Genomic DNA, 72,089 nt, shown 5'->3' with positions numbered 1-72,089 from the left:
TAATATATATATAAAATAAAGCCTCACTCACCCGATGCACAGTGAAGATCCTATATAGTGGAATAGGATCCTCACTCACACCCCTTATCCAGATCGTCTTATAAGTACTGCGCCTTCAATTCCCTGGTGTCCCGCTGGGCCAGTCAGCCGGGGAGCCGCGTCCATCCTCCGTCTCTCCAGCAGAGAGCCGCTCAGAAAGAATCCGTGTTTAAGATGAAAAATAACGGGTCCGCGCTCCGAGAATTGGCACTTGTTCAAGTTTATTCACACACTACGCGTTTCATCCCTCCGTGGGGACTTTTTCAAGTGTGGCACTGCAGAATGAATCTCTTTCAAACACTGGAGGATGTGAACAGGTATGTCAGACTTTTCACAGTGCTGTGAAAAGTCTGACATACCTGTTCACATCCTCCAGTGTTTGAAAGAGATTCATTCTGCAGTGCCACACTTGAAAAAGTCCCCACGGAGGGATGAAACGCGTAGTGTGTGAATAAACTTGAACAAGTGCCAATTCTCGGAGCGCGGACCCGTTATTTTTCATCTTAAACACGGATATATATGAAAAGTAGGTTCACGGACTCCATGCCACCTAAACTACAAGCACCGTAACTTAGTTTATGGTGCTAATATTTGATGACAGGTTCTCTTTAAAAGGGAACTTATCAAGAGGTGCATATTAGCCAAACCACAGGCGGTGTGAACCCAGAATTTGTACACTGCATCCATGTAGGTCTTAGTCAATGCTGCAGTGTTTCAGAACATACATTTACTCTTTAAGATCCACTTGGGGTAGAGCCTGGAGTCATGGGGACAGGGCCACGTCGGCCTCTCCTTGCCCGGATCACCTAGAGTGACAGGTTTCTCCCAGCTTGTGTACAGGGACAGAGCTGTCACTCTAGATCAGACCTGGGCAAAGCACGGCCCGCGGGCCACATCCGGCCCGCTGAATAGCTCGGACCGGCCCGCAAAGAGTGTCCTGGTGACTCACCAATGAGTCCAGTGTCAGCAACGGGAAGCAGCGAAACTATGCACTCCGAAGCCTTGTCCATTTTGTTCACTTCTGTGCTGTGCTAATAGTTATTCAGGCCTTACTTATTCAAGCACCTCTACCAATGACGTAGGCTTGAATAACTTTATTAAACAGCACATAAGTTAACAAAATGGACAAGGCTTCGGAGTTTGTAGTTTCACTGCTTCCCGATGCTGAGTAAGTGATGCCACTGTAACTTCTGAGTGCCAGGATGCTCGTTGCAGACCTTGGGGAGTGCCAGGACAATCGTTCCACGCTCGTCATTGGTAAGTGTCAGGACTTTTGGTCTGGCCCTCTAAAACCATTCCAATTTCTCATGTGGCCCCATGGGAAAATTAATTGCCCACCCCTGCTCTAGATCATGTGGGCAGGTAGAGGCTGATGTGTCCCCATCCTGTGACTCCACACAGTAGTAGATTTTTAAAGGATCTTTATTCTGAAATATTTCAGCATTTCAGAATAAGACATACATGGGTGCAATGTACATACTTGTCCCAGGTTCAGGCTGCATAAACACAAGATGTGAATATAAAAACAGAGAGCGACACAATGAAAAAAAAACAAAAAAAAAACTGTACGAACCCTAAAGGTAATGAAGATTTCCTTCTTGCCCACTGGCATTCGGACAGTCTGCCCATCTTCCACACCTGTTGGATCAAAAGTATTAAATTCTAGAAATTCAGGCATTTTACAATAATTGTGAATTCTTACTTTCACTAGTAGGTTATATGGATGATCCAACAAAAGATTGGGACGGCACAAAAAAAAAATAATAATGATTTGTAAAGTGAACCAGTCATACTGATGCGTCAGCGGCACAGGGAATGTTTCGGGCTCCATGCTCTTCAGGTTGTTATTGGAACACAGAGAAGGTTTACTACTCAAGATCCTCCCATGAGCTACCAAGTGGTGTATTCAGCCCGGCAAGATTTGCTTGCAAAATGTTATCTTATCAATTATCCCTGTCATTATGCACCTTATATATAAGAACATGTTGCAAGGAGCAATACAAAAATATTGGAAAATCTTGAAGATATTTGCCTAGGCAGGGAAATCTGTTCACAAATTTAAAAGCATTTTGCACCTCTGCGAGCTCCGGTTTGTATCTACACAAACAGGTTATAGGAGAAATAACCATGTAATTCTGGGAAGAGATAAATACAGGTGCAAAACCCCTTTATACAATACAGAATGAGGGGCTCCCTTGCACTTACCCGCAGGTACTGGCACAGTCACAGATTTCTTCTGCTTTGTTTGTCCGGTACCCCGACAGGAGAGACATGGATTTGTCATAGTCGTACCCCTTCCACTGCAACGTCGACATGTTGATCGCATGACAAAGGGACCCGTGTTTATGGTCTCCTACAAAAGGCAAGCATTCATGTTAAACAAATTATGCAACATAAAGTGTTGTATTAAAGGGGTATTCACATCCCAGAATGATGGCATATCACTAGGCTATACCATCAGTTTATGATGGGTGGGCATCTGAACTCTGAGACCACTAGCGATCCTATGAGTGAAGGTGTCATTCATATGAATAGTATTGGCTGCATTTCCCTGCACAGGGGGTGGCTGTCCATTAAAATAGTCGAAGGGGATACAGTGCTACACAGAAGTTTGGGTCATTCAATTTCAGGATCGGTGGAGGGGGGTCCCATATATGAGATTGAACATTATGAGATGGAATATCCCTTAGAGGAGCATACTTAAAGCAACCCTCTAGGCTTGGAGAAACAAAGATGGCCGCAGCAGCTTCTCAGACTACCCGATACACACTGTACATTAGTATGCATCATTAGTCCACGACCCTACATCTGCTTTGATTATCCAGTGCTGTCCACATGTGCAGCATGTAGTGTCTGAGACTACTGAAGCTTACTATGCACAGTGTACATCAGGTAGTGAGAGAAGTGGTTCAGCCATCTTTGTTTCTCCAGGCCCAGAGGGTTGCTTTAGCACAAAAATACTAGCATACAATGGCAACAATAATATACAGAGAAAGCATGATCAACGGTTTACAGCGTATAGATGACACCTCACCGACTTACCATGCCAGTGCCATTACAGTAGTGACAGTGTTGAAGCTTTGTGCCAGGTTCATTGCCTTTCCCGTTGCACCTCTCACATGTATCTGTGATGCTAAAAGACATCTCTTTGTTTACCCCCTTGGCTGCCTGAGTAAATGTAAGGTCCATGATGTACTGCAAGGAGAAAAAGAAGAATTAGGCTTATGTCTGCAAAGTCACTAGTCTTTGATATAGATGGCATTGGAGTGGGATAAGCAGCGCTCACCTCCTGTGGATGATCGAACATATTATTGAAGTCACCAAAGGGCGACCCAGAGAACTCCCCAAATATCTTGCGGAACAGTTCTTCTGGATCAACTGTGGGGCCGCCTCTCCAGTACTGCTGCCCACCTCCACCGGCCCGTGCTGCAAAATCAGCGGTGCCATATGCATCATACTGCTTCCTCTTTACTTCATCGCTGAGAACCTAACAGAACAGGAATTAGAAGATACACAAATTACATTTATAGGCCCAGTATATTCACTTTCATAAAGAAGTCTATGTAAACGACGAGTAGACTAGTATACACGCTCAATGGTCACTTTATGAGACACCTCGGCTCTTTCATGGTTGGAGCTTTCCTGCATGGAAATTTACGTGACAAGTTTTCCGTGGCACATTAGAATGGGAAAAATAAAATTAAAAAAAAAAAAATCAAGAAATCTCATTGACTTGCAGTGAGATCTGGTCATCAGTATTAGACTAGCCCGGGCCAGGATTTCATTGCCAAGCTTGTGGAAAGTATACCAAGACTAGCAGGATTGAGGGATCCTGTGGACATAAACAACTCATCGGCAAAAAGGGGTTAGAGGAGGATGTCAAAAATTGTTCTGCTGAGCATACGGTGCACAGACAAGCAAATTGTAGTTGAATGCAATCCAAGCACTCCTAACGTGTCCAAGTGCACAACTCATTGTCCCATAGCACCGATGGGCTCTAACAGATGACCAGTTCCAGTGCCATTCCTGTCCGAAAGAAAAGGCTCAAGTGGGGAAAAGAGGCCAATAATTGAATCACCGAGCATCTCCTGGTCAGATGAATCCAGATTTCTGTTGCCCCATGCTAATTCGAGGTCAGAATTTGCTACAAGCAGCATGAATCAATGACCCCTTTCAGAGAGCTGGTCAGGGCATGTCAGTACCTCCATCCAATGTGCTGCAACTACGAGAAGCTTCCTGTCCACAGGGGCCGATTTACCTGAAGGAGGATTTCATCACCTAGTGGAATCTATGCCACGACTACTTGCTGCGCCTCTTAAGACCAAGGAAGGTCCAATACCCTACTAGATGTGGGTCTCTGCATCTATACCGAATTGCCACTTAATTACTGTATGGCCAGCACAAAAAAGTGCTGAAAGTAACAAAACCTATTATGAGTTGAGAGGCATTAAATTTAATAGGTTTTTCCAAGATTTAACCACTGACATTCTTATCACAGGCCATCTGAACTCTGGGACCTCCATTAATCAGCACAATGAAGGGACATGGTGCTGCTGCAGGTCATCCCATTCGCTTGAATGGGGTAAAACCTCTTTGGTACATTACATCAGTTACCTCATAGGCTTCAGCCAGCTGAGAGAACTTCTCCTTGGCTTGAGGATCATCTTTGTTGGTGTCTGGATGGTATTTTTTGGCCAGCTAAAAAAAAATAAAAAAAATAGACAGATGCAGATCAGATCCCATTTACCAGAGACAACAAAAACAAAAACACATACACAAATTAATTGAAGGTTAGGATATGGAAAACCATAGTACAGACGACTTCCATATAGAAAGGGTGAAAACTGAGCAAAGACTTTAGATCGGTGTTGCCAGCAGCTCTTTGCGTTGACGCTTCCACTTAGTATGTTTTACCTGCATGCCATTACAATACAACAGGGGAGACAAAAGGTGTTCGTGCGCATAGGTAGTCAAGGGGTTGTCTATGGATGGGAAATACTTACCTGGTCCAGTGGTGCCACAAACTCCAAACGTGGCCCGATTCCAACACGGTCGCGTGGTATGGCCTTTCTGTCATCCCAGGGGGCTTACTGGCTTTTAGGTTCATTTTAATAACTAAGTGAGACCCGTTTTCTGCACCAGTTGTGAAGGGCCATATCACACGACCTGGTATCAGAGCTGGGACGGAAGCGGAGGTTACAAATCCACTAGAGATGGTAAGTATTTGCCTGCCCTGGATAACCCCTTTAATTGTCAAAAGACCTATGCCCAGCCTAACATCCATGGAAGTCTGTGTACTGCTTAAAGAGGACCTGTCAATGATCCTGCCATGTGTGTTTGAGTAAATACTTGCACTTTTCCATATAAACATTTTGAAGCATGTTTTCTTAAAACTCTGCACTGTGCAGTTCCTCTGTTGTCATCTTGATCATACATTTCCAGGAAGAACAACTGAGTGTTACCATGCTACATATCAGCTTTACCTGCCATGCAGACACCCCAGCTGTGGCTCAGCCGTGGAGTGTAAGGCAGTGGATGGTCACGCATATGCGCCGCCCTCAATGGGACTGGCAGAGAGAGTTGAATGTCTGAGCCACGGCTGGGGTGTCTGCAGGACAAGTGAAACATGTTGTAAGACGCCCCTTAACACTGCAGGGCGTACAGTTACATCCTGCAGCTTCAGGGTATGTATAAAGGGAGATCGTGGGGCGATCACGCTCCATACAACGCGGGTGCCAGCTGTTACTTACACACAGCTCCGATAAGCCGTGCCGATCATCTGGGCTGTTAACCCTTTAAATGCCGTCAATTCTGACAGCGGCATTTAAATGCCCTGACCGATGTTCGGGTGTTTGCACTGCCACCCGCGATAAGATCGCAGGTTGCCGTGCAGTTGCCATGGCAGAAGGGGGCCTTCTAAAAAGGTCCCAGGGCTGTCATTGCAGATTGACTATCAAGCGTGGCTTGATAGATTGCGTGTCAGATTGCGGTATAATGTGATGCTATGGCATAGATATGGCATTACATCATACTGGCGGAGTGATCAAACCGTCGCAAGTTCTTCTCTCCTCTGGGGTTTAAAAAAAGTAAAAAAGTAAAAATAAGTTTAAAAAAACTTTACTAATTACTGCAAAAAAATAAAAAAAGTTAAAAAAAAAAAAAAAAAACTAAGAAAAACACTTTTGCCATATTTATAATAAAATAATCCAAATAAAACAAAATACATGTTTGGTATCGCTGCGTCCGTAAAAGTCCGATCTATTAAAGTAACGCATTATTTACCCTGCACGGCGAAGGTCGTAAAAAAATAAAGAATTCCAGAATTGCACTTTTTTTGGTCATCTTGTCTCCAAGAAAAAATGTAATAAAAAAAAGATCAAAAAGTCGTATGTATTTCATCATGGTACCAACGCAAACCACGGGACATCCCGCACAAAAAAAAAAATGGCCTATTTTGCTCCGCATTATGGACCAAAATAGCCCATTGCTATTAATAGGATTGCATTAATACATGCATACTCACTGCGTAGTTATGCATGAAATCAATGGGGCTACCGTGCGTTTCTTTTGTACATGTAAATATACAGTGATTATGTGTGCAAAAATCACAAGAATGTCTAAATACGCAGTTTCCGTCTGTGAATATGCAGCGTATTCATGTAGCGAAGCTAAACACGTCCGTATGAATGAGCCCTTAGGGAGCCGCAAGTACATCGATCTCCGTCAGGTCCATAAGAGTGAACGGACCGGTACTTGCCTATGTACACTGGCGCTCCTGTCACAGTAGGGATTTGGGGTGTGCTCTTCTCACGATCATTGGGGGTCCCAGCAGTTGAACCCCCACTGATTAGACATTTATCACCAACCCTGTGGATAAATGCCTTTAGGGGGAAAACCCTTTAAGCCGAAGTGTACACGGATGTGGCAAGAGAGGACAGGCCAGAAAAGTATATCTCTACAGGTAATATACGCTCATCCGTCTGTTTGCCAATTTCGCAAGGAGGGAAAACACGCTTAGCAGCACTGATCGATATATACAGTTAGCCAACATCAAAGCGCTGTGGACAGCCTGTGGCGCAACCGGGTCACAAGGCAGTGGGATCGCCGTCACATCCGGTACCTGGTAATACGCCTTCTTGATTTCTTTCTGGCTTGCGTTCCTCGGGACTCCCAGGACCTGGTAAAAGTCCGCCTTGTTAGATGCTGATGAACTGGTGTGAAACTGGGAGACGTGTCCTAAGAAGGCTACAGACACAAGTCAGAAGAGGGAGGTTAGAGCATGGATACAAGGGCCGTAAACACCTCATATAATAACGGACTACACACATTACACTTCTACAGGTAGATCCCATTCATCAAGTCTATGAAGGCGACGGCCCTACTCCTACCTACTTAAAGGGCCACTCCGGAGAACGTCTTAACCCTTCCCCATCATACAACTGCCATACAGAGTAGATAATATACTTACCGATCCCTATATTGGTCAAGTACCCGGTTTGGTCCCTCATTGCCCACACAACCCACAACCTAAATCTACTGCTTTGTGGATGGGAAGGGGCTTTTGCTATTCAGCCCTATGAGAGCCACAATGCAAGGAATGAATGGAGATGGTAACTCCTAATCTGCTGGAGATTTCGGTTTGGCACGGCTAAGGTCACACAGGACTGGACCGTACAGGGATTAGTAAGTGTATTATCTGCCCCCGTGTGCTCCGTAGTGCAGCGGGGTAAAGCTAAAGCGTTTCCCTGGAGCGGCCCTTTAAGGCTGGGGTGACACAGGATGGAATTTCAGCGGCATTCTCGCGGAGTGGCCACACCGAAAAAAAGTGAGAATTCCGCTGGAAGAGTGCAGCTTCAAAACCCACGTCCGCACGGAAATTCCGCCCTGTATGAACCCAGCCTAAGGGGGAATCCTGGCTTCCAGAAATAAGGCCATGTGCACAAGACGGAGATTTCATAAGGCGTCCGCCATATTTGCAGGTGAAACAGCTGCAGAAATCTCACCCTCAGAATCCTACAGCCGGCTTGTGGATCCACATGGGGATTAGTTCTAGTCAATGATGTGGGGCACCCGCCGCGATTCCACACAGGATGCACACCAGAACACACGCCGAAATCTGAGTGAAGATTCCACCATGCGAACAAAGTAAGTGATGTTCTTGAGAAACAAAGACCCAGCGCCACTGAAATTCACGTGAAATATCCTTATTTTTGTAGGCAGTTTTTAAGGACTTAGGCTGCCTTCACATCTGCGCCGGAAACTACATTTGGCGCCTTTTCTTCCGGTAAAATGTTAAGCATAGAGAGGTATGGGGTTCGTCCGGCGCTGTTCAGTTCCGCCATAAGACAGACCCATTCGGTCAGGGGATTCCCTTTTTCCTGCTCCCCGAATGCAGAAGGAAAATGGAATCCCAGCTGCAGATGTAAAAAGTTTTTAAAAAGTTCAGTTAGTTTGCCTTCACATGGCCCAGTCACATCTCAAAAGTTTTGATCAGTGGGGTCCGGGTGCTGAGACCCCTGCTGATCACTCAAATGAAGGGGCTGCAGAGCTAATATCTGGGAGCCGGGACCCTTCAGCCGTCTTCACTGCCGCTCAGCCTCCCTGGGGTGGTTACATAAACTCCTACAGACGCTCCTGTATCCGTCTGCAGGCAGCAGAGTCTGGGGCGAGCGCTGCACCCCTTCACTTGTGGGATCAGCGGAGCATTTCGGAAACAAACAACTCACGGGCGAGTGAATCGTTTTGCAATTTCTAACACACTGAAGAATTCCCAAGATGGGAATATCCCTTTAAGGGGCTTTAAACTTGATATCAGTGTTAAACGAGTGCCGATCCCCAAGATCAACGCTCATTTAACTGGGCCTTACGGGCGCTGCTACGCTTTTCCCGATACCGGACCGCACTTGCTAGTTCAGCTGCAGCCCAACAGTTAGCTCCCTTACCCATCCGTATGATGATTCGCACCCCATTCCCTGCACTTGTATGCGCCATTAGGCTACGGGCAGCGCCGGGCACTCATTACGATGAAACCACCCCAATCCCAGCTGTTTAACACCAATTTCACAGCGTCTGCTGCGCCGCCCGCGTGCAACTTGGGGCAATAAATCACTTGAAGTATTCGCTCCCCCCAAAAAAATTGGCCTACAAGCTATTCGCATTCTGACCCAGCGGCGCAAATCTAGCAACCGATCATAGCTGGTAGCGCAGAGGGATGACTACTGGCTAACATGTCACCTGCTGCGGCACAACTACGTGCTCACATGCTGGGACTTGTAGTTCTACAGCAGTACAATGACTATAGCCCCCGCCAGCAGTCAGCCTGACACTCCAGAGCAGCATAACCTTGAGTGGCCAGCAGCACACGTGACCAGCCGCCGGTCCTCACTCACCTCCTGCAGGTACCCGGGTGACCGCCGCCTTCAGTGCCAGGAACAGAGCTCTTTCCCCCCGAGGCCACCGCTGCACCCCAGGAAGCAGCGGCCCCCGAGCTCCGGACACGGCGACTGAGAACCAACGCGAGGAGCAGCGAGCCGCCATCATGCCGGGGAACTTTCTCCACCGCGCATGCGCCGTAAGCACCGCTGTGGAGGAATGTCACAGGGACAGCGGAAGTGCGCTTTGCGGCTTCACCTACGTCAGTAGCCACAGGCCGCCATCTTGGTACACCCTCAGCGGAGTTCGTGAGGGAAACTTTCTAGGGTTTTCTAGAAAGTTGCGTCGTTTGTGCCTGAGCTACACAATGATGTTGTGTTTCGTTAGTGGTCTATGCTCTTCGTAACATACACCCTTAGGAGGCTGTGAGCTAGGGAAGTCATTCTACTGATGCAGTGGGAAGGCTGGGTAGTTCAGTGAATTTAAAAAATGTTGTGAAATGATGATTTTAGATATAATTCTATGATGCTAATATATAAATATGTTTTTATAATGAATTTGGCCATTTTTATTTTCTTCATGTTGCACGTTTTTGCATTTTGACCTAAAGGATCTGACGCATCTAACTGTTCGGAGGCTGTTCACATTAGGGTTTCACATACAATTATACGCTTCAAATATTTATGAAAGAAAAAGTGTACAGACATGTTATTTAACCCTTTCCGATCCACTGTCTGACGTCTGAAGACATTCTGGTTGAAGGTTGTACAGCTCCGATGTCAGAAGACGTCCGGCCAGGGTATTCTTACTGTTTATTACTGGCCGCTCTGTTGTTAAGGGAGCCTCTCCAGCATGTCCCATACCGCAGTACTGGCTCTAGCCAGCAGACGGCGCCATTGTATAATGGCAGAAAGAGAAAACCTCCTAGGAACCCCTGAATCCAAAATTGGATTGCAAAGGGTTAAGCATACCTGCGTTTTTAAAATGTATATTTTTTTTGCATAATTGACACTTCAGTTTCTGTGTACATTAAATGGGTAATATTGTACCTTGACGCCACCTGTAAAAAATTATACCTCATTTGCAGTATATGTTTTAATTTTTTTTCATTTCTTCCTCCCCACTTTGAAAGAAAATAATAAGTTTTTTTTTCCAGAGATGTGGCCGCCTGAAGACTTTGGTTTTTGCGAGAGAAGTTCTATTCTTCAGTGATGCCATTTAGTGTACCATATAACTTATTGAAAAACTTTGTTTCTAAGTGGGGCAAAATGGAAAAAAACATTATGGTGCTATTTGTGTGTTGGTTTTACAGGGTTCACGCTACAGTAAAAATAACGTGTCTTCTTTAGGGCTTATTCAGACGACCGTATATCGGCCGCGTATTCACGCCAGCCGATGTACAGCGTCCCTCTCTGCAGGAGGAGGAGGCTGGAAGAGCCGGGAGCAGTGCACTGAGCTCCCTCCCCCTCTCTGCCTCCTCTCCGCCCCTCTATACTATTTGCAAAGAGAGGAGGTGGGACCGGGCTAAATTGGGAAATTTTTCCCCTGGAAATTAGCTCCGCCCCCATCCCACCTCACCTCATTGCAAATAGTGCAGAGGGGGCGGGAGCTCAGAGCACTGCTCCGTCCTCTTCCAGCCTCCTCCCCCTGCAGAGAGGGACGCCGTATATACCTTGCAGAATATTTTTCAGTAAAAAAATGGGGTGGAGATGAGGTAACCAAAAAAAAAATCGTAATTCTGGCATTGCATATTTTTTTTTAGATTACGTTCTCCGTGTGATTAATCTGATTTTTATAAATTGGACTTTTACTGATGCAGTGAAACCAATTTTTATTTTTCTCTAATGTAAGGACTATGAAAAGGGGGGTTATTAACCCCTTTTTCATGTTTGGTTTTACCTCCCCCTTTAAAAAAATCATAAGGCCTCCTTTACACGGGCGACACGGCATCGCCACGAGAAAATCACAGCGATATCGCATCGTTGGTCCGTTCGATATCGCTGCGTCTTCTCGTGGCAATACCGCAATTTTGTAGTGCTATAAAGTCGCGCAACTTTGTAGCATCACATGCAAGGATTTTTGGTGGGGAGGGGGCTTGAAATATATGCCCTGCCTTGAAAATAAGTTGTACATGAATAAAAAAATAAGTATACATCACCTCTCCAGCGCCGCTGCAGCTTCTTCTCGGTTCCGGCACTGTTTCTCTTCATCATCTTTTGGCCGGGGATTGAAAAATCCTTGTCTCCTGGAAGCGCTGGCTGTGATTGGCTGACGCTTAGTTCAATCACAGCCATTCATCTAAGCATCAGCCAATCACAGCCATCACTTCTAGAAGGCGGGGATTTTGCAATCTCTGGCTAGAAGATGATGAAAAGAAACAGTGCTGGGACCTGGGGAGAAGCGGTGGCGGCGTCGGAGAGCACTTCTAAGGTGATGTTTGTGGTTTTTAAAATTTTTTTCTGCAGCTAGGGCTTAGATTTGGTTTTGACAGTAGGATTTGCTACTGTCAAAGTTGCATCCCACCGCACGAAAATTGCGTTTTCATGCGATGCAACAGGGAGGAAGGCTTCATAGGGGAATCATGGGCTACAAAACTATGTCGGGTTGTTGCATGCTACAAAACATTGCATTTGTGAAGGAACCCATAGGAAAGCATGGGCTTCACATACATGCGATTTGTAGCATTGTAGCAACGCGACTTTGTCGCCCGTGTGAAAGATGCCTAATTCTTATGTATGGATCGATCGATTTGTCTGAGGGCTTGTTCTTTGCGGGACGAGTTGTATTTTTCAAGGGTACTATTTAATGTACTGAAATTGGAGTGAAATGGAAAAAAAACGCAATTCCACTACCTGTGGGGGTGGGGTCTTAGGCTGCCTGTCCACAAGCGTTGCGGTATCCCGCGGGAGCCGCCGCCTGAGAGCAAATAGGCTGACCGCAGAGAATGATTCTCCGCTCGTGGACAGAGGGGCTGCGCTTTCCATAGCAACGCTATGGAAAGTGTGCGTTGCGTTCCCCGCAGCCGGATTATCGCCGTGGGGAACACAATGTAAAAACGCCCCTGGACACGCAGCCCTATTTTTACAGTGTACAGACGGTAGAAAAAAATGACGGGGTACTGTTATTCTTTGGGTCAGTGCAATTACTACGATACCAAATTTCTATATTTTTTTTTTTTGCTGTACTGCTTAAAAAAAAAAAAATCTTTGGAAAAGATAAAAATATTTTCCGCCGCCATCTTCTGACCGCCATAACCGTTTTCCTTTTCCGTTGACGTTGTGTGAGGGTTTTTTTTTTTGTGTGATGTCCTGTAGTTTTTATTGGTTCTACTTTGGACTTCCTATGACTTTTTGATAGCTTTTTATACAAATGTTTTCTTGGAGCCAGGATAATGAAAAAGGCGCAATTCTGGCATTGTTTTTTTTTTCTGATTGCGTTCACTGTGCAGAATAAATAACATGTTAGGCTACATTCACATGGGTGAGTGTGATATTGGGCCAAGAAACTCGGCCCCATATTGTGCTTATCAACGCGCGTTTTACCGGCGGATGCGAGGCGTTTTTCATGCAATAACGCCGTGCATCACTTCAGTGAAATTGCGATCTTTCGGGACTCGTTTCATGCGTGTCACAAATTGGGCGAGTGTTTCCCGTTGATTTCTGTGGGAAGCATTGCACATGCGTACTCATTGCACGGCATGTGATGTGTTTGACTGCCCCATTGAAAACAATTGACAATGCTTTCAGAGAGACACAAAAAAATTGGATATTCTGCGTTTTTTTTTTTTTAACCTTACTGCATTGCTGTGAGGGGAAAAAGATGTGCGTTTTTTTTTTCGTCTCACAGTGCACAGAATTTGCATTCGTGCAGTGTTACTTTGATAGATCTGACTTTTATGGACGTAGCGCTACCAAATATGTCTTTTTTTTAACTACAAATTTGGGGAAAGGTTTTTTTAAACTTTTATATTACCTTAATTTTTCTAATATAACTTTTTTTTTACTAATTTTTATAAATGTTCGGGAACTTTGAACACCGATTAGGGCATTTAAAGAGTTAACAGTCACGATCAGTGTTCATGTGGCGTATTTGTGTGACCAGCATGCACTTAAGCCCCCATGTAAACAAGCCCTTAGTTTGTTCACACCTCTGCCTCACCAGAACTCAAAGCCTTGCCGTTTCCGAACTCTGGAAGTGACGTCATCCCGTATCGGGGAGAGCTCCGGGAACAACAAGGTGGAGCGGTAAAACCGGAGCCATGCAGCGCAGTCCACCCGGATCCACGCCACAGGGGAAGTTGTCCTGCTGCAAACTGAGCCTGATCAACTCACAGAACTCCAGGTAAGACCGGCATATATTTATGTTGTGTTTTACACTGAGAGTCTTGCAGCGGGAGGGACTATCTGTGTTTTGTGACCGGACGGGTTGGGTTAAGAGTTCTACACGGTAACTCGTGGGCTTCGGGTTTGCCGTCACGGACCACTGACCGTGATAAGCGCACCAATCGCTCACCCAGGAACTAGTCTGTAGTCTATTTGTACTTTGAAGTCCGTAGCGTTTTAGCAATAGTGGAGATTGTTTGTTGTATCTGCAGAATTTTTTTTCTCTCTCTTTTCATTTCGTCTCACAGAAGAAGAGACCCTCGGTTTTAGTTTAGTTAGTTGTTGATGGTTTAGCTGAGAGGGATGCACTCTTTGGGACTGGTTCCATAGAAGGAGATGCCTTCGGTTGTTTTGCCGTATATAAAGGGCTAACAATTCGGGTCAGAAGGATGCACTCTATGGAGCGTGTTATTATTATTGTTGTTGTTGTTCTAATATGCGTAAGACCTTATTAAGGCCTCCTTCCCACGAGCGTGACGGGCTCCGCAGCGTAATATTCCGCTGTGAAGCCCGTCACGGCGCCCCCCAGAGCCCCTATACTTACCTGCGGGAGATAGCGTGAAATCGCTTCCCCGCCCACCGCCGCGCGTCACCGCCCGTCACCGCCCACCGCCCTCGCGTCACCAGCCGTGTCACGTGCACGGCCGGCCGTGTCACGTGACGCGGCCGGACCGCGTCATTTGGCGTCATATGACGCTGCGGCGGTGGGTGGGAAAGCGTTTTTTCACGCTATCTCCCGCTGGTTACAGCGGGAGATAGCGTGAATGGACGGCTTCCATTGACTGCAATGGAAGCCGTCAGTGCGTACAGCCCGTCCTCACCCGCAGAAAATAGAGCATGCTGCGGGTGAGGACGGGAGAAATCGCGGTGCGTAATTCCGCGGTGGAATTACGCATCGTGAGCATTGTGCTATTAGGTTCAATAGAACCTAATAGCTGCGGGCAACGCAGCGGATTTTCGCCGCGAATTACGCGGCGGAAATCCGTTCGTGGGAAGGAGGCCTAAAGAAGACGGAGCCCCTCAAGGGCCGCCGCCGTGCGGATGAATTGATGGCGGAGAGACAAGGGTCCCAATCTGTAAAATGTAAGAAAACTCTTATGAAAATGTGTAACAAGGACCCGCACGGTAGATTACAGTATGGTGACTGGGAGGAGGTCCTTAGGACCAAGAAGGGCGCCTTAAAAGACAAAGGTTTGCTAGAAAGTGCTGAAGTGAGAAGCAGAGAGACAGAGAAAGTTAAGTATGTACACATTATTTGTTTAAGATAGATACAGATGTATGTGTGTGTGTATATATGTATATATGTACAAATGGTTAACCGAGCTTGCTTTTAGTGAGAGGATTGTTTACTTGAAGCTGCAGCTTGTGTCTAGCTTCCAAGGCCAAGCAATAACAGAGCGACAGAGAAGGAAAGGAAGGGGGGCTGAAAGATACCCATGCATTCTAAAATATATCAGCTTTTAACCCCTTAGTGACGGAGCTTTTTTGCTTTTTTCCATTTTTGTTTTTTCCTACTCCCTTTTAAAAAATCGTAGCTCCTTAATTTATCCATCGACGTCGCTGTATGTGGGCTTGTTTTTTGAGGGATGAGTTGTATTTTTCAATGGCACTATTTATTGTACCATATAATTTACTGAAAAACATAAAAAAAATGCTTAGCGGAGAGAAATGGAAAAAAAACGACATTCCACCATCTTTCGGTGCGTCCTGTTTCTACAGCGGGCAAACTGCAACAAAAACGACCAGATATTTTAATTCTATGGGTCAGTACGATTAGTATTTTTTTTGCTGTAGTACTTGTATTTTTTTTTAAAAGATATTTAATTTTCAATTATTTTCTGTGGTCATTTTGTGCGTGCAATACCTTTTTTATTTTTTCGTCGACGTAGTTGAGCAAGGGCTCATTTTTTGTGGGATGTCCTGAAGTTTCCGATAGTATCAATTTGGAATACATACGACTTTTTGATCGCTTTTTATTGCGTTTTTTCTGGTAGACAGAGTAACTAAAAAAGTGTATTTTTGGCGTTCTTTTTTTTTTTTTTCAGACGACGTTCACCGTGCGGGAAAAATAATGCACTACTTTGATAGATCGGACTTTTACGGACGCGGCGATATCAAATACATATTTTTATTTTATGATTTTGATTTTTTAATAATGGATATGGCAAAAGGGGGGTGATTTAAACTTTTATAACTTTTTTTTTTAACAATTAAAAAAACTTTATTGATTTTTTTTTTTACATTACTTTGAAGTCCCCCTGGGGGACTTTAACATGCGATGCTTTGATCGCTCCTGCAGTATGACGTAATGCTACAGCATTACGTCATACTGCTTTTTTACAGGCAGTCTTTCAAGCCACCCTGTGTGGATGGCTTGATAGGCAGTCTGCTAAGGCAGCCCTGGGGCCATTCATTAGGCCCCGGCTGCCATGACACCTGCACGGCTCCCCCGATCTCACCGTGGAGGGGCTGTGCGGGACCCCCGAACAGCGTTCGGGGCATTTAAAGGGTTCATAGCCGCGAACGGCCGAGCGCAGCTATTGCCCGCGGGTGTCAGCTGTAATAAACAGCTGATGCCTGCGCTGTATGGAGGGAGATAGCGCCGCTACCTCCCTCCATACACGTCCTGCAACAGCAGGACCTAGTTTTACGATAGGGCCGTCACTAAGGGGTTAATATAGCATATAATAGCTTCAGTAAATAAGACTTTTTCACATGATTTGTCGGGGATGGCGCTCATTCACGGTCTCATCCCAATAGAATCATGTACTTTGTAGCATTGTGGCACTCACCTCAATGTTTTTCAACTGATGTATGTATGTTTGTCACACTTTTTTTCTGTGTATCTGTGTGTGCTGGTGCACCTTCAAATGTGGGGGTGACGGGGCAGACTTGAGCGCATGGATGGATGAGAGTTAGTGACCCGTGTTCAGACTGTGATGAATGTAAAATGTGTGATGCAAATATTGACTGGGGATAAAAGTGTTCCCCCCCATGCATAAGACTTTGCTTGTTTGAGATGTGGATGCTTAGACTGTGGAGTTTGAATAAAGGTGTGAAAATAGACGCAAGCGGCCAGTATCGAGGGGGTGGAGCTAGATGATGTAAAAGTGCGTAATGGATCATCCTTCTTTTGTCCACAAAGGAGGGGGTGAGGATCTTGAGCGGCCAGTAAAAGTTTTTTTTTTTTTCTCCACACATTTGATAAGACATTGCAGGCAGGATCAGATTAATAATGAATTTGCTTAAAGGATATCACATTTCAAATATTAGTAGATGTTTGTAGATTATTCTGCCCCGATGTAACTCATGTCTCTGTTATTGGTGCTAACATCTTACAGGCCTTATCTGCATCCATCAAATTTTTTTTCCAATGTTGTACTACCTTGAACCCGGCTACCCTTCTTCCAATTGAGTACCCTGGTTCAAAGGGGGGAGGAGAAGACATAGGTGATCTAGGTATTGCAAATCAGCCATTTTTTCAGCCATTTTTAATTTTTTTTTTTTATTGCAACAAGGTTCTGATCTTTTTGAAATAGAATATCAGCATCATTGTCTAGCATTGATGCAACAAGAAAATTAAAGTTTTAAAACGTTACTGAAAGCCCTTGTTAACAATGCATATTTTGAGTTGTTTTTTATAGATGATCCCAGGGTGATTGACGACTCCACACTGGATATGCAGTGGTCACACAACAAGATGTCCTAAAAGCAGAAGCTCTGCCTCCGCATGTCTCAGCACAAGAAGCGGAACTGAAGACCCTCACTGAGGCGTGTAGAGTGGCAGAAGATAAGACGGCAAACATTTACACTGACTCCAGGTATGCATTTGGCATAGCTCATGATTACGGCCCAATATGGAAGGCCAGACAGTTTTTTACATCAGCAGGACAGCCAATTAAGAATGGTGCAGCGGTGCAGAGTCTCATGGAGGCCTTACTTCTACCTGACAAAGTGGAAAGCTCACACCAATTCCTACACCGGAGAAACAAGAGGCAAAGCCATCACAGACCACACAGCAAAGGCAGCGGCCCTCAAGCCGTGGAAGAAAAGAAGAAAAAAAGAATTTGACAAAAATCTTGGACTTTGACTAAACTTTGGACTTTGACTAAAAACTTGTACTTGATATGCTAAAGACTTTACAGTTACAAGCCAGCAAGCAAGAAAAGGAAAAATGGATTAAATAGGGACAGCGTATGGTGAACAGTCAACAGAACTTGCCTACCACGGTCCCTGTGCCCCACGATGGCCCAGCTGACACACGGAAAGACGCACCTCTCAAAGCAGCAATGATGTCGACGCTTGAACAAGGACGGGTGGCTCCTGGGTTTTCTGTAGCTGCTGCATCATTTGTCCAGTTTAGCATGATCTATGCCATAGGTGAGACAGGGCAGAAGTAAATTTGCCACATCACACTTGCCTAGACCACTTCAGGGATTGCAAATTGGCTACACTCAGCTCCCACTTGTTGGGAAGCATGAATATGTGCTTGTTGTTGTTGATTTCTTTTCAGGTCGGAGACCTACCCTGTTACCAAAGTAAATAAGCAGGTAACCGCACAGAAGTTCATGAATGAGGTAATCTGCAGATATGGGCTACTGGAAGTGATTGAGTCAAACAAAGGTACACACTTCACAGCAATACATCATGTCTGCTCTGGGTATATTCCAGGCTTTTTACACACCCTACCATCCGCGGAGTAGTGGGAAAGTAGATCCATGGGCAATGAAGGAAACGGGCAAATCTTAAATTGAGTGTCTTCCATTAGTTTTTCTTTTTCTCCGGAGGATACATGCCACAGTATCAGAGTTTGGGGAATGATTTTCTTGTTAATTTTGTCATAGGCCTGTCCAAGGAATTGTCAGTAACGCATTCTGCAGTCTCTGCTTTTCTCCCAGGTCCTACAGATGAGTGTCACAATCTGAAACCAGGTGACAGGGTCTATGTGAAAAAGTTTGAGAAAGAAACCCAGTTTGAAGGTCCTTACCAGATGTTGCTCACCACCCCAACTGCAGTCAAGCTCGAAGGAAAGCCCACTTGGATCCACACCTCGCACTGCAAAAAGGCCCTTGGTCCCGGAGCACAGAACTCATGATCCTGCATATCCTTTACATGCTATAATGTGGTACAATTCCTCTAACACACACCTTTGACTACTGTACACTAGCCCCCTGTTTCAGGGATCAGAACAAATTAATACAATCAAATGTGCAATATGAAGCCTACACTGAGGGTGAGAATCCAACACCGCATCGTGCTAAGAGAGAAGTTGAGACTCCAGGTGGTAACTTTGATCCACATGTATACATAGATGCAATAGGAGTGCCAAGGGGGGTGCCAGATTAATTTAATTCTAGAGATCAGGTTAAAGCAGTTTTTGAGTCCTTATTTGCTATTGTCACTGTTAATAATAATGTAGATTGGATGAATTATATCTATTACAATCAGCAGAGGTTTGTAAACTACACCAGGGATGCTTTGCAAGGGTTAATTGACCAGTTAGGGCCCACTGCATCCATGACGTTCCAAAATAGAGTGGCCCGGGATATGGTTTTAGCAGAAAGAGGTGGGGTATGTAACTTCCTGTACGTGTATTATCCCTTTGATCAAAAAGAGTATGAGTAAGGGACTGGACAATGTGACACCAACGTTTGCCTTGTTTGAAAAAGATGAAGAGCCAGTTCCGATAATGCCAACCACGTACGTTACCAGAAGAATGGAGAAATGTACCAGTACTGCGCCGCCCCGATCTTCTAAGATGGATTGTCAGTGGAATTCCCATTTGCCTAGGGATAGTGCAGAAGACCTTAGGTTCCGGCGAGGGCGCACCCTGTGGGGTGTTAACTTGTACAGATAGAGGGTATGGATGCCCGGAAATGAGCCCAGGGAATCCATGGCCTCCTTCTGAGGTGAGGTAAGGATCCCCCCCTCCTAGGAGTAGGGCCTTATGGGCAGTGGGGAAACCCTGACGCAAGGGAGAGGCGACCGAGGAAGAGTGCAAGGTCTGGTGCTTGATCTCCATATTAAGTTTTTAGGGGGGTTTGTGAGGGTATATATATATATATATATATATATATATATATATATATATATATATATATATATATATATATATATATTGCCATATGTTTTTATGCTTTTATACCTGTATGCAAGTTCTATTCAATGCTAAAATGAGAAAAACAATACGTCGCCTTACATCAGATATTCCAAAGGCCTTGCAAGGCGAAGACAAAATGTATCTTAAACACCGCAAGGAAGAACCGGATACGAAGGCCGTGTGCTTGGCTGTTTTCCCAGAAGCGCCGTATCTAGATAACGACTGTTCAACTACGGATATAACTTTCACTGTCTCAGGCACAGCTGCGGACTTTACATATATGGTTATGCGGTGAATTTGAGCCAATGAGCCCATCACCCATTCCTAGTGATGAGACCAAAGGGTATAAGATCCCATGTAATCTGTAATAAAGCGCGCAGTTATGTCCCCGTGTGAGGAACTATACCAGACCTCCGTGTGTGGTGTCTCTTCTTTACCGCCGGCAGCGGGGCATTGGGGTGGGCCTGATTGGTGCTGTACGCAGAAATTTCCCTGACAGGGTGAAGTAGATATTTTTCAGATTCTAACTAATTCCGATAAAGTTATTATATATTATATTACACAGGCTGAAGTGACATGGACATAAGCGCATTAGCGCCGTGTATTTGTGCAATGGGTTTTAGGTATTTTTTGCGCACGAGTGTGTTTTGGGCCAGCTTCACACGGACGTATGTGCACTTGCATGCACCTCAGTGGAATTTTTTTTTTAACGCCATGAATGAGGCTTTTTTTGCGCGCGTATCAGTGCATCGTACTGAACTATTTCTGCTCGCAGGGCAGGTTCACTCGCACGCAGGACACAAAAACGCACCGCTTGAAATATTTTTTGTGTCTAAAACGCACGCAAAATATGGAAATGTGTATGTACCCATTGAAATGAATGGGTTTTATTCTCCACGTATTGTGCGCAAAAAAAATCATGCAGCCATGCTCCCATTCATAGAGATGGGCAGTGTAATTATTACAATATATACTCTTTCCCTGCGCAAATACGGCGGAAGAGTGCACACTGCGTATTTTTGCACATGCAAATTCGCTTCTGCGAACGAGCCTGTTGAAATCAGCGGGTTCTATTTACTGTGAATTGCGTGCTCAATTTTGCATATTTGCTCCGCAAATATGTTCGTGCGAATCCAGCCTAGTTCTGTATATTTATAAGGATATACAATAATGATACAATTCTGAATATCATGGACATAGAAGTTCAGCCCCTTCCCTTCCCCATCCGGATTCTCATCTCCACAGACTTCCCCTGCACCTCCATGTGTTCTATCTACAGGCTACTACAGCACTCTCACAGCCGGCTCTGCCTGAGAGGCACGTGACTTGAGGCTGTCACCTGACCTTCTGACGTCAGAAGCTGCACGACCATTACCAACGTGGAACGCATAAATCCTAGCGGACCCGGAAGTGACGTCACGCGTCGTGTCACCATGGCTCCCACGGGCAACCCGGAAGTGCAGCGCTGGCAAGCAGTACGGGAACCGGAGAATTAATTAAAGTGTCCGGTTAGATTTTACACCTTTGTATGCCTTTCTCTGCTTGCAGGTATCCAGAAGGCGGCGCTGTTGAGCTGCTTATTTTCCTTCTTGTTGTATATGTTGTCACTAGAACCTCCTTAGATCTTGACAGCTCCTGTAGAACTACAACTCCCAGCAGTGACAAATTAATACTGTTAGGCTCCATGGTGATGCATGGTGCTAAAATCTGTCTGCACTCTGCATGGCTTTGATGTTGAGCTTGATTGCAGCATGGCCAGTGCCAAAAAAATGTCAGGTGTGCGCGGAGTGACCTCGTTCTCTGCATCGCTGTAAGCCGTGTTCACACTTTCCATCTGCACATCCCACAATTTTGCGCGGTTTCGTATTGAGCCGTTTGATGGTAAATAGCGTGTGATGGTCCAGCTGACCCCCACAATGGCTCGCTGCCGTTTATAATGAACTTTATTCACACGACCCTATGCGTAAAGTACTGTGTGGGTCACGCAGGGGTGTACCGGTCTCTGTAAGGGCTCATGATCTGGCAAAGAGTCGGCTACCGCCATGTATAGCGGTGAGTGCACTGCGCATGACTGCGTATCTCACGCATTCGCCATGCGCAGTGTGCCTATTGTCTTTTTTTTAAATTCCCCTCTCTGTCCCATAGCGGGGTTCCGTATGTATCATCACTTATATGCAAGGTGTTGCGTATTGACAGCATTGCCTACACTACCTATGCAAAAATATAGGTTCACGCTGCGTGGTACGTGGCGAGATAGAGCTTGCTGCCATCTTTTTCACACGCCGTATCTGCATGCAGTGTTCACACACTAATGGGAATGGATCAATGAAAGTCCAGGTACTGTGATTGACTCTATTCACAGCGTGTCACATAGCCGTGCATCGCGCACGTAATACACGCCAAAATCGCGGTCGTGTGAGTGAGCCCTTAAACCGAACAATAAGCGAACGAGCCAACAATGATTTTTGTGCTGCATGACAAGAACAACAAATGGAAGCGGACGATTCATTCGTCGTTCAGTTGTCGGCCGCGTTCACACTAAATGATTATCGCTCACTTTCGGTTATTTAAATGGTTTTTTGAACGATAACCATTCCGCCTAAAAGGACCTTTCCAATATGGCTGTAAAAGAACAAGCAGACTGCGCAGATTGTAGTCGCGCCCGACTTACATTGTAGTCTGTGATGACATTGCCATATATAAGGTCGCCGTCAACTAAAAAATCCAACAGGTTTGTAGTTTTGGAGACCGTAAGGCTGCTCTGACAGATGCGGTCAAAATCGCGGCATTTTACCGCAATTTCGAGCTGCGTTTTTGAATGCATGTCACAGCGTCTGACAGCGCTTTTTAATGCACCCAATTAATATTATTATTTATTTATTTTTGAAAGGCTGCATTCACAGCTCCATATTAAAGGGGTTGTAAAGAATTAGAAAAATGACTGCTTTCATCTGAACAGCACCACCCTCATCCACAGGTACTGTGTGGTATTGCAGCTCTACTCTGTATACTTCAGTGGAGCTGAAATGCAATAGCCGTTACAGGGATGGTGCTGTTTTGGATGAAAGCAGCCATGTTCTTATAATCCTCTACGACCCCTTTTCTGTCATTGTGAACACATACAAGTCTTTGCCAGTAAGGAGAGCAGATCCAATCCTATAGCAGTCATTTCTATCAAGAAAATGGAGGAATGTAATGTTGGTCAATGGAATGGCTGACATGAGGTTCAAAACCTCCATGATGATCACCACTATCAGACTTCTTATTTTAGTTTTAATGTGTCATTTACATGGAGGAGTGAATGTGCATTATGAGGGTTTTCTCTGCATAGATGACTTTCCCGCTTTGTCTCAGCAGGCAGGATGGACTTCTCCAGGTTCCTCGCCGATGACTTTGAGGTGAAGGATTGGGTGAACACTGCCTTTAAGTCGGTCCAGAAAGATGCTCCCGGGAAGGTGGACGCACACGCCGCAACTCTGGTTATGAAGCTGCAGCTCTTCATCCAGGAGGTCAACAACTCAGTCGAAGGTATATAGGACTTGAGCTCGTCCTGCCTACTCATTCTAAAGCCACTTTCACACGGCCGAGAAAATCAAGTGAGATTTGTGCGTTGTGAGACACACATCTCGCACAAATACGATCTCCATTCTTTTGAATGGAGTCATACATATGAGCAATTTTCTTTTTCCTGCACCGCCATGCAGGTAAAAAAATTGCGGCATGCTCTATCGTTGCACGTTCTTATGAACGCGTTGCCTATTGTTGTCAATGGGATAGGAAAACTCATCGCATGCTATGTGATGTGCACATCGGTGCGATGCGAAGTTTCCCATTCAGGACAATGGGAAACACTTGCCAATCCCCCAACGCGACTGAAAGCTGTGCTGGAGGATCGCAACCTCCAAAAAGTGCATTTTTGACAGAAAATAGGCCACATATCCGTATGTACATGGCACTTTCACGATATTGGGCCAAGGAGCTCGGCTGTATGTAGATAGCCTGAGGCCTCCCTCACACATGTGTTAGGGAAAGCACCGCAATTTAAATTGCAGCGCATTTTACTTTCAGTTTCGACCGCAGTGATGTTGCGGCCAAAGCCAGCGTTTATCATTCCTCATCATTGATGAGGAGAGCTAAACGCTCCAAAATAGGACAGGCACCACTTGAAAAGCGTTGTGTTGGGGCATTTGTCTACGGCTGTGTGAGAGGCTCCATTGGAAACAATGGGAGCCTCTCATAGCGTTTAGCGCTGCGCTAAAAGCTTAAAAAGTGGTGTGTGTGAGGGAGGTCTTAGGTTGGATTCACTCGAAATCTGCAGTTTGTGAAAGTGTTTTTCACAGCTGATTTTTTTTAATTTTTTATCCACTGCACACAATATTCTACATGTGTTACAGGTTTTGGATGTGGAATCTCATCATATTCATCAATGCTTTGTGAAATTCTGTTCCAAAATAGACAACACAATTCGGCAGTGAATCTGTTAAGACAACCACAGCAGTAATTTTGTTTGTGGGTTTTGTGGCAGAATTGCTGTTGCAGATTTTGTGTTGTATTTTATACCACATGTTTAGGTCTCATTCACAAAGTCATAATTCACGTTGCAACAATCCAGTAGATATATCTGCCATGTAAGCTGTGGCATAAGCCGGAGGATGAATCTTGGAATTTTGCTGTGGATTTGCATTCAAAATGCCATGAATCTGCATGCAAAATTCACCGCAGTTAATGAGACAGATTCGCATTTGGGCACTTAACATGTTTCCATGGAAAAAATTATTTCTTTTTTCTGTGATTTCAAATCCACATACGAAAAATTATGCACCGCAGGGACTGTGCTCTGGATTCCCTTCGAATATAACTGTGTTATGTCCATGCCTGGCGTAGCCTGAATGTCCTACCCAGACGTAAATGTATACACTCCTACAAACGCCGACAACACAAAATACACTTACTTTGTGATAAGGGAAACTGACCCTAAATCCTCAGATAGGAGAAGACCCTACCTACAAGTGGGGCACACTCCCTGATGAGGGAGACCCCATGTCTGCAACCTAGGGCTACAATGACTTTCCCTAGATGGTGGAAATAAGAAATTAAAAACGGTCCTGCACTTCTTGTGTGTGAGCAGATAAAAAGAACATGCGGGTAGGAAGATAATATTTTATACTAAGGCCCATTTAGACACAACGCTTATCGCTCAAAATTCACACAAAAGCCATCTTTTGAGCGATAATCGTTGCATGTAAATGTGCCCATCTTTTATTTTTCTGCCAAATAATGAATTTCAGTTCGGCATGAAATCCATCATTTGGCAGAACAGCTGATAAGCAGGACCGCACTTTGTGTACTGCCCGGAGAGCGCTGATTCATTGTCTCAGCTATCAGCCCTGTGGCAGAACAAAGGGAATGTATTCAGAGAACAGCAGGTGGTCTGTACTCTGAATACAGCTCTTGGCAGATCACACGCTACTAATTGGTGCTAATAGGCATTAGTACCAAGTAGTAGTTTATGCATAAATGATCACTCAAAAGCCATCTTTTGAGCGATCATCTTTGTGTGTAAATGCACCTTTACTTTCTGTGAGGAGTCCGCAAGTGCCAGCGGGCCTCCACAAGTATCCAGGTGCGCTTCCATAAAGTCACAAGCTGAACACAGGTCTGGTTAAAGAGAAATTACACTCCAAGCTTCTTTATTTCTTCATACAAGATGATACATGGTTTCATAGGGAATTCATGGAGGTCTTATAACACAAAGTCAACTCCTTTTTTTAATCATAGATGTTCACAATATAAAGGTCCGCACCATGAGTTCGCAGCAAATACCATCCATGGCATATTATGGGCAATCGATTCTATCTGCACATGAGTGTAAATCAATTGTGATCTCCGTTCACAGAGAAAAAATTGCAGCATGCTGTTTTTGCGCGGATTTTGCACGGACGGCTTCCATTGAAGTCAATGGAAGCCAACAGGTCACGAATTTTGCAGCATCGCCTAGTGATGGTGACGAAAAAATGGACATTTGGAAAGAAAAACAAAATCAGTACTGTGCATGTTTGACGGCAGCTTATTTTTGTGGCTAATTGTTCTGCTATGCAAGCATTAATCATTGCCAAAGTTTTCCAAAGCATGCATTCAGGATTTTGGAAACTTAATTCACATCTATGCGATGTGGGTAGTCATGGGATGTGACACTGATTTTGATGTTGAGAGAGTAACTACACTTTTTTTCAATATATAGAATAGGGGATTCGAAGCATTTTTACAATAGGTTTTATCAGCTTACATTTTTTGTAAAAAAAATAAATAAGTCTTCAGCTTTGTGGCTAGGTGAAAACGAGGCTGAGAAATCCGTCTTCAGGTAGCTAACTACATAGCTGAAGAATGAGCTGTTCTCTTTAGTGCAGGCACAGCTGTTCCCATATAAGAATTTTTTAAAGCCTACGTTATACTCTATTTTATTGCTTTTCAACCATACCTAGACTGTACTTACATTTTCTATCCCCATCATTGCTTTAATTTCTCTCCTGCCTCCAATGCTCATCCTCTTGCGCTGTGTAAGGAGAAGCTGTTCTGTGATGCAGATGGCTTTTCCCCTTCACAGCACCCATTCCCTGCCTGACCAAATGCACTTTCAGAGTCTCGATGCATCATGTGTACAGTACTGTCTGTCACTACCCAACGTACTGAGACGCTTGTGATTGCACTGAACTCCATTATGTCTACATATGCACAATGTATAGTATAGTTTTATGTGCCATCACAAAAATAATGCTCTACTTTACAAGTTGTCTAATTGACTTTTGTCAAGTACACCCCTCATACCCCATAATACCACCCCTGCAAGAGTGACATTCATATCCTCCTCAGAGAGCAGCCACCAGGCCCTGCAGAACATGCCGCGAGTCTTGCGTGATGTGGAAGCTCTCCGGCAGGAAGCAGCTTTTTTAAAGGAGCAGATGATCCTTGTGAAGGAAGATATCAAGAAGTTTGAGCAGGACACTGCCCAGTCTATGCAGGTGAGAAGTAACATCTCATATATAGAGAAATTGCTGAATATTTTGCACCCCTTCCCCATCTGACTGTTGTTTGCATCTCTAGGTCCTAGTGGAGATGGATAAAGTCAAGTCGCGGATGCAGTTGGCTGCAGAATCTCTTCAAGAAGCTGACAAATGGAGTACACTCAGTGCAGACATTGAGGAGACCTTTAAGACACAGGTAAGTTTTATAAAGGGTATCCTTAGGTCAGGCCATCAATATCTGATCAGTGAGGGTCTGTCACTTGGGATCCTTGCTGATTAGCAGATTGAAGCACCACAGCCTCTTCAATGTTTACAACCAAGCCTGATCTTTTCAGTGCTCAGAACTCCGTATTATTTATTGTGGCCATTCTAAGTACTACATTCACTTCAATGGGACAAACCTGTAGTACTCAGAATGGCTGCTCTAAATAATATGACCTTCTGAGTACGAACGTGACCACACTCAAATGTAAACATCGAAGAGGTCTCTTCAATCAGCTGGTCTGTGCGGGTCCTGAGTGGCGGATTTCGGGGTATGTCAAAAGCAAAAGAAAAGTCAAAGATGCTATAGGATGTTTACAGGATGAAAATGGTGAATTGGTCAAAAATGACGTTGAGAGGGCCAAACTTTTAAATTCCTATTTTATATCTGTTTTCTCTCAGAAAGTAGATGGAACATCAACTGATTTTCCCTGTGCTATTGGGGAAATAAAAGAATGCAGGCTATCTATAAGCCGAGAGATGGTGAGGGAACACTTAGCTAACTTAAATGAATTCAAGTCTCAAGGTCCAGATGAATGACATCCTAGGATACTAAAGGAAGCAGCCGAGGTAATTGCTGAGCCACTCGCCATAATTGAAAATTCCTGGAGAACAGGAGAAGTCCCAGAAGATTGGCGAAGGGCAAATGTTGTCCCTCTCTTCAAAGAAGGGATTAAGACGGACCTAGGAAACTACAGGCCTGTGAGCCTGACTTCTATACCGAGAAAAATCTTTGAACAAATCATTAAACGGCATGTATAGAAGTACTTGGATGAGAATGGAGTGATTAACCAGAGCCAGCATGGGTTTGTAACAAACAAGTCATGCCAGATGAATCTAATTTACTTCTATGACAGAATCACCAACTGGGTTGATCATGGAAATGCAATGGATATAGTATATCTTGCCTTTAGTAAAGCATTTGACAAAGTATCTCATACCATACATATTGCAAAAATTACCAAATATGGGATTGACAAGGCAACAGTTAGGTGGATTCACAACTGGCCGAGTGATTGTACTCAAAGAGTGGTAATAAATGGCTGCACATCCAAGTGGAAGAATGTATCAAGTAGGATACCACAAGGCTCTGTCCTAGGCCCAGTGTTGTTCAACATTTTTATAAATGACCTGGAGGAAGGAATTCATGGGAAATTGATCAAATTTGCCGACGACACAAAGCTATAAGGGATAGCTAACACTAGGGAAGAGAGAGTATTCAAAAAGATCTAGAAAAGCTTGAACAGTGGGCAGCAACTAACAGAATAGTATTTAACAAGGAGAATTGCAAAGTCCTACAGTGAAAATCGAGCAGTAACTGGTCAAAACTGGTCAAGCTTGAACAGTGGGCGGAAACTAACAATGATATTTAACTAGGAGAAATATAGCGTCCTATATTTGGGCAAGAAAAATGAAAAAAGCACATACAGAATCGGTGCAATGGTTAAACGGCAGCACATGTGAAGAAGACTTGGGTATGTTAATAGATCATAGACTGAACCTGAGTCAACAATGTGATGCAGCAGCCAAAAAGGCAAACACAATTCTGGGACGTATTAAGAGAAGCATAGAATCTAGATCATGTGAAGTAATTATCACCTCTACTCTTTCTTAGTCAGACCTTATCTGGAATACTGTGTCCAGTTCTGGGCACCCCAATTAAAAAAACAAAAAACACACCAACAAACTGGAGCAAGTTCAGAGAAGCGTTATCAAGATGGTGAGCGGTCTACAAACCATGACCTATGAAGAAAGGTTAAAGGATCTGGGATGTTTAGCTTGCAAAAAAGAAGGCTGAGAGAAGACTTAAAGGGGTGGTCTCGCGAAACCAAGTGGGGTTATACACTTCCGTATGGCCATATTAATGCACTTTGTAATATACATCGTGCATTAAATATGAGCCATACAGAAGTTATTCCACTTACCTGCTCCGTTGCTAGCGTCCTCGTCTCCATGGTTCCGTCTAAATTCGCTGGCAGCTTGCTTTTTTAGACGCGCTTGCGCAGTCCGGTCTTCTCCATTCAGCACGAGCCGCTTCAGTGTGCTCCCCGCTACAGCTCTTCTGCGCATGCGCAGACGAGCTGTCACTGCTCGGGAGCGCGCTGGAGCGGCCATTCTGCACCATCCTCTGTTAGAGGAAGGTGCAGAAACTGGAGCTGCCCAGCGGAGAAGCCCAGCCCAGCCCAGCAGCCCCGAGAAGCCTCCCAGGTAAGTGATGGGTCGGGGGGGGCTGCCGCTGCGCCGGGCTGCGCCGGGGGGGCTGTCGCTGCGCCGGGGGGGCTGCCGCTGCGCCGGGCTGCGCCGGGGGGGCTGTCGCTGCGCCGGGGGGGGGCTGCCGCTGTGATGGGGGGGCTGTCGCTAGGCCGGGGGGGCTGTCGCTGCGATGGGGGGGCTGTCGCTAGGCCGGGGGGGGCTGCCGCTGCGATGGGGGGGCTGTCGCTAGGCCGGGGGGGCTGTCGCTGCGATGGGGGGGCTGTCGCTAGGCCGGGGGGGGCTGCCGCTGCGATGGGGGAACTAGCGCTAGGCCGGGGGGGCTGTCGCTGCGATGGGGGGGCTGTCGCTAGGCCGGGGGGGGCTGCCGCTGCGATGGGGGGGCTGTCGCTAGGCCGGGGGGGCTGTCGCTGCGATGGGGGGGCTGTCGCTAGGCCGGGGGGGGCTGCCGCTGCGATGGGGGGGCTGTCGCTAGGCCGGGGGGGCTGTCGCTGCGATGGGGGGGCTGTCGCTAGGCCGGGGGGGGCTGCCGCTAGGCCGGGGGAACTAGCGCTGGGCTCCGGAACCTAGCGCTGGGCTCCGGGGCCTTCACCTGGGCTGAGGGTCTAGCGCTGGGGAGCCGGGGGCTAGCGCCGGTTACCTGCTGCCTGGCGGTGGGCGTCTGGTCGGCGGCTGCGGGGCGTCTGGTCGGCGGCTGCGGGGCGTCCGGTTGCCATGGAGACACAGCTGGCGGCGTCTCGGGAGCGCGCACGTCGGGGCTGCAGCGAGCGACGGGGAAAGAGCCGGCGGCCATCTTGAGGAAACTTTTATAAGTTGCTGAAACGCTGGAACGGTAAGTACGAACCAGCTAGAAATGTCATTTACAGGGGGGCTTAGTAATGTATGTTTAATGGGGGGGACTGGGCAAAAAAAAAAATTAACTGCTTCCTCGAGACATCTCCTTTAATATCTGACTACAAATATCTGTAGGGCTGTCACACTGCAGAGGGATCAGCCCTATTCTCATTTGTACAAGGAAAGACTAGCAGCAATGGGATGAAACTGAAAGAGAGGAAACACAAATTAGATATTAGAAAAACCTTTCTGACAGTGAAGGTGACCAATGAGTGGAACAGGTTACCACAGGAGGTGGGGAGTTCTCCTTCAATGGAAGTCTTCAAACAAAGGCTGGACAGACATCTGTCTGGGATGATTTAGTGAATCCTGCACTCAGCAGGGGGTTGGACCCGATGACCCTGGAGGTCCCTTCCAACTCTTTCATTCTATGAGTATATGTAGAATCTTTTTGTTTCCTGATGCCCTGTACAATAATAGAATTTTCAGAAATCAATGTAAATATCTCATAAGACGTTAATAGATGTTCTTCCTAAGGAAGACGGCCCTAACGTTCTCCTCTTTTACAGAACATAACTGTGATCTCTGAGAAGCTCACCAGTATGCAGGTGAGCCTCACCATGTTGGTGGACACGCCGGATTACTCTGAAAAATGTGTATACCTGGAGGCCCTGAAGAATCGATTGGAAGCTATGTGCAGCCCCCAGATAGTTGCAGCGTTCAATAGCCAGTCTACAGGTAAGTGAAGAAGTTGGCACTCTGTAGCACAGTGTTAAGCAGTAAAACATGGACTGAAAAGGATTTGTAGAAAATCAAATACATATTATTTGCTGCCAGGTTATGCGAATCGTCTACCAGCCTCCAATTTCTCCAGTCTCCATAGGGAATGCTATGGGTGTACTGTGCAGACACATGCATTGTATTGGGGGAAGTCTAGCTGTTCATTGACTTTGTAAACAACTTTTCTCTTGCAATATCTCCTTTTATCCCCTCACCTCGGCTGGAGCCTTGAATGCTTGTTTTCCAGTCCTGGGGAGAACACTGTAAGCTTCGTTCAGTTATAGATTCTTAGGATAAGTCATCAGTAGTTTATCAGCGGGGATCCGACACTCAGGCTCTTCACCAGCCAGCTGATACCAGACCAGTTGTTATTACAGACAGAGCTGGGAGCAGACGGCTCTGACTTTAGCGCAGTGGCCCGGTTTAGTATTGCAGGTAAAGCTCCCATTGAAATCAATGGAAGCAGCACCTCCAGTACCTACCTAGGCTGCTGCATTACAGTCAGAGCTGTCTTGGTCTGTTATCAGCTGTGAGGATCCTGAGCTGCAGACCCCCGTCGATCAACTATTGAGGACCTGTCCTGAGGATTGATCATCAATAGGAAAGTTCCAGACAACTGCTTTAGAGTGTAACCTAGCTTTCAAAAAACTTTTGACACGTCAAAAGTTCTGTTCACTGGGATCTGGATGCTGAGCCCCCCACCGATTGCTGGAGCAAAGGAGCTGAAACGCTCATCTAAGCTCTGTTAGTGCTTTTTACCTGAAGACGAGCCCATAGCTTTTCTAATGATGCCGTTTTTAGCTAGTGAGCAGAGACGGTGCTTAGGTAAGCGCTTTGTTCTAGTGATTGGTGGGGTCTTTGACTTTATGACATGTCAAAAGTTTTTGGAAAGCACAGTTACGCTTTAACATATGTAATATTTTTCTGCCATCCTTTATATTATTGTTCCTCGCCCCTTCATAAGTGCATTGCTACCACCTCCTCAACCAACTGTTTTCTGTAGAATTACTTTTTTTACGCAGTGCTCATTAACCTTTTAAGTGACCGAGCGCCTGTTCCTGGGCTTTAAACCTACGCTATGGTAAATTTATGGTGCCTGTTTAAAGCTCCTGCAACCTAGTGGGAGCAGGTCCAGTGCTCGGCTGTCTACTGTAACAGCCGAAGCGAAAAGCCTCAGTTCCTGACTGTTTAACCCTTTACATTCTGCGATCAATAGCGATTGCGGCTTGTAAGTGGGTGCCAGGGGGAGTGTGTTCTCCCTGTCACCCATTGGCATCCTGTGATGCGATCACACCACTGTTCTCATGGGCTATCGTGGTGCCGAGCAATACCGCAATGGAGGCTGGAATGCAGGTCTATCTTCTTCAGCGATGAGTCCCACTTTTGGATGCAGTGATAGCCAGAGATTGTTCAGGAGATCGTGTGAGCAATGCTGTAAAGAGGCTTTCATGAGGTATCATCACTCCTGGGGTTATGATCTGGGGTGCAATAATGTACGGTAGCTGGATCTAGCCTTCATTCCAGCTCCTCATTAGATTGATTTGGTTGTAGTATGATTGGTATGGCCATTTCTATGAAGTGTCCCAGCAACTGTTTTTCAACCTGACAATGCAAGGCCACATGTTGCTTGTGCAACTGTGAGCAGCCTGCTGCCCTCAATGTGCTACTACAGCCTGCAGCGCCTCATCATTGGCAACGGGAGCTGCCAGCAGCTTATCTTGATGGTTTGTATGCTCAAGTATATTCACTATAGCAGAAAATCCCTCACAGCCATTAAAGGGGTTGTCCCGTCATGCAGGGTGAAATTTTTAAATAAAAATGATGCTTCCCTATCAGTAAGGATAGTAACACACAGCACACAGGGGCTCAAACCGGCCGGCAGATCAGCTGCAATGTCAGTGTCTTGCTTTGATATCTGATGTTCAATGCAGCTTTCAAAGATGGCGCTGTTGTGCTGCCTTCCCACAATGCATTGCGCTCTCCCCCCACTGTGTGCGCGCTCCTGATGGCAGCAAGAGACATGAAAAAGCAGGGTTCTCTGGCCTCGCTCAGCTCCTGTCTTAGCCCCGCCCCTCCTAATCTACAGTCTCTTCCCGCCCAGGCCCCACCCCCTATCAGTCCCTCTATCATACAGCATGTTCTCCTGCTGTACAGTGTACTTAGAGGGGGCGGGGCCAGGAGAGACTGTCTATACATACTCATCATCCAGGAGAAAATCCTGAACCATGAGAGTTCAATATAAACAGCAGCTGCTCAGTACTGAATGGCCGCTGTGTAAATTGAATGAAGAGGGACAGGGGGAGTAATTTCCTGCAGCCGCCCCGCTCTGAAACATGGATACCCGCTTGACAGAAACCCCCCACCCTAAGTTACTGTGACAGCCCCCCTCCCGAACTGACAAATTATGGTGACAGTCCCCCTCACCCCACTCGACAAGTACACGGACAGCCCCTGCGCAACAAGTTACACGGACAGCCTCAGTCACAGCTCACCTCCTCCCGTCCCTGCACAGACAGGATTACACTGAGATGAGACACTTATGTATAGATAACACAGGATCCACCATTCACAATAGTCAGTTCACCTTACCCCTACCCCCGTGCGACAAGTTATGACAGACCCGCCCTGTGAAAAGCTATAACAACCCCCCCCCCCCTTCCAACCAAGTACTCCGACAGACCAACCCCCCACCTCCCCGCCCTCAAGTGCACTGATAGCACCCCCTCTCCTCCCTCCAGGCACAACAAGTGTACTGACAGCACTGACCCCCCCCCCCGACAAAAATACTCTGAGAGCACTTTTCCCCGACAAGTACACTGACAGCACCCCCCGCCGGGGCGACAGTAACAGTTACCCTCCGCTGCTTCACAGTCACCGCTGGACGCTTCTGATCCTCGCAGCGGCTGTCCAAGAATGAAGGGCGATACTGCGCATGTGCAAGCTGTACTAGGGTCATCCAAGGACCGACAATCTCTTCTGCGCATGCCCGACAAGTGGAGAAGTCGGCGGCAAGCTTTTGTCGGACACAGGGACAACGGGATCGTCAACACGGGGGAAAGGGGGGGGGGTCAACCCTGTAGATGAGTATATAACTTCTGTGTGGCTCATATACAATGCACAATGTATATTACAAAGTGCATTGTAATGGCCATACAGAAGTGCTGACATGCACTTGTCACAACGGGACAACCCCTTTAAGAACCTCATTGATAGCATGCCCAGGCGTGTAAGTGCATGTATTTCTGTGCTTGGTGCTCATACTTGATACTGAATAAATCTAGATGTTTTGAATATTTTGTTTCCATTCATTCATCATTTGCATATCATTAACATATCTGTCGATCTTGTGATTTCCATAATGTCACGACTTTTCCTTCTTAGTGTAGCAATTTCAATGTTGAGTATATTATGTGGGCAGCAATAACTTGTTTTGGCAGCAGATGGCAGTGTTGCACTAAATAAAACTTTTCTTTTGCCTCTTCCCTACAAATGAAATGAACATTTTGGATCATTCAGAAAAGGAGCAGAAAAAAACCCACATTTGTTTGGATTGATTAAAATTAATGATTAAATTACTTTAGTGTTTTAACTGAAAATTTCCGGGGTCTGCTACTTTGAAATGGGGAGATCAGCCAAAGTATACTGCTTATTGGAATAGTCTGACTCTCCCCTCCCTTTGGGGAATTAGGAGGATTATATCTTCATCGGTTTGATTTTTTTTTTTCTTTTTTCTAAAATAAGGGGCGGCACAGGTGTCTGGCAGCCACTTATCTCCCATACCATCTCCATTTGACGGAACTGAATAGGCATTTTAATATGGGGATCAAAAGGAGATAACCCTGACGGGACACTCATTGGGCTGCTAGCTGCATTATTTTATGACCAACTTATGAACTTGATGTTGGTAACGTGACTGTAGCAACCTTCTTTTTTTGGTGGTTGCCAATAATGTGACGCACAGACGGGCATGGGAATATCATCAGTGCCTCAGAGTATAGTCTGTACGCTAAGCCAAACTAACTACTGTACTTTTGGCGGCAGGCTTGATTTATCATAGTTGTATATTTTATTCTTGTAGCTTCTCACCCTGTATTTATTCTTGTAGCTCCCTGTATTTATTACTCTTTCTTATATTCACAGAACAGGCAAAAATGTTTGTGAAGGTATTCAGCGAGATTGACCGGATGCCGCAGCTGCTGGCATACTATTACAAGTGCCACAAGGTATGTGTGATACTCCTAGCAGTATAGCCAATGTAGACTTTCATTTAAAATCATTCTCCTGACCAGGAAGGATTACACATCATCAAATAAACCCACTCAGCACCCTCAATGTTGGCAACTGCTAGTTATAATACAGTGAAACTTTGAGCGAAAGTCCACCTCTTTGAGAAGACCACTATTTAGTCCAATTTTGGGTGATCATGAGCTATAGCTGTTTTATTTTTCCCTCAACTGAGCTGTTTGGGGACTTGAGATCAGCTGTAGTTCTCATTGGTATAATATTGGGGTACATACGACTTTTTGGCCAGTTTTTTTTTTTTTTATACATTGTCATTTTTTTTAAAAAGCAGGTTGTCACGTAATTTTGTGCTACAATCAGAATATACTGTTAAATGTCCATTGTTATAATATACAATAGCCATTCTATACAGGATATGTTAGAAGGGACCCATTTTGTAAAAAAATCAAAGTCTGGTGCGAAAATGGAGTCTGTCTTATCTAATATGTTCCACAGATTTCCATCCTGGTATTATATCCCCAATACACACATAATGGGTCTAGTGGTGCAGAGGAATTACATTTTTCTCTAATCACAGCCAAAACATTAATCCAAAAGTGTCCATCCGTGGACATAGCCAAACCATATGGATCAAATCAGTATCCTTCACCCTACAACTCGCAGAATCAGCAGAGGAGCAATATGTGATTTTATATGTAGAGAAGAGGGCATATAGTGAATCCAGTGTATGATGGTACGGTCCCTCGTAGTGGCTGCTGTGCGAATGGGTCTCCTCTGCATCATGGTAGCAATGTAGTTGAGACCCCAACCGTGTTGCCAGTCCACGTGGCTTACTAATGAATTAAGTGTTCACTGGCTGTTCATTATTAATGGTCGCACAGTCTGAGGCATCATGGTGGGGCTCCAAGTTACATTGCTGCTGCAACCAGGCACATGACTACTGCTACATGGCACAAGTTGTGCCGTATTTGTCATCAGATTTAGTTGATGAACAGGAGGTTATGGTCCCCATGCCAGAACATATTTGGAGATTGCAAAACAAAAAATCCTAATTTTGATTATCTAGAAGTCGGGCCATCAGACACAACCCTTTTAGGATATGGGGTTCAGGTGAAACAGCTGATCTCCCTGGGTCCAGTAACTTGCAACAAACTGTTTTTGCCAGGGAAACGGAACTATGCAGTGACCCTGTAGTATTACAGGACAGCTATTCGGGTAAATAGCTTTCCTGTTATACCAGGATGGCATGAAGCCCACCAGAACGGGAGCTGCTCTTCATTCTGACCATGGAGGGAGGGGCTTCCTTGCTCTGAGATGTTCATTTACCCTAAGGCCTCATGTCCACGGGGAAAATCAGATCCGCTGCAGATTCTACATGTAGAATCTGCAGCGGGTCCCTCCTGCCCCGCGGACATGAGGGCTGAAAATAAGAATTTAAAAGTATTTACCATCCGGCGCGGGCGGAGAAGATCAGCTGTTCCTCACGGCCGGATCTTCATTTTCGGCCGGCGGATGAATTCCTGACGCCGGCGGCACGTCGCCGGCACGTCGCCGACGTGCCGCGCGCATGCGCCGGGCACATCCGCCGAGCCGAAGCAAGGAAGATGCGGCCGTGAGGAACAGCTGACCTTCCCCGCCCGCGCCGGATGGTAAATACTTTAAATTCCTATTTTAGGTCTCCCGCGGATCCGGACGGCTTCCATAGGCTTCAATAGAAGCCCGCGGGAGCCGTCCCCGCGGGAGACCCGCACGAAAATGGAGCATGGTCCGGATTTTTCTATGCTCCATTTTTTTTAAAATGCCTTTTATTGACGATCCGCGGGTATTTATCTACCCGCGGGTGGTCAATGCATCCCTATGGGATGCGGATCCGCATGCGGGAGATCCGCTGCGGATCTTAAATCATAATTTGCCCGTGGACATGAGCCCTAAGAGCAGAACCCCTTTACTTGATTTAGGCCTCATGTCCACAGGCGCATCGGACTTCGCATGCGGGAGCCCGCAGCAGAATCCAACCCTGCCCGTGGCCGAGGACCCTGCATATCTGTGTGGGTCTTCTTTTTTTTTTGTACTGCGGAAGTGCTGGCCAGTGCATAGTGTTTTTTTTTTTTTTTTCAAGCTCCTGCTTTGCTGCGGAATCTGTGGCCCATCCGCAATATAAATTGCGGACGGGCCACGGATCGGACAGCTTCCATTGACTTCAATGTAAGCCGTCCACACGGAATCAGCACTAAAATGGAGCATGCTGCGATTTGTTTTTCGCATGCGGAATCCAGTAAACAAATCCACATGTGTAAATTCAAGTGCAGACTCCCCTTGTTTCCTATGGGCGGCTTGAACTATGGATCTTCCATGCAGATTCCACAATTCAAATCCGCCCGTGGACAATGAGGCCTTATGGGGGCTGTAAAGCCGATCTGGTTTTGGTGGACCAGTCCAGAAATAATTGTGTTCTTCCTCTACAGCAGCGATTGTGCTGCTGTATGCTAGCTGGCCAGCTGTGAGACACGATAGCTCTTGGTAAAGCCTGATTTAGACACAACGATTATCGCTCCAAAAAATTTTTGAGCGATAATTGCTGTGTGTCTGAAAGCCGCTCAAATGTTGAGCAATCACCTTGCGCTCCAAGTGGAGGATGCAGAAGAAAAAGCGGGTCCGCTTGTCTTCTGCATCCAGCTGTTCCCCACTCGGAGCGCCCCGGTGTTATACAGCCGAGCTCTCTGTGCGGAGGATGCAGAAGACAAGTGGGGTGTTCCCGCTTGTCTTCTGCATCCAGCTGTTCTCTGCTCGGAGCGCCCGACTGTTATACAGCTGAGCGCTCCAAGCAGGGTATGGAAAACACAGCTGAGTTGTTCATACCCCTCCTGTCTTCAGGAAACAATAGTATCAGCTGTATCCCGCTGTGAATTCCTGATAACTGATCGCTCATCTTTCAGCGACTGCTTAACAAAAGCTGCACGATGTCAGTGCAGTTAGACACGATTATCGATCAAAAGACGACTTTGAGCGATTTTTGAGCCAAAATCGTTGCGTCTAAATCAGCCTTAAGGGATTGGTAAAGTGAGTAATGATATAAAGTAAGAAAACTACTCTAATGTGGATTCACACTGAGAACTTCCCACTTGAGTTTATTCTCTTTGCCGCCATGGGTACAATTTCCATACAGGGAAGCTCCAATCGTGAAAGGGCCAGTGTGTCTAATAAAATGTCCATTTTGAGTATGTAGTTTAAATTTTGGCATTTCATATAAAACATGTTTTAAAGGGAGTCTGTTGCCTGCTTTTAGCCCAAAAGCTAAACTTATTGGCTGAAAGTCGGTGACCCGCTGAGTCCGGGGATATAAGTTTTATACTTGCCTTCCCTGTCGTTCCCCTGAAAGCCACTATTGAATACGTTGAGCGGCTCGCTAAGTAGTCCGCCCATTATAGAATTAGAACGGCAGACTAATGACCAGCACCGCTCAATGTATTTAGCGGTTCTTTCAGCTTTCACACCGGGGAAACGATGAGGAAGGCAAATATAACCCTTACATTCCCGGACTCTACAGGTCACCTTCTGTCAGCCTAAGAGCTTAGCTTATAGGGCTAAAAGTAGGTGAAAGGTTCCCTTTAAACAAAACCAAGGCAAATTGTAACCAGTAAGGCTCTGTTTAGATCCGCATCGGCTCTCCATCACAGACTCCTTTGATTTTGCGCCTCACATGCTGTTTGTATTTTCCGTTTTGTGACACATTGCTAATAATCCTAGCGAGCTGGGGGATGAAATGGCTTATGTGGCCTTGCAGACCCACCAGGAGACCTCAGCCGCCATTGTCGGATCATTCGTCTTTTTGTCTTGTAATTGACCTATAACATACAATTCCAGAGTGCTGCACCCTCCTATATAGGAGTACAGTATGTACTGTAACCCCGGGGGACCTCGGTGACGTGTCTGTCCTAGCTTTACAGGCGTGTGACTTGGATCTGACCGCTTTGATGCCAACACGGGTAGAGATTATTTAAAATAGGTCAAAGAATTGCCAGTAACTCTGAAAGCCGCTCTTATCTTCATACGCCAACATTCCCTATAAAACCTTGGGTACATTTGTGGCGAGGCTTCGTAAGAGCTGAGCATGTCCTCTTGTCTCCAGTGCTGCGCTGCAGCCAAAGCACTTAGTCATCCCAGTGTCGTCATGTCACGCTTATCAAAACTTGCCCATATCTAGACATAATTTACCTCTTTAACCCCTTCAAGACTAGATTTTTTTTTTTTTTATCCCTGCCTTCTAAGAGCCATAACTTTTTTTTTTTCTTTAATTTTTGCATTGTCCTAGCCATATGAGGGCTTGTTTTTCTGTGGGATGAGTTGTATTACATTTAATGTTACCAGTACTATATAATGTACAGAAAAACTTTTGAAAAATTAAGTGTGGAGAAATGTAAAATTTAAAAAAATGTAATGGCGCCATTTTTGGGGGGTGTTGTAGTTTTTGTAGCATTCACAGCCAGTACAATTGCAATGATACCAAATGCATACAGTTTTTAATATTTTTCTATTTTTACTAAAGTACCGTATTTTTCGCTTTATAAGACGCACTTTTTCCGCCTCCAAAGCGGGGGGGGGGAAGTTTCTGCGTCTTATGAAGCGAATGTGCCGAAAATTCGTTCCGATCGCCATTTTTAGCGCGATCGCGAATTTAACGCGCGGCCGCGATTTATTTAGCGCGATTGCGCGTTAAATTCGCGATCGCACGAACAAATGTGCAATGAGTTAGAAGATTTCTCTCCTGTCAAAAAAAAAATATATATTACTCACCTCCCCCGGCGTTCTGCGGCGCTGCTGCAGGCTGTCGCTCCCTCCTGGTCCCCGGCAGAGCATTGCTTTCTGGACGCGGGGCTTGAAATCCCCACCTCCAGAAAGCTAATACTGTGAAGTAACATCATTGCGCCTTCAGCCAATCACAGCCATTCAATGATGTCATTGAATGGCTGTGATTGGCTGACGGCGTGTGTTAGCCAATCACAGTATTAGCTTTCTGGAGGCGGGGATTTCAAGCCCTGCGTCCAGAAAGCAATGCTCTGCCGGGGACCAGGAGGGAGCGACAGCCTGCAGCAGCACCGCAGAACGCCGGGGGAGGTGAGTAATTTATTTTTTCCCCCTATTTTCCCGCTCTAAAACGGGGGTGCGTCTTATAGACCGGTGCGTCTTATAAGGCGAAAAATACGGTAGTTACAATTTCATTCTTAAAAATTGCTTTCCGGAACTTTTTTTTTTTTTTGTTAATGGTTGTACCAAGGTTCGTTTTTTGCAGGGTGAGCTTTAGTTATTACTAGGACTATATAGCAAATATACGTCTATTTTATCACTTTTCATCAAACTTTTTGTGAGTTGGGACAACAAAAAACTTGCATTCCTGGCATTCCCCCCCCTGTTTTTAAATTTTTTTTTTTTTTGCTGCTTTCATCGTCTAGTATAAATAATGTGATATTTTAATACTTTGGACTGTAACAATTATGACAATACCAAATATATGTGTTTTTTTATTGTTTTGTTTTTATGGGGAAAAGTGTGTTTTTTTTTATTTTAATAGCAGTATTTTAAAAGTTTTTTTTTTTCCACTGTTAAAATTTTGTTGAATCTTTTTCTACACTTTTATTTACTCCCAACAGGGGATTTGAACTTGCTTGCTGTGCCACTGACAGGGCTTGATAAGCAATCTCTGCATGGCAGCACTGAGAGTCTTTAGTAGGCTGCCTATCGGCACCCCGTAATTGCTTTTCGAAGTGTGCCAATGGGGTGTGGGAAGAGGTGCCCCCTCCCTCCTGCTAACTGTTTAGACACCCGGTCACCTTTGACCATAGCATCTAAAATCCAGAAAGTCCTGGCCAACCCCTTTTAATATGGAGTTGGCCCTTGTGGCCATAAGAGCCTGTACTCTTGGAGGGAAGACACAAGAATTTGGTTCTGTCTGAAGATTTGTTGCAATTCAGCCCAAAGCTCATTTGTGGGGTCCGGCACTGACGTTGGGGGTTAGATGTGGCATGTAATTGTTGTTTTCCAATTCATCCCAAATATGTACCGTGGGGTGAGGTCAGGGCTTTGTGCAGCCACTCAAGTTCCTCCACACCAAATTTTTCAAAAAGCGTAGTCTGAATTGACTGGGAAGGTTCAGACCAAAGCCGTCACCTGACTTCTGTTGGCTGTCCGTGATGGAGCAATGGAATCCACTCAGCTAAGTACCATGAGGTCGAAGTATTGACTTGTACAAGACTCAAATATGGTGCATTAGGGCCTCATTGAGGTCAATTAGGGATGCTTGAGGCACTGTGGTTGTGGGCCTACCACAGCATGGTGGCTGCGTGGTTGCAGCGTCGGAGTCCTAGGTTTCAATCTGACCAACGCCAGCATCTCTTTAGAGTTTAAATATTCTTCCTGGGTTTGTGTGGGATTTATTAGCATTTTATGAGATGGGGACATTAGATTATAAGTCCCATTAGGGACCGGGACTGATGTGCATGATGACCATCTCCATACAGCGCTGCTGAACATGTTGGTGCTATATAAGGAAAAGTTATAAATGAATTGTTGCTGCTCTTCTGTAAACTCACTTCCAATGTCATTGTATTTGCTTCCATGTGTTACTAATTCTGTCTCCCCCCCCTTAGGTTCAGCTGGTGTCAGTTTGGCAGGAACTTTGTCAGAGCGAGATGTCCCTGGACCGGCAGCTGACGGAGTTCTATGACACCTTGCTAGGCGCGTGGCACACACAGCTTCAGTGGGTCTCTCAGGTATGTGACGGCCTAAGGAGACAACAATACATTTTTTTTCTGACCTTACAGGGCACATAGAAAATGACCCTCCATATTACTGGTATGACAAGGGATGGATAAGCAGCACTGTAGCACAAAGACCCCACCTAACATCACCCATATCTAAGCTTCCTGGACCCCGTGTGTGAGTCCTTGGGGATTAACAACAGTCACTTTTTTTTTAGAATTTTGGGGTTTTGCATAGAGTTACCTTTAGTGTAGAAACATAGAGGTATATTTATTATGCGTCTTATGCTAGAATTCTGGCATCCAAAAAGTCTTTAAATTCTGGCACAGGTGCCAGAATTGAGTATTTTTGAATATTTACTCCATGTTTTTTTTTAAAAAGTAGATTTGGCCTACTATTAGGGGTTGTAGTTGCACAGCCCATCAGGTTTACTATAGTTTACACCAAAAGTGGCATAAATTATAGTCAGAACTTATGCCAGCTTTTCTCTGGCATAGCTTTCAATCAGGCGTATATACATTCCACCAGATGCGACAAATGTATTAAAAGGTTTGTGCATCCTAATACATCTGTTACACTTATGCCGGCACATAGTTTACTTAGACCTGCATGTAACATGTCGGTCCAAGTAAATGTGCCCCATAGAATTTGAGACCAGTCGGTGCACGGTGTCTGCTTGCAGCAATCAGGGGTCAGTGGCAATAAAAAGTCCTGATATTATTCAAATGAAGACTTTTGTAGGCTCATGAAACAAACAATCTTGTATAATTTTGAGTCTTGGGGGTAATCTTTCTCTTTCCAGAGAGCACCTCAAGAGTCTCGGGAGTCATTTCAATAAAAAGAAATATCATTAAAAAAACCAAGAGTCTTGGGAGTCTTAAGACCCATTTAGACACATCGATTATCGCTCAAAATTCGCGATTAATCATTCTGTCTAAATGCGCTGCCATCATGCACTGTTCGCGCACTATTCGCCCAGTGCTTATTTCTAACAAGCTAGAAATTAGCCATGAGTAGAGATGAGCGAGTATACTCAGTAAAGTCAATTGCTCGAGCGAGCATTGCCTTTAGCGAGTACCTGCCCACTCGAGATGAAAGGTTCGGGTGCCGGCGGCAGGCAGGAAGCTGCGGGGGAGAGTGGAGCGAACGGAGGGGAGATCTCTCCCTCCCTCTCTCCTCCCCGCTCCCTCCTGCTGACAGCCGCTACTCACCGCTCCCCCGTGTCGGCACCCGAATGTTTCATCTCGAGCGGAGAGATACTCGCTAAAGGCAATGCTCGCTCGAGCAATTGCCTTTACCGAGTATACTCGCTCATCTCTAGCCATGAGCCTTATCAGTGCCGCACGCTGATTTTCTCAGCGGGCAGCACTGATAACATTCTTTCAGCTGGTATCCCGCTGGGACCTTTGAGCAATCATCTTGCTGTGTAAATGCACACAACGATTATCGCTCAAAAGAGGTCTTTTGAGTGACTTTTGAGCAAGAATCGTTGTTTCTAAATGGGCCTTAAGCATGCCCTGCAATCAAAAAGAGATAATGCTTGTTTGTCATTGATGGCATCTTTTATGAAGACCTAAAATAAAGGCACCTATTACATGGGGAGATTATCGCCCGAGTGATTACTGAAAACTACAAACTTAGGTGATAGTCGGGCCGTGTGCCCACCAACAGGGCACTGAGCGACAAATCACTCAACTGTCAGTCGCTTGGTTTTTAGTCGAGTTCTTCCCTCTTCACATCTACATCCTCTGTAGCATCAAACTACATTTCACGTTGAGTAAAGCAGTCATAAAATGTAATTAGAGGAAATAGGCACAACCTAAAATATCTCCAGAAGTTTATGGTTCTTCTCTGGGAAGAGGAAAATCTAAACTTTCATGCAAATTTGCCCGAGTCCGGCATGATCCTTGCTTCACCACTCCGTCTTGATGCAAGCCTTTGATACATTTTATGACTTGTCCGCCGGGCACCTGCGGTTTTAACCTGAAATTCTTATTGACCCTTGTTTTGCTTATCTGATGTAATTGCACGTTCCCACAGCCTAATTATTCTGCATCCCATTATATCACACAGCCCCTTACTTGATGCAGGTCATTTTACAGCTCGTACCTTGTCATTTAAACCTACTGTAAAACAAGAAGCCCTTTTAATAAATCCTCCTCCCCCGTATTACAGTAATATCCACGGTTTTTGACAATGCTGCTTCATACGGTTTTACGAGACCTAAGAGATTGCTATCTCGCGTGTAGGAATGTAAGGTAGATATGCATCTCTTATGTCCTTGACACTTAGAGTTCTGCAGACGGTTTAAGGCCACGTGTACTACAGAACTACACTTGTCATACTGATATAAAAGAAAGTGAAGGTCACCAGGATACCTTGTATAACAGTCTCTTTCTGTCCTTTCCCATAGACAGTAATGGAGAGAGCCATGCACAAATGTGCCCACCTCTCCATTGGTAAAAGCGGCCACTGATGAGATCCCAATTCTCCTGATCGCTGAGGGTGCCAGAGGTGTGGAGCCTGTGTATAGAGGCTTTTTTACATAGGGCTGATAATTTATTTATTGCCCCATGTAAATGGGTAGCGATCAACTGACAAACAAGCAAACGCTCATATATTGGCTGATTGTACATTTTATGTGGCTCCAAAAATTATTGTTGATGGCAGCATATCTCCATGTGAAAACGGAATGTGCTTTCGACAATAATGAAAGTGCATGCAAAATATCTTAATAAAGGGAACCTGTCCTGTGAGCCCCACAACTTTAAAGGGCTTGTCCAGTTGTAAACTATTAATGGCCTGTCCTCAGGACTGGCCATCAGTAGCAGATCGCCGGGGGTCTGTCACCCAGGAGCCCTGCTGATCAGCTGTTTGCTGAGCTGATGCATTTGTGCACTGAGCTGATTTCTATAGGAAGCAGACAGCTCCGTTCCTACTGCAGTGGCCAAGCTAGGTATTGCAAGCCAAGTTCTCATTAATTTCAGCAGGGACTCTGCCTACAATACCAAGCCTGGGCACTGTGGTGAAAACAGAGCTGTGGCAACAGACCAGAGTCTGGGAAAACGGTTGTCATACTTGCCTGCCTCCCTGTTCCCTTCCCTTGCTGTCTACCTGTGAAGCTGTTGCTCAGTCCATTGAGTAGACTCATCTCTTTATTCCTTGCATGCACACTTCATACTCTTATTATGCATGTAATAAAGAGTGAGTTTGCTCATTAGACCGAGCGATGTTTCATGCTTGGACAGCGAGAGAATGGGGTAGGTATGAAAGTCACATACTTGGACTCAGCAGCCCTTATACTATGAGCCTTAATAGGTTCCCATTAACGATTGTCCCCCATACAGTTTGCATCGGCCTGTGGGAAGGCCCTAAAATCAAGTGCCGATTAATTGTTAAATTGACAATTGGTACTTGTCACTGGCCTGAAATTAGTGCATGTAATAGGACCCATCTCCATTAGAGAATTTTTCCGAGCTGGACTTTGAGATTTTATGTGTAGTTGTCACATTGTTATATTACTAGCACCTACCTTGTCGCTGTTTAATGGGTTAATCTGCTGCATCCAAGATGGTGACCAATATCAAGAAAGCGCAGACAATTGCAGTGATTATCCAAGCATCCAGTTCAGATTTATTAAAACATGTTCATGGTCAGACATAACAAAAGCCGGCAGAATAAATGCCATTCATTATTCCAGCCCCCCTGTTTTAGCTACAATTACAGGATTTCTGTAAAAGCGCAGTGTCAGCTAGTTTTAATTATCCCCTGCACCGTGTTCTAGTTCATCTCACAGCAGTGTGGTAGTATACATCCTGCCCTATAGGATTTATAGTATTATTTACTTGTGAAGACCGTAACCAGGGCTTGTTTAAAGGGGTTTCCTGGGACGTAAAGTGACCCTCCGGTTACAGGACATAGTTCTGTACTGGGACAAGAGAATAATTGGAGTACATTACCTGCAGTTGCACTTCGCTGCAACCCCCTCCAATCCACTGGTTCCTGGATCCATTTTTGGCTATCTAGGATGGCAGATTTCTGACTACCTAATACATGACCAACTCTGGCCAATCAGAGAGCAGGTATAGTGCATTGGTAGTCTTAATAATTCCAGTGCAATGTGGGGACTAAGTAGTCTGAAGATTGTGTTGTCCGTCTTAGATGGCTAAAAACAGTACGTGGATTTGGCGAATCAGAGGGATGACAGATAAGACCAACTGCAGGTGATGTACTCCCGCCAGTCTGGGTACAGAATTGTATCTCAAAACCATGGGATCGCTTTAAATTGGGTTTCCAGGAAGATACAGTTGATGACTTATCCTCAAGATGGGTCATCAATAGTTGATCGAAGGGAGTCCGGTGCTCATGACTACAACTGCTCAGCCGTCCTCCTGGTGGCTGTCACTGTGTAAAGAGCAGGAAGCAGACGGCTTCTTACACATTGCAGCAGCCCAGGTTAGTATTGCATTGAGTTGATTGGCACCAGTGCCTGTCAGCTTCCTGCTCCATACACAGACCACTGATCGCCCGGGGTTCAAAACGACAGACCCCAATTGTCAACTATTGATGACCTGTCCTGGGATAGGTCATCAATAGTGTAGAGGTGGGCAACCCCTTTAACCAGAATGGCAGATCTGTCAACAGCACTTGTTAATCTATATATATAAAATTGAATGTATGTCTGTCTGTTTGTTTGTTTGTCCTTTATGCGCTACTACACCATTCATCCGATCGCCATGACACTTTGGGAAGTTGTTGAGTACACGCCTGGGAAGATTATAGGCATAGTACAACTATCCTATGATAAATGGCGCGCGTGCGAGCATCGTCGACAGTTACGCCCCTTCCCCCACGTAGATCGTTCGATTTCCATCATTGCCACCAATTCTCTCACTTCCCGATGTCATAAAAACTTGAAATTTGGCACGAGCATTGATTATGTCAGAAATAGGAAAAGTTAATAGGTCCCAACTCGATTATTCAATTCTAAGCACAAAAGAATTAGCGTCCAAATTTTACGTACGGAATTTAATTCTCTCACTTTCCAATGTCATAGAAACTTGAAATTTGGCACGAGCATTGATTATGTCATAAATAGGTAAAGTTAATGGGTCCCAACTCGATTATTCAATTCTAAGCGCAAAAGAACTAGCGTCCAAATTTTACGTACGGAATCTAATTCTCTCACTTCCTGATGTCATCTATATATATATATATATATCTATGAATGTCTGTCTGTCTGTCCGTCCTTTATGCATTACTACACCATTCATCCAATCGCCATGAAACTTTGGGAAGTTGTTGAGTACACTCCTGGGAAGATTACTGGCATAGTACATCTATCCTACGATAGGTGGCGTGCGTGCGGGCATCGTCTACAGTTATGCCCCCCAGACAAAGATCGTTTGATTTCCATCTCAAGCACGAAAGCAAAAGGCATTATGAGAGACGGGATGCGTGTTCAACTACAAAATGATGCATCCGCCGAATGTTTCGCAAGACAATTGCTGGATTTTGAGAATGCTGAGGTAAAATGAAAGTTGCGCTGTGATTGGTTGCTATTTCTTATACTGCTGAGGTAACATGAAAGCTGCGCTGTGTTTGGTTGTTATATATTATACCACCGAGGTAACTTGAAAGCTGCGCTGTGATTGGTTGTTATCTAGATATATAAAAACGAATGTATGTATGTCTTTCTTCGCAGCAACGCGCGACGGGTAAGCTAGTAGTTTATAGTTTTCTACACAGCACAATGCAATATAAGTATAAAACCAATATTAAATAAGATATTTTACCAGCATGAGATTGGAGGGGTTCATAGCATGAAGAATCCCTATGATTGCCTGCTTTTAGGGCTGTCGTTTCTGGATGAATGTGGTTGCTTGCCTCACAAACTTTTTCCAACTAGAAACTTTTTGAGAGCCTCTGCTTGGTACATCCCTCATGGGATCTCTATTCTTGTCACAGATATTTAAGAAGCCTCATGAGGTGGTGACTGTTCTGCTGATACAGACTCTTGCCGCCATGGTGCCATCTATCGCCGTCTGCTTGAACACCGCCATGGAGAGGACCAGTCCCGAGTATAAGCTCAGTACTTTGCTGGAGCTTTTTCAGGCCACTGGCCACTTTGCTAAGGCTCTGGAAGCTGCTATCATGCCTCATATTGGTAAGAAGTGATTGTACGGTACCTGGAAATATTTAGTATTCTAGTTTCATATGTTTCTTTTTCCCTTCCTTACCATTCCCTTTAGCTTTGATCTTCCATTACCTGGAATTTATAGGCAATTGATGATGATGATTATGGCTGTTCCATTAAAGTGGTTGTTGCATAGCTACCATCCTTTTACCTTGTAAGGGTGTATAGAGGATATAATAGAGGAAATAATGGACTCGCTTCTAATCACAGCAAAGAGCAGTCTGGAGAATTCATGGAGACGTTCTATTACATGTTCACCTATTTATTTTTTGCAAGTATTTAATAATGTTTTTAGAACTTGGCATATTCACAAGATTCTCCACCTAGTAGAATGGATGCCCCTGTCTTCTATTCTGTAAGGTGAGGCAGCCAGTGGCAGCCACATGCAGGTGGAAAAGACTATAGAAGTTAAGAGATTTCCTGTTCACAGGATAGGTGATAATTAGCTGATCAATGGCGGTCCGACCACTTGAACCCCACTGATCCAGCAAATGCTGGTCTGAAACTTTCTATAATGATTGCATTGAAATGAAAGTAGCAGTAGTGAGCATGTGTAACAACCGGTTCTTTTGTGTGGGATGCTTCCAATCCTGGGTCCATTGGTTGGACCCCAACTGATCAACTAGTTATCCCCAATCCTGTGGATCGGGAATAACTTAATTTTGTGGAACAACTCCTTTTAAAGTAAGTCACTCGCCTATATGTAGTAAATGAAGCTAATCCCATTATATAATATGTTAACTGCAGATGACCGTAACTGTACTTTTTTTATTTTCCTGCATGATTTTGATTGTGAAAAATTGGACTTTCAGCACTTCCCTTCATGGTATGCAAATCATTATAGAACTGTCTGGTAGGAGGTTCCATGTTGAAAGTCACATGAGCTCTCTCTTCCCCTCAATACCTGCAAGCGCACCCCTCACCCTGATGATTGATCCCAGTATCAAGGCATGTGCGTGATATCATTGAGGCTATGGAGGGACAACTGGATGTCAATGCACATGTGCCAGGCTGGAAATGCAGCTCAGACACCCGACGTCTCCACATGTGCAGAAGACGTTAATTGCCTAAATGTAAGGGACAGGCTTTTTTTAAAGCAACCCTCCAGTCCTGGACAAATAAAGATGGCCGCACCAGCTTCTCTGACTAGCTGATGCACACTGTGTAATAGTACGCATGGGTAATCTAAGACACTGCTTGCTGCTCTGAATGGCCGATGCTTGAACACATAAGCAGTACTAGTCAGGCAGAGCCGCATGTAGTCTTAGACTGCCAATGCATACTAGTATACAGAATAGGCTTACAGACTTTCTTTAAAGATCCTCATTCTTCCGATAAGAGGGGCTCAACTCTTGGTCTTCCACCAATTAGACTTTTTTTTCCTCATATCCTTCTAACGTTTCTAGTTATCCAGTGACCAGGCTAGAGATGTTTTTGTGCTGTTTAGTTACTTGTAGTTTCTCTGGCTACTGTTTGTCTCTGTTCACATCTACGATGTTGATTTTGCTTAGAATAGAAGCTACAATGCTGTGATGGATCCATTGCAGGATGGACTTGAGCGGAGCCAGACATTACTTCTAACGTGGTCTATTGGCTTCTATTAGAACGCCCCTCCTTCGATGTCTAATATAGTGCTGCATTCAGAGCTGTTTTGTTTGGTCAAGAATAATGAAATCTGTGACGGAGGCCCCCTAAACTGCTTCTGATGTAGGTGCGAACAGAACCTAAAAGGGAACCTGTCACCAGGTTCCTACTGCCCAAACTACGGATGGCATGAACTTGGGACAGGTATGTACAGTGCTCCCATGTAAGTGGACTTTAAAGCTTGACTTGGAATGGAGCTCTTGAGTCAGAGGCGGGCCACGCTGACTTCTCCCCACCTGCATCATGTAGACTGACAGCTCTCTTCCTGCTTCTGTATAGGGAGAAACCTGTCAATCTACATGTTGCGGGTGGGGAAAAGTCAGCGTGGCCCGCCTCAGACTCGAGAGCTCCATTCCAAGTCAAACTTTAAAGTGTGTTTATTCTGAAACGCCGAGTTTCAGAATAGCACTTACAAGGGAGTACTTTGCATACCTGTCCCAGGTGCATGCTAACCGTGGTTCAGGCAGCATGAACCCTATGACAGGTTCCTTTTGAGGACCTTTTATAAGAACCAATGGTCAGGCAAATACTCGTTCGTTAGCTTATCATATCTTTTATGCAAGCAAAAAACTGCTCGCTCAGCAGCTACACATCTCTCCATGTAAGCAGGGAGAAGTACAGCTAAACAATGTTGGCTGTTTGTGGATGAACGATGGTCAGTACTATCCTCTGTTGCATGTGAACAGCCGCAAAGGAGCGCTGATCGACATGCTTTTTTTATTTTTATTGCACTTTCTTATATGATGACCTGCAGTTCTCCAATCATTCCTTTATTTTTAGGTCCATGGCAGCTGTATGTGGGCCAGGCCAGGGGCATAGCTGGGAGAAGGGGAGATGGCAGGGCACATGGTCTGGGTGTCGGGGCAGGAGGTGCAACAAGCCACTTTGCTTTGACCATGGTATTTTGATACTAGACTGGGGCAGCAAACTGAAAGAAAGACTAGCTACAAATCTAAAGTGAAAACTAAAAGAGGTAGAAAATAATAGTATTTGGAATTGGAGAAACTCTTAGTTGTGTAGTAAGGAACATATTCCTCCTGAGATTACACAAGTGCTGTCAAGCCTTATTCAGACAGCGTCATGGTCTGATTCTCCTTAAAGCTCCCTGTTCTTGGCTTCCAGACATTAGCATGGTCACTAGTGTTGGCTGATATCCACAGTAAGAGTTGTAAGGACACCACCGCTCCCTTCTGTGTCACCGGTTAACTTTTTGTCAATTCTTGACCAATGTAGAGATAATGAAGGTCAAAGCTGGACAAGTCCAGTTCAGTAGATTTATGCTGCCACTTTAGAGGATATTAGACTGTTCTTAAATACAAAAAAATCTCATCTGGCCACATATATAAAATGAGGCAGGTGATCTGCAGGGGTGTCAGACACACCTAAATTGATATTAATGGGCTATCCCGAGGCGAGATCATCCATGTTACAGTCCCAGAAAAGTCCTTTAACTCTTTGTTTATATGGGTGATTATAGGGGTTAGAGCTCAGGAACATAGAGCTCTAACCCCTATAAGGGTACGTTCACATGTCACATTTGCTGCAGATTTTTTTTCGTAGATTTTTCATGTAGATCTGCAGCAAATTTCACCGCTTCTTCAATTTGAATTCAGTTGAAAGGGTAAAACCTGATGCAAATCTGCATCAAAATCTGGCAAAAACTGTAGCAAATCAGCAACGCACGAATGAACCCTAGGACCCCTTTCACGCAGGCATATTTTTTCTCCATATTACGATTGTATTTTCTTAGGACATAATGCAGACCGCATACAACACCCGACACTTGGAGATAACCACACCTGTATTCACTTAAATGACATCTCCTCTCGCCTCCTGCCATCTAAACCCGGGGCATGTGTGGGCAGCGTATTGCCCGGCAGATGTACATAATGGTGATCACAGGCTCCTGTGACATTGTGCATGCGTTGAGATCCAACAAAGTGATGCAGGTACGCCAGCTGCTGATCACCTGGCATATGCACCATAAAAAGATGAAGCTACAAGGGACTATCATCACCATTAGGCACACGCACCGCTGCTCCATTCATTTCAGTGGGACCACTGGAGATGGCCGAGTGCTTCAATTCCAGCCATCTTTGGTGGTCCCATTGAATTGAATGGACCAGTGGTGTGCAATAGCTGCTGCCCTCGTATTGGGGTGCGCCAGAATCCTGTTCTCAAAATCGGTGGGGGTCCCAGCAGTCAGACCCCTAGTGATCTGAAGGTCTTCTCTGATCTTGTAGATAAGAGATCATTTTCATATATGGCACAAGCCGTTTAAAGGGATTATCTTGGGACATGTTTCTTTTTCTAAAGCTGACTGGCCTTGCTTTGGTAACATAAAAGAAGATCTACTCCCATTGTCTGCTCCCCCAAAGCTTTCATTTCCTCGTTGCCTGATCTGTGCTGGCCTTCACTTCCAAGAGGAGAGTTATGTCACTCCAGGTCATGGTATAACCAATAGAGACCAGCAGCACTCAAGTAATTCCTTTCAAGGCGAGGTAGAATAAAATGCAGAGCCACTAGACGAACCCAAACCAAAAAGGCCCAAATAGTAATCAAGAGACTGTAACAGAGATGTGGCAGCATAAATGGTGACATTTTTCAAGCTTGAAAAAGGCCACTTGAGGCCGAAACGTAACTTTTTTATGAACATGGAAGAATGAAATTTTGCTTTATTAAAATTTCACTATTTATGCTGCCACATCTCTGCTACAATCTCGTGACTCCAGGTCATGTGATCACTGCAGCTAATTACCAACTAAAGGTAGCTGGGGATGACTGAAGAAGTGACATGGCCCTAAGTGTCTGTGATGTCATCGCCGCTCCTTGTACCTTGAGGAGAAGATTAGCAGGAGAACAAAAGCTGTGGAAGAGCGGGAAAAGCGAGTATCTATTATATGTTACTAGAGCAGACTGAGCCAGTTTTGGGGGAAAAAACTAGCCCTAGATAACACCTTTAGGCTCCATTAATGTTATTGAACAGAAGCCACATCAGGGTGGATATTGCAAGAACTCGCCAAGCACTTTGGTGGATGTCCCTAGTTGCCCATTGATTGCATTTACTTCAGTGAATTAAATAAAAGCCTCTTATGACGTTTGCTTGGCCCCCTACGTGGAGTTACACGATGGAGAAACCTCCCTTTGTCAACTGTGGGAAGTCTATAATGAGAACTCTGTCTGACTGGTATATACTGCTGATCCCTTCTGTGTGCCAACTTGCTAGTATGTGAAGTGGCATCTGCAGTGGGCATTAAACAGTTGCCTGACTTGGATACAGACCAAGGAGATCAGTGCTTAGGAGGAGAACACTTGAAGCACTTAGAAGGCAACTCAACCTAAACCATACAGCTTTGTTGATGAGGAATGTAGTCCGGGCACACGTTACTTCCTAGATAGTACAGTGATGGCTTTGATGCCACCTAAGGCTTAGTTCATGTTTGCGTCGGAGTCTGGGGTGCAGATCCAGTGCAAAATCCCAGACGAAATAGCACAGCATTCGGTGTGACGGAAGTCCGTTGGACCCCATAGACTATATCGGGCAGCATTTGTTTGCGTCATAGAATGGATCTGTTCCAATAATGCAAAACAGAGTCCTCTAGCGTAGTTGTATGGCAAGCCTACGCCATTTTATTGAATCATATTAACCAGAACCTTTTGTGTTGACCGGAAATTAAGTCACATTTCAGATGCAAAATAGAAACTCCAACAAACACTAATGCAAAGTCAACTTCCCTTATTTTGATTTTCCTGTATCTCAATCCTACATATATATTCATTAGAATGTATTGGTTTGTGTCAGGGGAGCACAACATTGTGAAGGTGATGGAGCTGGTGGAGGCGGTGTATGGCGCGTACAAGCCGTTCCAGCTGCAGTACGGGAACCTGGAGGAGGCACACCTTCTAATACAGCTGAGCTCCATACCTCTGGTAAGAGATGTATAATGTAAGTATTCGGATCAGGTGGACACGGCATATTTCAGCACACCCAATGGCCAGCCTGTTGGCAGCTGTGCACTTGTTGCCTTATATGCAGTATTGCTTTATGTAGGATTGAAAAAAAGAAGTTCCAGAAGACCGCATACATACTGCTGTGTCAATGCAGAACATAACGGCAGCTATAGACATGACATCCCACAATATATAGATAGCCAAATTGCTACATGGAGGAGCGTTGCAGAGATGCAATATACTGATGAACAACAATTCATGCCTACTACAGATGGCAGGTGGGGCTGCTTAGTATTGTAGTTGCACATAGATAAAGCATATGAAAGGTGTCAGTCCCTCCAATACATGTGGTGCATCATGCAGGCTTACAGTCTAATAATGACACCTCATAAAATAAATTCCGGTGGGCTGCCCTGTACTTCGAAAGTGAAGCACACTGACACTGACCCCCTCGGGCTCCCCCAACATTTAAAGCAAGACCGCTTGCTGCAAACATAATTATAAATAGCAATAAATACAAGGTATTAGTGAATATTTTGGCCAAAATATTAATCCGCAATATAGAAAAGCGAAGGTACGCAGGGTCAGAGACGTATTCCTTTGTGGGCTCCCGCATGCGAAATCTGGATCGTTCGTGTGAGATCGACCTTAAGGGTGGATTCACACGAGCGTATTTTTGTGCGTACATAGGTGCATACATAAGTGCGCACCCATGTCCGTGCAAAAACGCGTGAATGCAGGTCGGTGCATTGCCTTCAATGGAGCTGCGGCTCCATTAAGGGCAATGGTCTGCTGGCACCCCATAATTGTTTTTCAGGGAAGGGCTGTACATATAAGCCCTTCCCTGAAAAACAAGAATTTTAGTATAAAAAACAAAAAAAAACAAACCTGTCCGTCGCTGCCATGTCCCCACGGGATGAAGAACACATCTGCCACATGCGGCAGATGTTTCCTTCATCCCTGCGAGGAAAAAGAATTCCCTGCTGCACCTGCCACATCTGTGACAGATGCAGCAAAGGAATTCTTCATCTTTGCGGGGAATAAAGAATTCCCTACCACAACTGTCACAGATGACAGCTGCGGTAGGGGATCCAGCTGCCGGCATCCTGTAATTGTTTTTCAGGGAAGGGCTTTAAAAAATAAGCCCTTTCTTGAAAAACAAAGAAAAGTGGTGTTAAAAAAAACAAAACAAAACAAAAAAAAAAACATACCTCCCTTCAGCTGCTGGGGTTCAGCCGTGTCTTCTCAGCGCTGTTCCCGGCTCTTCTAAGAAGTTCTTTTAGCAGGCGGGGATTTTAAATTCCCGCCTGCTGAAAGCGCTGCTTGTGATTGGCTGAGGTGCTCAACCAATCACAGGCAGCTCTCGCCTGTCATTCATTAAGCGAGAGCTGCCTGTGATTGGCTCAGGGTGCTCAGCCAATGAGAGAATAGGAACAGAGCACACGGTCATGTATAGATTATCAACCCTCTGCATGCAGGAAAAGCTCCGGTGCTCTTATCACATCAGTTGTATGCAAAGTCATGTTTTGTCCATGTCGTGCAGGAACACGGCGAGGCTCTAGACTGTGTCCAGGAGCTCTCGCACTCGGTGTCTCGGCTGTTCAGCTTGGCGTCGGGTGCCGTAGAGCGATGCATCAAATTGACAGACGGACTGGGGGTGTGTGGCCTACTACAAGCTCTGCAGGCACTATTTAAAAAGTGAGTATGTTCTCCAGTGCAGACCTCATAGTGCAAGCAAGCTTGGAAACAACCGATCAAGAAGTTCCCTTCTGCGGATTACGTACAATTAGGGCCAAATGCATTCAGGTCCGTTCTAGAAGGACTTGGGTCTTCCTCAGGTATAATCAATCATGCAATAACGATGGAAGATCTAGTGGAATGATATGTTAGATCTTTGTACAGAAGTATCATAGCCAAGGAGTGATCATGCATGAGTCTCTTAGGCTGTGATTACACCGCAGTGAATATGTTTGGTGTATTGCTCCTTCAGCATATGGCAAATATATTCACAGGCTCAACAGAGGCCAACGGTGTGCCAGAAGGAGCTAAAACACTGCATGGACCTCTTCTTTTTTACTGCATAGGGAACTTCAGCAGACTGCATTTTCCTATAAGAGCGGGCCACCGTAAAAGATACTGGCTATTGAAATCACAAGAAGATCTTCCAGCACTTCAAAAAGTAAATAAAACTTCTCTTTTATTACATTTCGATTAAAAGCAACAAACATAGGAGGAACTGATAAATAGCTTCCATTGCTAGTGATCAATACCTTTTATCAATTGCTTTTATTCAATATGTAATAAAAGTGAAGTTTTTTTGTTGACTTCAACAGTTTTGTCCACGACTGGAAATGACTATTTCCTTGTGTTCTTTGGATTGTTGATTGAAGTCCGGTGATGCTGGTTCATTTTTCCTTTATTTGTGTGGCTATACCCTGGCACACGTCATGGCATACTCCCAACGTTACTGGTTTAAATATCGCCTGACAGGAAATGTTTCAGTCTCATTCTCCCTATTTATCAATATTAATCATAGATAGGGAGAATGTAGCCCAATCAAAACTTCCCTTTTTGTTTTATGGTCTGCACCTTTTTGGCCTTGTAACTGCCTTTTACAAACATCCGGGATAAGGGATACATTTTAATCACTAGGGGTCTGATCACTGTGACCCCCAGCCATCCCAAGATCGGCACACCTCAAATGCCCCACATGAGTGTGAGCAATGATGTTTATGCTTAATTGCACCTCCGTTCACTTCTATGGGACAGACACAGATTGATGCACTTGGTAATCTCACGACGTACCATAGAAGTTAATGGTACGCTGGTCACACATGCACCACTACTACATTCGCATGGGGCGTTCGGGTGTGCCATTCTCGGGTCACAGAGACGGGACACCCAGCTATAAGAGATTTATCCCCTATCCTGTGGATAAAAGTCTTAAAGGGTTTTTCTCATTAAAGGGGTCTTCCGATTAAAGAAACATTTAAGAGGCAGTTTTCAAAAGTTGCACAATTAAAGGGAAGCATCTGCCTATTGCAGCCCCTTGTGGTGCTCAGTGACTTGTGTCCGCACTCAGTAGCCTATGCAGCTCGTGTCCTCAACGGCATCAAGTCATTTAATGTCACTGCTGTTGCATCAGCACCATGTCCCAGACGTTGTAGTAATTGGCAACACTACAAAATGGGCATTGAGCCAGTATCATTCAGCTGCAACTGATTTATCGGGGGAAAGTTTGTGGATATCATTAGCAGTTACTGGCATGGATGTTGTCAAACAAAGGCCAAGCCCAGTTTTGCTTGCTTACCGCTCTCTACCTGGCAGCATCCGTGCATCTTGACATACAGGTGTGAAAAAGCTGGTCACGTCACGGCTCCGCTCCAATGCTTTTCGCTTGCTGTGCTTTATTTCCCAGATATGTGTCGGATTTCACAAACACGCTGCAATCAATAAGAAAAAAATACAAGTTGGACAGTGTCCCCGATAACTTCTTATTCTTGGAAGATTGGACAGCCTTCCAGCATTCAATCAGGTAGAGGACCCTGAGAACTGGAGTCTCTGTATGTGAGTGTACCGAAGGCCGGATTGCACCCGAGAATCTCAGGCACAGTTCACATTGGAAAGCATGGACATTTAAGTGACCCTTTGATGTAACTCTAGCAGCCAGGGAAGATAATGCAGTGGAAATAGGAATGCAGCACAGCGCCGATCCAGTTGACTATTAGTTTAAGTATAAGGTACTTAATTCCAACAAGTTTAAACTACAGGAGGGGGACACGGAAACGCATAGCCTGGAGTTGGAATAAAGGACCTCATACTTACTGAATGCTGTCCTGAATCAGCACCATGTTGGGTTCCTATCTCCACTGCATTGTCTACACATGCTTATCCTGGTGAGGAATGGGCAGCCACCAGTCTCTTTAGGATCTATTTATGCCCCACTAATATTACCCACAGGTGAGCAGATTTAATCACGTTTAGCTGCAAACCTTTATGCCGCTCCCACACATGACATGCTAGCTATTTGTATTTTATTAGTGTTTCAAGCCAGGGATAATGCTAGCAGTATCACACACCCCCCTTCCCCCTTACTTTAAAAAAAAAAAAAATATATATATATATATACATACATACGCACACTTTAGAGAAAGCATAGGATGGCTTTTATAACACTGCGGCTCAGATACAGTGGCTCGGCTCTAGTATACATCTAAATAATTAAGTCACCATATAATAGATATCAGTTCTACACAGTGATAGTGATTACAGTGCGGTTACCTCCAGTGATCACAGGTGGCAGCTCCTCCGATTGGTGTGGTTAACGATCCCTTTTCTATCCAGGCCCTGACTGCCATGAAAATTTCTTGTAAAAATGATTCATCTCTGTGCACACCACTGATCCTGCCGCTACCCCAATGCTCCTCTCAGTGCCTTCCCATAGTAGTAATACCTGTTTTTTTTTTTTTTAAATCCCAAACTGTACTAGTGTCCCCTGTTGTGCCCTGCAAAGTAATAGTGCCTCAGTACAGTAATATTTATCCCATAGTGCCCACCACAAGAACTCATTTTCCTTCCCAGTCTTCCTCATGGTCAGGATGGCCCGCTCTTCTTTGTTCACCTCATGGTCAAGGTGGCCCCCCACTTTCGTGTCCCTTCATGGTTAGGGTGTCTCCCTGTAGTGCTACAGACCCCCTAAAGCTTCGGCCAGGAATGTAACATCTTGCCGTTTGTTTCTACAGCCCCTATACCGGCTATGCCTTTCTATGGTAACAGACAGCAAACCAGTCCTCTGTGGTATAATACTGCAGTCTCATAATCTCGTCCACTTGCCCCCTACTTTATGTTAATGTACAGTGCATTTGGTAGAGAACGGAATTAAAGGAACATGACTGCAGGATGGAGATATGACTACACAGTTTGCTGTCTGTTACCATGGAGATGCATAGTTTTGCATTGGAGCTGCAGCAACAGAACGACAGTAGAACATTTTTCAAAATCAATATCTATTTCGAAGTTGCTTCATTTTATCTGCATTGAGAGTATAAAAAATTGTTTCCGTAGGTGGATATAGCCTTTAATTATAGTGGTGTGGGGAGGGGGGAGAATAACATTTTCAACGTGGGTTTAATTATGTTGGAAGCATTTTCAGAGCCCCAAGTGCCATAACTTGCAGCGTGATGTAAGACAAGCCTGTACAAACAATGACGTGGGTCAGTAGAAGTCTTGCACCACCTTCTTGTGTCCACAAAGCCGATGGAACAGCATGTATGTGTACAGTCCCAGAGAACCTGCAGAGTCAATGTCCCGGGCTGTAAGAGACTGCAGTGACTAATGAGATTAAAGTTTGCCATTTGGCAGCTCACGCTTCAGGACATTTCAATAATATCTCTGTGCTGACCCCCATTGCTGTGCGATCACCACTCTTTATAGTTGGAGTATGTTGTGAACGCTCACCGCAGTCCAATTAAAGTCCATGAAGCCTTTCTCTTAGTTTGACATTTTTTTTGCTAATGTATAGATGTCAGAATTGGAAGCAAAATTGGCGTGATGCTCATAAGGCCGCCAAATCAATAGCAGTCTCATTGACTGTAATAGGACTGTAGTGTGCATGCGCTACATGATGTTGAGAGTGCCAAACTATACCCACCCCTGTACCAAGCTTCTTTGAGGTAAGATTGGGAATAGGATGTGTTTCCTGGGCAAGGGAAAAATTGTTCTAGGGCTCTCTCGTGGTAATAAGGCTTGCGACTAACTGTTGTAGTGGTTAATGGGGATTCCAACTCGCACCCCAATTGAAAACTTCCATGATATGTCAGAAGTAGTTTAGGTTACCTCACACATTGTGGAATTGGTGTGAATTCTCCACAGTGGAAAATCCAAACCAAAAACCGTGTCCATGTAAAAAAAAACACGTCAAAGCTCACACCATTGGTGCGGATTTCGATGCGGATCCGAAGCACACTTCACCTCAAAAACCACATCAAAATCTGCACCAAAATACACCTTAGAGTATGTTCACACAGCAGAAGTGCCCCAAAATTTTCGGCGTCCTACCGCGTCTTTTGGCGCAGATCTGCACTTGGAATTTGCCCTGTCAGTATTACTTCTTGACTTGGAAACTCGCTTTTTCCCATCAGAATTCCACATGCAAACAATTGACAGGGCAAATTATGTGTGTGCATCTGCGCCAAAAACTGCAGCACAGTGCTGCAGTTTTTGACACGTTTTTAGAGCCGGATGTCACCGCAAGAAATTCTGATGTGTGAACATATCTTTATACAGTTTTTCTGACGTTCTCATTCTTGTCTTTCTTCTTTAGGATCATAGCCGCGTGTGGAGAACTGTTACGGCAATGTGGCGACTTCGAGCAGCAGCTGGCAAGCCGGTAAGAATAGCAGTACTAGAATATATATATATATATATATATATATATATATATATATATATATATATATATATATATATATATATATATATAAAAATCTATAGCACCACATATGTAAAAGTCATGGCAAAGTGACAATTTGCTGAGAAAGTAGTACAAAGGTGACAAGCAATAGGACTGGACTTTCTGTTCTTACTTTTTTATAAATGGTCACCACAAAAGCAGTAACATGTCAATATCTCTGTCAATCCATCAAACACAACTACCAAACTTTGGCCGCTGCTTTTCATTTACTTATGTATGGAATTTCTTAAGTTGCGTCAAATTCCCCTTTAAAAGGGTTGTGCCAAGTTTTAAAGTATCGCCTATCAACAGGATTAGGGATAACTTTATGATCAGTGAAGGTCTGACCGCTGCGACAGCCATGATTACAAAAGTCCCCTCACGAGTGGAGCAGAGCTCCTTTTATCTCAATGGGAGACCCAAAAATTGCTGTTTTGAAGACTCAGCAATCTTCAATGCTCTTATTGAAATGAATGGAGTGGTGGCAGGCTTTATTCATTCAGGGACCTTTGGGATCCCCATTTGAGGGGGGTCCAAGCGGTCGGACCTCCACCGATATATACTCTATCCTATGGGCAGTGCAGTGATTCAGTGGCTAGCTCTGTTGCCTTGAAGCTCTAGAGTCCTCTCTACAGAGGTTGCCCTTGGTTCGGATCGGAACAGTGTTTTCTATGTTCTTCCCTTGTTTGTGTAAATTTTGCTTCGGATAGTCTGGTTTCCTACAACAGTCCAAAAACATACTAATTGGTAAATTTGGATTGTAAGCCTCTATGGCAACAATCTCTGTACAACACTACAGTATATGTATGTGCTATATAAGAAACAGTTTGTAAAGTAAAAATCTCTTGGCACAACCCCTTTAACCGGATAATTGGCCAAGCCAAATCTTTGTTACTAGTTAGTGCTTAATTGGGTTGGCCTATGAACAACATTTATCATTTATCCACGGACTGGTTAACAAGAACAGTAGATATAAGGTCCCCTGATTTAATGGAGTGGTGGTCACTAGAGATGAGCAAGTATACTCGCTAAAGGCATTTGCTCGAGCGAGCATTGCCTTTATCGAGTACCTGCCCGCTCGAGACTGCAGGTTCGGATGCCGGCGCAAGGGAGCGGTGAGGAGCGGCTGTCAGCAGGAGGGAGCGGGGGGGAGAGAGGTAGAGAGAGATCTCCCCTCCGTTCCGCCCCGCTCTCCCCCGCAGCTCCGTGCCCGCTGCCGGCACCCGAACCTGCAGTCCCGAGCGGGAAGGCAATGCTCGCTCGAGTATACTCGCACATCTATAGTGGTCACGCATTCACACCACCACTTCATTCACATTTACTGTGTGGGACTGATAGACATAGTCGAGCACTGTACTCTCATAGTAGATGAATATAGTAGCTCATCGTCCTTGAGCTTTGGTTCTTAGCCATGCTTCATGTCGAATGCCATGTATTCTATGTTTTAAGGACTCTCATCCACCATTTCCCTAGTCAAAGGGTCCGGTCTCTACATAGTATGCCCCTATCTAAGCATGCTGATAGTGTAAGACTTGTGTTGGGATACACCAATTTATTCATACATTTCCAGGAGGAATACCTGAGGAATGAGTCACAATGGAGTGTTGGTTTTCTTTCAGGTTACAAATTCACTATGCAGAAAAACAAGACCCCAAAACTTTCAGAACTCAAGTGTGTCTAATGTCACTTTTGCCATCTTGGCCACCATTGCTTCCTAGAATTTACAGAGCTCCGTTGCCACTTAATCACAGCGTAGAGATTTATGCTACTGGACATTTCAAGTAAAGGTCTATTCCTATGAATCTCAGAGTCAGAAATATCTGAGTAGTGCCAAATGGGGTTTGATCTTTTTAGAGACCAGCCATTCTACAAATCGGCAGCGCTCTGAGATCAGAGATTTCACAAATGTAATATATGACCACTCACGTCCTGGCGCCATGATGTCAGGATTTGGGATGGTGACGCTGCAGACTCTGATTGGCTGCAGCAGTCACTTGATATCCGCTGGACCGAATACTCTGATTAGCTGCAGCGGTCACCTGACATGGGATCCCTGTTCTCAAGATTGATGGGGGTCTCAGCAGTGAGATCGTTGTCAATCCAACTTTTATATCTATCCTGTGACTAGGTGATATAAGGTCATTCTGGTTTAACCCCTTTAACAAAGAGATTAATTAAAGGGTTAAAAGTAGGGACATCTGGTTCCTTTCATCATTTCAGTGTTTCCAGTCATATCAGTGTCAATATTTCCTGTGCTCTATGGGAATAAACATGGTGTCCCCTGCGGTATTATGCTTGTGCTGTGTGTACCCGGCGTGTTTGTTTCCGTCTCATTTTCCTGCTTGTCGTAGATCAGATAGCATTGTCAGCGTTAATCTGCCACTTTGGAAAGGTGTGTTGTGGTTTGATATTTTGAACCTTCCAAGTCTTAAGCCACAGATTTTTTTAAAAAAATGTCTTAAATAGTCTCTGCACTTACAGACAACTTGGGATAATATGATAACAAATTTGATAACTGGCAAAAGTGCAAATCACTTTATTTACTTGAAATAATGTTTTAATGCTGAAAAATTCCTCTGAAGTGCTGGCCACTAGGGGGGCTCCCTACCTTCTATTTTGTGGTCCAGTACCTGTAGTCATGTGAAGTTAGTTTCTAGAGACCGAAACACCTAGACAGAATATAGGAAGTTTGTGTGTATGGAGTCTTTTTTTTTTTGCTGCTGTCTCATGCTGTCCTAGAGGTCTATGTAGAGAGGAGCAGGAGGATTGAGCTGCTGGAGGGGGACAGAGACAGCGAGTCCTAAACAGATGGTTTGCTGCAGCTTCTAGTAAGTGATTTACTGTGTCACGGCTGCTGAAATCACATCTGCACTGCTCAAGGCTGCTGTACAATGTCTTGCATGGTGCTGTTACTTTTGAGGTACAGTAAAAATTACATGTTCTCTTTAGTCTGGGGGTCAATATAATTACAGCAATACCAGATTTATAAAGATTTTTAAAGTACGAGGGGCGTTCATTAAAGATTTCCCCTGACCCGTTTCCTGTGGACTGAGAACAACGAAACTTGGCCCAGTTAGTAGTCTTTCTCTACATAGGTGCCACCTAGGGGAATACACTTCTCCCATCTCTTTATGCAACTGCAAACACCTCGTAGTGCTGGTTAAATAAAATACTACCTTTCTAAGAAGAGACAATTCGCTTTCTGTTGTCATTATTTAACCCCCACTAATATCTTTTTTTCGTTTTTACATCTATTAGGTTGGATGAGGGATCGTTTTTGTGAGGTGACCTGTAGTTTTTATTGTTTTTGACGTACATACAGCTTTTGATCGCTTTTTTTATTCAGCCTTTTTTGGAGACATGGTGATCAAAAAATAATTATATTTTTTAGGATGTTTACTGTGTGGGATTAATAATGTGATATTGTGGTAAATTGGACTTTACAGAAGCAGCTATACTTTTAAAACCTTTTTTAAGATTTTTTTTATTTTTTCTAATTAAAAATCTTTAATTTACTTATTTTTATTTTTAGTCCCCACAGCATTGCATTATACTGTGCTTTGAGCAGCGTTCTGTTAAGACTTGCCACAGGCACGTCTTAACAGGCGCACATTCATAGCAACCCTGGAGCCCCAGGCTGCCATTCCACCAAAACTACACCCCATGATCTAATTGCGTAGTAGAGACCCTTTGGGATATCCAGTCCTGATCAGAGTTGATAGCAGCATTTAAAGGATCAACAGCTGTGATTGCATTTATCTCCAATTGTAGCTGTTGCCAACAAGTATCGGCTGTCAAAGATCTCTGAAACCTGCCGTGTATGGCGTGGCATATAATGACATGTACTGTAAATGTACGGCGTTCATCAGAGAGTAGTTAAAGAGGACTTATCCACTCTCCAATTAGTTACAATCCCCATGTAATACAAGTTCTACAGAATCCATTCTTGGGGTGCATTCACACGCAGCTGATTTGCTGCAGCGTTATTGCAGCAGATTATCACCATTTAGTGCTGTCTGCTGCAAATGGTGCAGTTTTCCCAAAATTCACCATGTGCGAACATCCTTAGAGTTTAGCATTGAGTTCTTCCTCTGTTATTCCTCCTGGAAATGTATGACTACTGTATATTGACAACTGGTTGTTAAAGGGGCATGCCATTACAAACGTTGAGGGTTCTTTCATACTTGCAGGTTTTGAAGCCAAAATCAGGTGTGGATCAAAAAAGGGAGAGATGGTATACAGCACAAATACTGCATCTCCCCTTTTTAGCATCCAGTCCTTAGCAGGATCTACAGACTACCAGATGCTGGATTAATATGCTTTTATTGCATGGAGTTGTGATCATGTCTCTGTTTCTGCACATTTTTGCTTGTCGCACGTCTCTCAGGATCCTGTCCACAGCCGGTAAGCACCTGTCGGAGTCCTACAGCCCCTGCAGCCTCACCGGCATGCAGGAAGCGACCACCACCGAGCGCAAGAGCTGCAAAAACCCCTGGCAGGAGTACAACTACCTCCAGAAGGCGGACCCAGGCGAGTATGCCAGTCTGATGGAGACATTGTACATGCTGAAGGTGAGCTCTCACCCTGAGAACACAGCCTTTCTTTATTGGTCTTTACGCACCACTGCCATGAAAGTTGATATTCGCTGCGGACGAGCAATCAGTGATCTTTCTTATGTAATAATTGTGTCCTCCTAGGATTAGCTCCTCCAATATTTGCTATTCTGAAATGTATCTATTTTCATCAACCTCTGGGTATATTTTCTTTCTCTCTCTGGATTCTGTAGACTTTTTTTCGCTCCACTGTTGTATTTGTTTCTTCTTAAAGTGACACTAAACCTAAAGTTCTTTTATATCTCATTGGCTATCCTATGAACAATACTTACCACCAATACAAAGTGTCATAGCTGGAAACCCTGCTGATCTCTAGAATGGTGGGTGGTCCTGAGACTCCGTTCTGGGCAAGGTTGAATGGGGTGGTGGTCACGCATTCACCCTGCTGGTCCATTCAGTGTCTAGAAGACTGATGGAGATGCTGAGTGCTGTACTCGGCTATCTCTGTTGGTCCCATAGACTTTAGATGGACCATCAAGGTGCATGCATTTCCATTGCCCTATTCAAACTCATCCAGAACAGGAAATCAGGACCACCATTCTAGTAATCACTGGGGGTCCCAGCAATCATACTGTGATAGGTGATAAATGTTATTCGTGGGATAATCCCCGTTAAGACACATCAAATTTTTTTGGTTTTTTTGCCTCATCATATTATGAAAGCCAAAACTTTTTTTTCTTCTGTTGATGTAGCTACATATTGCAATTTCATTACAGCATTTGCATGAAGTGTATCTGCTCGAGCTCTGCCTATAAAATCACTGGTGGGGTCTGAATGCAGTAAACCTTTCATCTCATGGGTTCATGGGTTAAACGACCATTGCAATTGGCTGGCAGCTGTCAATCACAGCCCGTTCACAGATGATTCCTCTGGCACAACTGCTGCGCCAACATCATCACAGGAGCCGTAATAGTACAGCAGGTTTGTGCTAACTTCCTGCCTATAAAGTACTATTACAGCAGAAGGGGTTGTAGTTTCCTCATACCAACCATATCAGGCTGAGAAGTGTTCATCAGTCCATAGCCAATTAAAAAAAATTCTGTAGGCTCCGGATTTTACAAATGTAAAGGGATATTCTGGGACTTTTACTATTGATAACCTATCCTTGGGGTAGGTCATCAAGAGTTGATTGGCGGGGTCCTCTACTCTGGATCCCCGATTATTAGCTGATTTTCTGTCCCAATGTCAGTTCAGTGGGCCAGACGTCCTCATTGGTGGTCAGAGCTGGAAGTGTAATAGATGGCTTCACTCCCATTGACATCAATGGGAGCAACGCCTTCTATTACACTTCTGGCTCTGACCGCATTGAGGAGTAGGATGGGTAATAGAAGGCATTGCTCAGATTATTTTCAGTGGTAGTGAAGCCATCTATTAAACTTGCAGCCCTGACCACTGATCACCCTCCTTATGAGGCTTGTTAGGGTCCCAGTGAACAACTGGGGACCTTCAGGACTCTCGTTAGCAGGATTGTGGTGGTCCAGTGGACGGACTCGTATGATCAGAAATGTAAAAAGTTACTCAGCACTTCAGGTAGAGGATATCTAGACTTCAAAAAGGTGGTGACAGGTGAATTGTACAAAGTCACGGATCTAAAAGAGATGTCTAATAAAGATAGCCCACGTGCCATCAGGAACGAGTGCTATGGCTTCCGTAGCTATAGAAGAGCCTGGAAGCGAGGAAGGGTGTATAATCATGCATTATCTATAAGATAAATGCAATAGATAGCGGCTGATTAAAAAAAATTGGTGCAGTGATTTTGATCTAGGGTGAGGATTGCGCCCATTGCCATCCCTTTAAATCCACCCCTGGACCTGGCCAGTCCATGCAGTACATGGTTGCCATATAATGCAACATTTCCCAAACCCCTTTATTGTATTCTTCCTCAGTAAAGCACCCCTTTCCTTGCTTTGACTATGGAAATTTTACCCAGTACTGACCTAAACCACAAAAGATCTGAATCGTAATTGGCAATTCTACTCATGTAAGCAATGATTACAATTGGCAAGGCTGGGTGGATCATCTTCGCATGGTATATAAATAAATATGTGCAATAATTTCTAAAGCTTTTGCCAAGTTCTAGTTCAGGTACTGATTGTTCTGTTCAGAGCCGTTACACTTGTGGCACCGCCACCGCTCCGCCTGGCACGGCTCCTGCAGTTACAGGTATTGCCATGCTTCTGCTGCCCGCACTTGACATTCAGTGGGTCAATGTTCCCAAGATACGTTCCCATCAATCAGCAGTATCATTACAACAGTTTTGTTCTGTGTATTTAAAGGATTAAGTAGCTAAAGTATTAACCGTGGCGGAACAGAACACCCAGCGGTGGGATCGTGGTACCACAGCTCAGCTCCTACAGGAAACCCAGCCATGCCAATTGTTCACTATTTGTGGGGTAAACACTCACAGCCCATTGATTTTAATGGGTGCGGTGTAATGCTAATTGCTTCCCTTGCTCATAACAGGGAAGCCTTTCAAAGCAAAAGGGTTTTGTCCAAACCAGACGGCCCCTGAGAGCATTTCTGCTTAGTAACACATTTCCAGTAAGCAATGGTTCTTGAACCGTCCTGTTTATCAGGTTGTCTTAAACTCTGGTCAGCTGTTCCTAAAGGGACGATTGTCCTCCAAGTTCTTGCTGAACTTGTCGTCCCGTGTACAAGCGTCTGCCAACAGGCACTGAGCGAGCAATTGTTTGCTTGTCAGTTGCTTGGTTTTTACCAGAATTAAACACTAAGCGACTATATGGCCATGTGAACAGGAGCTGCTTAATCTTGGAGCGACTCCTGTTTACCGTGAATGGAGGTAGAAATGATCCCGGCTGCTCCGCCTCCATTCACTTGAACTACTATTGCTCCTGTGTAAAGCACAGGAGCGATAGTTGAGGGGTAGTTTGTGGGATGCAGGATAATTATCTAATTGGTCGGGAACCTGACCACTGACTCCCCACACTCATGCCAAGAATGAGGATCCCAAAAGTCCTCGAATGAATATAGCATAGTGGTCGTGCATGCGCCGCCTCGCTCCATTCAAACTCTGACAGTTTCATTGAAATGAATGGAGCAGTAGTGTGCAGGCATGACCATGGCTTCATTCCTTTTGGAGGCCTTCGGGATCCTTGTTCTTATGATAGGATGGACCCCCATATCGGACACTAGTATTTTGTGGGGAACACCCTTTAACAAGAGATTTTCACCTGAGTATATTGGTCAAATATGTGCGAATGTTGGGTTGCTGACCACTGGAACCCCCTTGGATTGCTAAAACAACAAGGCCATAGAACTTGTTTAAGACAAGCAGGTCACTGTGAGCCAATGGCAAACCTCCTGCTGTGTTTTTATGAAACAGCCCAGTAGACAACCCAGCACCATATTTCAATTCTTGCCACAATACTTAGTTGTGGTTGGCTGTGTTTCAGAGAAAAGGACGCAGTTACTTTGTTCTAGGCACCATTGGGAACTCGCATGATCTACTGAATCCATTGATAGAGCGGCCACCAGGTGAAGACTGAATGAGGAGGTGGCCATTGTAAGGAGAGCACCACCAGCTTGGCCATCTCCATGTTCATTCTCCGCCTGTATGTGGTAATCGCCTCACAAGGCAGAGTTGGGGTCATGAGATCCTCATAGGATGGGGTCTCATAGGTGGACCCCACATCTACCAAAAATATATAGATTGTTTTGTGGAGGCGCCATACATGGACTTGCCTTTTTTTTTTTTTTTTTACCTTTACTGACTATGCCATTATATCTTCTTTTTCCTATCCTTTTTCCTTCCTTTTCTTCTTTTTTCGCCACAAGTTAAGTGATATCATTGCACGGGTAGCATTTCTCGCAATGATAATTTATTACATTGTCCCTGCTATACTTATGTACATTTGTATATGTTCTTTACCCTGTGTGTGTTGTGTCTGTAGCTCAGATCACAATTGTGATAACCTTATGCCTTGTGTACTCAGGAAAAAGGAGCAGTCAGTGCTAATCTTCTGGCTGCTGCCCGTTCCGATCTCGCCCGCCAGAACCAGGTAGCTCATCAACTGGCCTTTGATTCTGTCTTTCTAAGGATAAAGCAGCAACTTCTGTTAGTGCCCAAGATGGAGGTGAGTGCTCGCTTCTACTATTCCTCTTGTTCAGCGCCACCACTTCTTGAAGGCTCCTGAAGGTAAAACTACTCTGTGCTTTGGCTACCTGGAACTTCAATAGTTCAGATGTTCCTGTAGGACTTTGCAAAGTTCCTGAGCAGGTAAACTCCTCTCCCTGACGCCACATTACACTTCTAGCACCTTTCGCTGCTTTACTCATCACCCTTTGTTCCTTTCTGCCACACTGGGGACTGGCAGCCATCTTTGTAGGTGGGATTGGCTAGGTTGGAAGTACTTGATTATGCACCCATCTGATTGTCTGTCTGTCTGTCTGTACTGTATTTTATTATCAGAGTTGGGGATATGAAGACAACAGTGAAACATTGACAGAGGACTTGCCGACATTCAGCCTCACTCCTCTGGAGTACATTAGTAACGTAAGTGTGTACTTTCTGGTGATATCAAGCCTACTTCAACAGAGGTGATTGATCACCTTTTCCTGAATAGTTACGTAAATACATTTCATGCTGCCATATTGCTGCACTAGTAGAACTACACAACCACCCATCTGAGAACCGTAATGTCACCTTTGTATTTTCAGATCGGGCAGTACCTCATGTCTCTCCCTCTGCATCTTGAGCCCTTTGTGACCCCAGAAGATTCGGCTCTGGAGCTTGCGTTGCATGCCGGAAAATTGCCCTATCCTCCTGAACAGGGTGAGTTCATGGTAATTGTCTGGAAAGTTGGCTGCACTGGAAGCATTGATCACTCGGGTGATTGCAGGTAACTCCACCTGCACCTATTCACCTCTTACTGGCCTTTCGCTGCCAAGTTTATTATATCGAGTTTACAAAGGCTTCCATATAGTATACACCCAGAAAACATGCAAAACATTGTCAAATATTTACACTTCTCAGACTTAGAAAAATGTTTAGGTTAATAATTTTGGCTGACTTAATACACTTTGTGTACATTGCAGGGGAAGAGACCCCAGAACTGGACAACATGGCTGATTATTGGCTGGGATCGCTAGCCAGAGCCACCATGCAGACGTACTGCGATGTCATCCTACAGATCCCGGTTCTCACACCGCACTCCAGCAAGCAGCTGGCAACGGATATAGGTGAGAGGTCACAAGTCTTTATTATAGCGGACAAATACTGTGTGATGAATACACTACATTGTCATTTTCTCTTTATGCAGTGTCTATATATGTTCCACCTGGAGCATTTAGCATTTCTCCATAGGATAGTTAGGAACGGCCCAGATCATAAGAACATGTGGATGTAATACCACACTCCCCATTGTTGTTTGTAATATCCGCAATTAAAGGGGTTGTCACGGACTTTTACTATTGATGATCTGTCCTCAGAATAGATCATAAATAGTGGATTGGTGGGGGTCTGCCACTCAGGATGGATTGGCATGGGAGTGTGTGTGCACAGCATGCAGCCAGTAGTCCAGCTGTATGATCAACACTGAATTTTGGCAGTGATGACCTTGGATTGGGAAGCTGGGTAAGTATAAGAAATACCTCCCCAGACTCCAGTAAGCACTTTAACTTAGTTTGAGCAGGAGTTCGGGGCTCAGCAGGTGTGACATACATATGATATACCCTCTAAATCTGAGGTACACAACCCGGGAGCTGCATGAAGCCTATGAGATTTTCTGTCCTCAACCTTGAGTACACAGACTTGCCTTTAATTTTTATAATGGGTCTCGGGAGCAATACAGTTTTACAATCTTGCACTCAGACCAGAGAAGGTTGTGCACCCCTACTGGATACTATGTGGGGTCAGACAATCCCAGATCACATTGCAGGTTTTCTCAGTTAGTAGATCACAGGACGTCATATGGTTTGGGCTTCCCTTGCTGGTATCGCTGGGGAATTACTTGCTAGGTGCACACTTTTCCTAAAGCAAATCTAATAGATGTTGGTGTAATGCAAAGACACCATCTAAAGCAAGAGCTATTTGTTTAATTGACTAATACTTGCCATGTGGGGTCCTGAATGCGGGGTCCAGAATACTTGCCATGCGGGGTCCACGTCTTACTTCCAGTTCAGTGGATGCTCCCTAGAGCATTTGTATAGCATAGCTTCATCTAACCTTGTTTTATGGTTTCTTCCTAGATTATCTAATCAATGTCATGGATGCCCTGGGCCTGCAGCCCACCCGCACTTTACAGATGATCGTCACTTTGATCAAGACCAAACCTGAAGACTTCAGACAAGCAGCAAAAACCTTACCCAGGAAACTATCTTCCTCCATTGCAGCAATGAGAAACATTGAGTACTAATGGACTCCGAAGTAGTATTAACACTTTTTACCTGTATGCTCGGGGGAGTCACATCACATGTATCCCAGTGGGATCTTACGGATGGAGAGTTTATAATCCGGTCTGGTACTCCTAGAGATAAAGTACTGTGGTAATATAACCTGTCCTTGTATTATGGGATCTCCTGAAAAAATTACTGCCAAATATAAAGAGAAATGACTAGATTTATTAGGCTGCATCCGGATTTTGTTCTGTTTTATAGGAAGTTTAATATGGTTTGCAAGTGTTTTCACAAAAGGCGCCTGCGCTACTCTATAAAGGGAACCTTATGGCACAACGAGGCATGGAGGTTGCTCATTATCATATAGCAGCTGAGAGGAGTTGGAGGACTTAAAAGCTGTGGTTAAGATCTTAACCCCTTACGTCCTCCCGAAGTGGGCTTTATTCTCTGAGGACGTAAAAACATGCGTCCTGCAGAGGATAAAGCCCCTCGGGCTGTGGACGTGACAGCTCCATGCTGTTGGTGTCCGCAGGTAGCTGACAGCATGGAGCTGTCATGCCGGGCTGTTCGGACCCCCCCCCCCCGGCATTGCAATCGGCGCTATGCAATGGATAGCGCCCATCGCAAAAAAGTAAATAAAACTGCAAAAAAAGTGACATATTCAGCTGCTCTGATGGATCGGATCCATCGGAGCAGCTGAAATTACTCACCGAGGTCCGCCGCACGACTCCCCGCTGTCCCGATGCTCCGGGCGCCGTAGCCGTCCTTCTGCGCATGCGCGCCAGGCGGCATTACGTCAGCCGCATGCGCAGAAGGCCCGGCGGCGTGGGAGACTTAAAATCTCCTGGCTCCTGGGGTGAGCGGTCCCCGGTACCGCGATC

At 44.9% G+C, this 72,089-nt stretch overlaps 2 protein-coding genes across 7 annotated transcripts in view; one reads left to right on the top strand and one right to left on the bottom strand.

The window, feature by feature from the left end:
- Window positions 1–9,598, bottom strand: part of DNAJA3 (DnaJ heat shock protein family (Hsp40) member A3) — a 17,533-nt gene extending 7,935 nt beyond the window's left edge. For both annotated transcript variants that reach the window (XM_066576422.1, XM_066576423.1), the window contains exons 1-7: window positions 9,429–9,598; window positions 7,160–7,284; window positions 4,654–4,737; window positions 3,326–3,526; window positions 3,082–3,234; window positions 2,245–2,392; window positions 1,613–1,677 (exon numbers count right to left, since the gene is read on the bottom strand). In XM_066576422.1, the coding sequence (XP_066432519.1) occupies window positions 1,613–1,677; window positions 2,245–2,392; window positions 3,082–3,234; window positions 3,326–3,526; window positions 4,654–4,737; window positions 7,160–7,284; window positions 9,429–9,579 (927 nt within the window). In that variant the 5' untranslated portion in view covers window positions 9,580–9,598. The remainder of the gene's footprint in view (window positions 1–1,612; window positions 1,678–2,244; window positions 2,393–3,081; window positions 3,235–3,325; window positions 3,527–4,653; window positions 4,738–7,159; window positions 7,285–9,428) is intronic.
- An 11,688-nt stretch (window positions 9,599–21,286) lies between these two features.
- Window positions 21,287–71,431, top strand: COG7 (component of oligomeric golgi complex 7). 5 transcript variants are annotated; one of them, XM_066576419.1, is made up of 18 exons: window positions 21,287–21,401; window positions 23,251–23,421; window positions 26,764–26,912; window positions 26,995–27,111; window positions 30,791–30,959; window positions 35,142–35,224; window positions 41,888–42,010; window positions 47,967–48,165; window positions 53,642–53,769; window positions 55,334–55,488; window positions 57,209–57,325; window positions 60,113–60,178; window positions 64,629–64,812; window positions 68,808–68,948; window positions 69,284–69,367; window positions 69,532–69,646; window positions 69,910–70,053; window positions 71,062–71,431. In XM_066576419.1, the coding sequence occupies exons 2-18, from the start codon at window positions 23,256–23,258 to the stop codon at window positions 71,226–71,228; spliced, it is 2,307 nt and encodes a 768-aa protein (XP_066432516.1). In that variant the 5' UTR covers window positions 21,287–21,401; window positions 23,251–23,255; the 3' UTR covers window positions 71,229–71,431. The 5 variants fall into 5 exon arrangements, with proteins under 5 accessions (XP_066432516.1, XP_066432515.1, XP_066432514.1 ...); XM_066576418.1 differs by having other exon boundaries at window positions 21,291–21,441; XM_066576417.1 differs by having other exon boundaries at window positions 21,301–21,441; window positions 23,248–23,421.
- Window positions 71,432–72,089: the final 658 nt, after the last annotated feature.

This window comes from Eleutherodactylus coqui, chromosome 8 (genome assembly GCF_035609145.1).
Source record: "Eleutherodactylus coqui strain aEleCoq1 chromosome 8, aEleCoq1.hap1, whole genome shotgun sequence".
Classification (NCBI taxonomy): Eukaryota; Metazoa; Chordata; class Amphibia; order Anura; family Eleutherodactylidae; genus Eleutherodactylus; species Eleutherodactylus coqui.
Note: the sequence above shows the minus strand (reverse complement) of the source record. Positions and strands in the feature narration are given on the sequence as shown.

Excerpts from the sequence above, each read along its gene's own strand:
- COG7 (XM_066576419.1), top strand. The coding sequence starts at position 23,256 with ATGGACTTCTCCAGGTTCCTCGCCGATGACTTTGAGGTGAAGGATTGG. Across the intron at positions 57,326-60,112 it reads GCCTTCCAGCATTCAATCAG|GATCATAGCCGCGTGTGGAG; the intron begins GTAGAGGACCCT and ends TTTCTTCTTTAG. Across the intron at positions 68,949-69,283 it reads TGTTAGTGCCCAAGATGGAG|AGTTGGGGATATGAAGACAA; the intron begins GTGAGTGCTCGC and ends TTTTATTATCAG.